At 39.5% G+C, this 70,917-nt stretch overlaps 4 protein-coding genes and 1 long non-coding RNA gene across 6 annotated transcripts; 3 read left to right on the top strand and 2 right to left on the bottom strand.

Annotated features, from left to right (window-relative positions):
• Positions 1-15,732: 15,732 nt before the first annotated feature.
• Positions 15,733-17,690, bottom strand: LOC122040278. 2 transcript variants are annotated; one of them, XM_042599606.1, is made up of 2 exons: positions 17,017-17,690; positions 15,733-16,572 (listed from the first exon to the last, which is right to left on the bottom strand). In XM_042599606.1, exons 1-2 carry the CDS (start codon positions 17,679-17,681, stop codon positions 15,900-15,902), a joined length of 1,338 nt encoding a protein of 445 aa, XP_042455540.1. In that variant the 5' UTR covers positions 17,682-17,690; the 3' UTR covers positions 15,733-15,899. The 2 variants fall into 2 exon arrangements, with proteins under 2 accessions (XP_042455540.1, XP_042455541.1); XM_042599607.1 differs by having other exon boundaries at positions 15,733-16,569.
• Positions 17,691-37,188: 19,498 nt separating this feature from the next.
• LOC122043274 (probable histone acetyltransferase type B catalytic subunit) lies at positions 37,189-43,542 on the top strand. Its single transcript, XM_042603820.1, has 10 exons — positions 37,189-37,414; positions 38,000-38,041; positions 40,066-40,175; positions 40,859-40,927; positions 41,521-41,559; positions 41,646-41,719; positions 41,818-41,890; positions 42,212-42,293; positions 42,388-42,551; positions 42,627-43,542. Exons 1-10 carry the CDS (start codon positions 37,339-37,341, stop codon positions 43,278-43,280), a joined length of 1,383 nt encoding a protein of 460 aa, XP_042459754.1. The 5' UTR covers positions 37,189-37,338; the 3' UTR covers positions 43,281-43,542.
• Positions 43,543-43,945: 403 nt separating this feature from the next.
• Positions 43,946-45,933, bottom strand: LOC122043272. The gene is made up of 2 exons (XR_006129472.1): positions 45,793-45,933; positions 43,946-45,670 (listed from the first exon to the last, which is right to left on the bottom strand). It is a non-coding gene; the product is annotated as an uncharacterized LOC122043272 (long non-coding RNA).
• On the top strand, positions 45,516-52,749 carry LOC122043271 (putative leucine-rich repeat receptor-like protein kinase At2g19210). Its single transcript, XM_042603819.1, has 13 exons — positions 45,516-45,646; positions 45,726-46,275; positions 46,494-46,978; positions 47,718-47,856; positions 47,965-48,036; positions 48,517-48,588; positions 48,672-48,752; positions 49,139-49,305; positions 50,316-50,587; positions 50,826-50,952; positions 51,704-51,772; positions 51,875-52,061; positions 52,190-52,749. The coding sequence occupies exons 1-13, from the start codon at positions 45,562-45,564 to the stop codon at positions 52,566-52,568; spliced, it is 2,685 nt and encodes an 894-aa protein (XP_042459753.1). The 5' UTR covers positions 45,516-45,561; the 3' UTR covers positions 52,569-52,749.
• Positions 52,750-53,793: 1,044 nt separating this feature from the next.
• On the top strand, positions 53,794-59,801 carry LOC122043270 (probable LRR receptor-like serine/threonine-protein kinase At1g05700). The gene is made up of 13 exons (XM_042603818.1): positions 53,794-54,345; positions 54,419-54,580; positions 54,679-55,166; positions 55,691-55,829; positions 55,934-56,005; positions 56,195-56,266; positions 56,344-56,424; positions 56,678-56,844; positions 56,950-57,197; positions 57,530-57,656; positions 58,101-58,169; positions 58,271-58,460; positions 59,128-59,801. The coding sequence occupies exons 1-13, from the start codon at positions 53,828-53,830 to the stop codon at positions 59,576-59,578; spliced, it is 2,784 nt and encodes a 927-aa protein (XP_042459752.1). The 5' UTR covers positions 53,794-53,827; the 3' UTR covers positions 59,579-59,801.
• Positions 59,802-70,917: the final 11,116 nt, after the last annotated feature.

Below are 70,917 nucleotides of genomic sequence, written 5' to 3'. Positions count from 1 at the left end.
TTCGAGCAGTCTTCCACTTTGGCTTCTCGTTCCTCAGAAACAACGTGCGCCTCTTTCTTGACTGCCCACATACTCTTCCGCAACACCTTGTCCCTCGGATGCACTGAGTCCCTCGGCTCTCTCCCGTGTCGTCCTTCTCACTAGTTGCATCTGTCGCTCTGCTTTTTGTACTCCTAAGTTCCTGTACACTTAGATACAGGGGTTAAAAACTAATAGGATCTAACCTGACTTGGTTGTGTTCGTGCAGCGGGGCCGGCAAGAGGGGAGGGGTGAATTGCCTATAAAATTAAAAACAATACCCTCCTCAAACTTTCAACTTAAAAATAATAACAACAATAAAAAATTAAAATGAAATAACTGAAAAGAAAAGTAGACTCAACGTTTTGACTTGGTTACAACCAAGAAAGTTGTTAATCCAAGGTGGTTGAAAAGAGCGCACTAGAAAAGTCTCCTTCTCTGAAGGCGGAGAAGCCTTTACACACTAGAATCTCAAATAGTTGCTAGGAAGTTGATACAGAATTGAATGATTAATTTCTTACCTTCAGGGGCCTTTATATAGCTCCTGGAAACTCTATCTCGAGTCTTGAGGGCGCCTCCAAAGGGATAGAGGGTGCCTCCTGTTGGAACCCCAAGGTTGTTTTGGTGTGATCAACAAGTTAAGTTAGGTCCTGTGTGTTTCTAACCTTGTGTCTAAGTGTGCAGGAGCTTAGGAGAATAGGTACTCGATAGGAAGACGCAGCTAGCGAGAAGGACGGCACGCGGTGCGTCCGAGGGACGAGGTGCTGCGGAAGAGTACACCGGTGGACGAGAAGGAAGCGTGCGGTGGTTCCGAGGGACGAAAGCCGGAGCGAAAGATTACTCGGGGAGCAAGAGACGCAGTTAGCGAGAAGGTTGGCATGGGGTGCGACCGAGGGACGAAGACTGCGGATGAGTACGCTGGTGGACGAGAAGGAAACACGCGGCGGTTCTGAGGGACGAGAAGCCGGAGGGAAGCCTGCTCAATAAGACCGGAAGTTGGGTTCGGGTGAGCCCTTTTCCGGATGACAGAAATCACCCAAGTGAGCAGATCCGGAGTAGAAGACCCGGACCGAACCGGAGCAAAGGTCCCGACGGAGAAAAGTCAACATCTGTTGACTTGGGGGTCCGGGGCGCCCGGAACCCTTCCGACCGTCGGGACCGTGAAGTTTGACCAAATCGAGTCAATATCGATTTGAATGTTGGGGGATAAAGTTTTATCCCCCCTAGGGCGCCCGGAACCCTTCCAGGCGCCCCGACCAAGGCTATAAATATAGTCTTGGTCCAGAAACTTTTCAATCAATTCAGAAATTGTAACAACACTTGTGCGCTTCCACTGTTTAAATTAGTTTCTCTTTTTCTGTGCCTACACTGCTGTAAAAGAGGCTTCTCTGCCTGAAGGAGATAGTAGTGTGATCATCTTCCTTGGATTAACAACCTCCTCGGTTGTAACCAAGTCAAATCAGTGCTTCGGTTTTTTATTTTCTGTTTATTTTATTATTCTTCAAGTGTTGGTTTGAAAAGTCGAGAAGGGTATTTTTGTTTTTGTTTTTAGGGCTATTCAACCCCCCTTCTAGCTAGCCCAACGGTCCCAAAAGTGGTATCAGAGCCGAGGCACTTCAGGATGACTAACCGTCGAACGAAGCAACGAGATGGTCGGACCAAACATCCACCCACCGAAATTCGAAGGGGATTTTGCCACTTGGAAAAAGCTGATGCAAGTATTATTTACCACCGATTTTGAATTAATGCTTACAATGGAATTTGGTTTTACAGTACCGGAAGGTAAGGAGAAAAACAATTGGACGAAAAAGGAGCAGACTGACTTCGTGGCGAACGGCAAAGCATAATACTATCTGCTAAGTGTTCTTCCGCCTCAATAAGTTAACAGGATCGGGAACTACGACTCGGCAAAGGAACTTTGGGAGAAGTTCCTCGAGCTGCATGAAGGGACGTCTGAAGCCAAGCTCGCCATAAGAGATCTACTTCGCAATCAGCTCACCAGCCTGCGACTTGGGGAAGACGAGACGGTTGCGCACCTGCACTCGAGAATCAAGGAGATCATCACCGGACTCTCGAATCTCGGAGAAAAGGTAAGTAACCGAGATTCGCTAAGGTACGCTTTGAATTCCTTTCCTAGAAATACCAAATGTGCATCATTAGTAGATGTCTTTTACATTTCTAAAGATTTAGAAAAGATTTCGTTAGAAGAATTTTTCTCTACTTTTGAAGTGCACAAATCAAGATGTGCAGGTTCGAAGGAACCCAAGAACAATGTCACCCTCAAAGCTTCGAGAGACGAACCTGAGTCAGAATCTTCTCTCGATGACGAGGAAATGGTAATGATGGTAAGAAGATTCAAGAAGCTTTGTAAATTTAGATCTACTAACCATCCGCAGAGGAAAAAGAAAAGGATGATCCGTTGCTACTACTATGACGAAGAAGGGCACGTCAAGGATAACTGCCCCAAGCTGAAGAACAAGGACAAGGAGAAGGGTAAGAAGTCTATCCAAAAACGAAAGACCCTAAAAGCGACGTGGGACGATACGTCGTCGGAGTCAGAAGTTGATGCATTCTCCGGACTTGCGCTAATGGCAAGTCATCAAGACGACGATTGCGAGTCAAGCTCTTCCGAAATAAGCATCGAGAGCATCGATGAAGGGGGAGCCACGTCGGAAGAAAACAGCAGTTCAGGGGGAGAAACGAACAACGAGATCGACAAGGTAAGTGAGGTATGATCACTTCCTCCCGATAAACTCTTTAAGTTCGTTAAACTATTAACAAAAGACCGTTGCAAATTAGAAAAGGAGATTAAAATTTTAAAAGTAATTTTGGCTAAATCTTGTCCTTTAGAAGAATTAGACAAATCAAAATTAGAAAATGAGAAATTAAAATTAGAAAATAAAAATCTAAAAATTCAAGTAGATAATTTGAAAAATCATGCATGCTCATCTAATTTTAGAAAATTTAAAATTTAAAATTGGTATTATAGATATCACGAGGGACAAATTAGGAATATTTAAATAAAATATGTACCTAATAAATATTTAGTTAATCCAGTAGGCTAGAACCTATCTTAGGTTCCTAAATCTTGCTTAGTCTAAAGTTTAAACGAAATTAACGCCTTCAGTGAGAAAATTAAACAGCGAATTTCTCTATGAGGCTTTGTCTAAGGAAGTGATTTCTTCTCCAATAACCAAGAAGACATAGTGTCTCGCCACGACCTAGAAGCCAAAATATTGAAATAAATGTTTAATTAACTTACTAATAAAGCATTAATATTAGAATTAATTAATGCTTTTAGAGTTTTTCAAACATTTTTTTCAAAATAGTTTTATACTTAGAAAAATACTTTTACGTGAAAAATCATAAGTTACGATTCTTTCCCAAAAAGAATTTTTGCAAAGTCTTAAAAAAAAAATTTTAACTTAGAAAATTTTTTGAGTATTTTTTTTCTTTCTTATAAAACTTCTCTTTTATACTTAGAAAACCTCCAAGGGGTTTGATAGAATAAAACTCTATCCGATTACAAATGGCCACTTTGGCCAGGTCGGAGGCGCCTCCAATGGCCTCGAGAGCGCCCTGGACAAGGTTGAGGGTGCCCTGGACAAGGTTGAGGGTGCCTTCAAGGCAATGAAGGCGCCTTCAAGGCAATGAAGGCGCCTCCAAGCCTGCAGTCAGCGCAGGCGCCTTCAGCACTTCGTTGAAGGTGCCTCTAGCTACCTTTTCCAGCTCCTTTTGACTTGTTTTCTTTTTCCGAGGCTCTGAATGCATGGGTGATTGCGGCCAACCAAAATAGGGATCACCCGAACCCAATTTTCAGCCTTCTCCTTGAGCAGGTTCCGCCCCGGCTTCTCGTCCCTCGAACGCCGCGCACATTTTTCTCGTCCATCGGTGTACTCTTCCTCAACTTTCTTGTCCTTCGGATGCATCGAGCCCATTGACTCCCTTCTCGTGTCGTCCTTCTCTCTAGCTTTGTCTTCCGCTCGACTTCCTGCGCTCCTAAGCTCCTGCACACTTAGACACATAGATCAAATAACAAGTAGGACCTAACCCAACATGGTTGATCATATCAAAACAACCACGGGGTTTAACAGGTTGATCACATCAAAACTATCACGGGGTACTTACAATTTCCTCCCTTTTTGATATAGTCAAGCCTAAGTTAAGTTAGGGTAAACAAATAAATACCAATTATAAAAATTTTGCAAGTAAAAATAAAATTTGTACAAGTACAAAATAATTTTGTTGTACTATCCTCCCGCTAGACTTAATATCTACTACTCCCCCTTTTGAGCACATTGGAAATGGGGTACCTTAAAAATAATTTTGAAAAAAAATATAAATTTAAAGTCGAAGGAAAAATTTAAAAATATGAAAGTTTAAAATTCTGAATTTAAAAAAAAATTGAAAATTTTTCTTCTAGAAATTTAAAAAAGAAATCTAACTGTTCAAGCAAAATTCGTTAAGATAAAAAAAAATTCTTTAAAATTAATATCTAATTAGTTTCTAACAGAATGTTTGACAAACATTAGAAACATTTGTTAATTATAATTAAATGCTTAATAGATAGTCAACTAAACATTTATTTTCATAATTGGCTTTCCGATTGTGGCGAGACACTAGGCCTTCTTGGTTATTGGAACAACAAATATTTTCTAGACAAAGTCTCTTAAAGAAAGTAAATATTTAATTTTCTCTCTAAAAATCTCTTAGTTAAACTTTCAAAAACTTAATTTCTACATGATTTTGAAACCCAATATAAGTGTCTTCCAACTAAATTAACTAAGAATGTCTTAGGAATATATTTCTTTGATAATTTTCTAATTTGGCTCTTGTGATATCTAAGGTACCAATTTAAACCATTATATATATTTTAATATGTGAGCATGCAGGATTTTTCAAATATTTTATTTCTATTTTCTAATTTTATTTTATCAAAATCTTCTAATCGACAAGAAACAGCTAATATTGATTTTAACTTCTTATTTTCTATTTCTAATTTATAATATGTTTTAGTCAGAAACTTTATAAATTTAAATAGCTTATCAGGCGGTAAGGACTGTACCTGACTTATCTTATCGATTTCATCATCTGAGACTCCCCCCTGTAGAGTTGCTCTCTTCTGATATTGCTCTCCCTTCATCAATGCTCTCGATGCTCATTGCGGAAGAGCTTGCTTTGTCCTCTTTTTCTTGGTGACATGCCATTAACGTGATTCCGACATAGTCCTCGATTTATGATTTTAATAAGATTTCATCACATGTCGCTTTTAGATTCTTGTGTCTTTTCTGGATTGGTCTCTTGCCTGTGCTTGTAGCCTTATTCTTGTCATTGTTTTTCAATTTTAGACAGTTGTCTTTTACGTGTCCTTCTTCATTGCTGTGGTAGCATTTTACCTTTCTTTTTCATCTCTTACCCTACACTTGATTAGACTTATTGGATTTAAATAATTTTTTAAATCTCCTTACCATTAAAGTCGTTTCGTTATTGTCAAGTGATGTCTCAGAATTTAGTTCGTCCACTTTTACTTTTAAGGCAATATTTTACCTTGATTCCTTTTTTAAACTTGCACATCTTGACTCATGAATTTCAAAAGTTGAAAAAAGTTATTCTAAAGTGCTTACCTCTAAATCCTTATAGATGAAGTACGGATCTACTAATGTTGACCATTCTGGAGTCCTAGGAAATGCGTTAAGTGTGTACCTTGGCGAATCTCGGTTTGTTACCTTTTATTCGAGATTCATGAGTTCGGTGATTAGCTCCTTGATTCTTAAGTGAAGGTGTACAACAGTTTCACCTTCTTCTACCCCAAAGGTTGTTGATATGGTTTCAGAGCATGTCCCGTTTCACGAGTTTCACCTCTGAGACCCCTTCGCGTAGTTCTAGAAATTTCTCCCAGAGCTCCTTGGCTGACTCGTAGACTCCGATACAGTTGACTTCTTGAGGTGGTAAAACACTAAGTAGATGAAACTCTATTTTGTCGTTTGCCACGAAGTCGGCTTGCTCCTTCTTAGTCCACTGATATTCTTCGTTGTCTTACGGGGCTACGAAACCATATTTCATAATGATTAATAATTCAAAATATGTTTTAAAAAATATCTCTATCTTTTTCTTCCAGCTTGCGAATTCTCCCTCGAACTTCGATGGATATATGTTTGATCCGGCCATCTCGTGTGCTTCGTTTGACAGTTAGTCCTCTTGAAGCGAACCCCGCTTTGATACCAATTGTTAGATCGTTGGCGGCCGGTTAGAGGGGGGTGAATAACCCTGCAAAATTAAAATGAACTTTTCTCGATCTTTATAGCTTAAAAACTATCAACACTTGCATAAACAAAATAAATGACTAAAAAATAAAAGGCACGAAAGGGTTACTTGGTTAGAATCGGGGAAGTTGTTAATTCAAAGAAGTTGGAGCTCAGTAAACAATCTCCTTCAAGCGGAGAAGCCTCTTACAGCAGTTGAAGCACTCAATTACAGAACAAAATAAAACTAGAATGAATCACAAGTGTTATTTAGAACCTCTGGGATCAGAGCTGTATTTATAACCCTGGTTGGGGCGCCTGGAGGGGGATAAAATTATATCCCTATCGCGACGCAACTGTTGGTGCAACCTTAGGTCAAGGTTGACCTGGTTGACCCGACTCGAGTTGACGTGACTCGAGTTATATTTTGATGTTTGACTTGGGAAGATTGTCGGTGCAACCTTAGGTCAAGGTTGACCTAGTTGTGTTGCATGTTGATGTTTGACACTCGTGAGAGAGTTCTATTCTTGATGTGGGATAAGAATAGATGTTTGGGAGATTATTGGTGCAACCGTAGGTCAAGGTTGACCTGGTTGATCTGATTCGGGAAAAGTCCAAGTATGGAGACTTGGCACGAAAAAGTCCAAGCAGGGAGCTTGGCACTGGAAAAGTCCAAGTATGGAGACTTGGCACGGAAAAGTCCAAGCAGGGAGCTTGGCACGCGAAAAGTCCAAGTATGGAGACTTGGCACTGGAAAAGTCCAAGTATGGAGACTTGGCACTGGGAAAGTCCAAACAGGGAGTTTGGCACGGGGAAAAGTCCTGGTGAGTGAAGCCAGGCAGTCGGGAAATCCTGGTGAGTGAATCCAGGTGAAAATCCTAGTGAGTGAAGCTAGGTGAAGGTAAAAGTCCTGGTGAGTGAAGCCAGGCATTCGGGAAAATCCTGGTGAGTGAAACCAGGTGAAAATCCTAGTGAGTGAAGCTAGGTGAATGAGAAAGTCCTAACTGGGATATTAGGCAGTGTGGAAATCCTGGTAAGTGAAGCCAGGTGGAAAGTCCTGGTGAGTGAAGCCGGGCAAGGGAAAATCCAGATGGATCAGGGATGATCGGACTTCTGGTGTTGGAAAGTCCAAGTAGGTCAAGGGAGTGATCGGATACTTGGCACGAAGAGGAAAATCCAGATGGATCAGGGATGATTGGATATCTGGTGTGGAAAAGTCTAAGTGGGTCAAAGGGATTGACCGGACACTTAGCGGGGAGTGCTAGCAGGTCAAGGGAGTGACCGGATGCTAGGCATGATGTACCAACAGGTCAAGGTTGACCGGATGTTGGTGTGGAAGTCTTAGGTTTAGGGCTGAGAAGTTTGGATCGGACTGCAGACCGATCCAATGATACATGGCTCATCTGATCGGTCTGGTGACCGATCAGTGACCGATCAGTATGCTACTGATGGTTATCTGATCGGTCTGGTGACCGATCAGATACCGAACAGAAGCTCTCTGTTCGGTTACTGATCGGTCTGGTGACCGATCAGTAAGCGAACAGAGGCGAAAAGAAAGGCAGGCTGATCGATCCACAGACCGATCAGGCCATGTCCTGATCGGTCTGTGGACCGATCAGACTTCTCGGGACCGAACAGGATCTCCTCTGATCGGTCCACGGCTCTCTGATACGATTTCTGATCGTTCTCCCGAAATTCTAGACGCAACGGCTAGTTTCTTCGCTGTTTCTTCTTCGCAGGTATAAAGGGGCTGAGGGCTTCTACAGGGTTTTCTTCTTCTTCCTTCTGGAAGTTCTCTCCTGCCTGAAGCTTCTGCTTCTTCTGGTGCTCCGAGCTTTGCTGAGCTCAACCGCTGCTGAAGCTTCGCGTGAGCTTCCCCGACAGTTTTCTCGACTGGCTTGCTGTTGCATCTGTCCGTGGAGTTGCTACTTCATCCGGGACCTCAGTCGACGAGAAGGCAAGCTTGTTTGTTTTACATTCATTTTGTTCTTGCTATTCTCTTGTACTCTTAGCTTGCTGTTGCAAGTGATTGTGGCGAGGTTTCTCCACCCACAAGGAGTTGATATTAGCCGGTTCTCCGGGGACTCATCCACCGACGGATTGATAGGGCTCGTCCACCTTACGGACACGCCGAGGAGTAGGAGTATCATCTCCGAACCTCGTACATCGCTGTGTTAAGGTTTGATTTTCTTCTCCTGTTTTCTTTCTACTTTGTATTTCCGCTGCGCTAACCTAATCGTAGGAAGAAACGAGAAAGATTGGGGTCGGCTATTCACACCCCCCCTCTCTAGCCGTACGAAGGATCCTAACAAGTGGTATCAGAGCGAGGTCGCTCTTCATCGGATCAACACCCGTGGGAGCAAAGCTAGAGATGGATCTCTATGGAGAAGACATCACCATTCAACCCTTCTACGAGTCTCACGACAACTTCACATATTGGAAGGTAAGGATGATGTATTTTCTTAGAACTAATATGTTAAATTGGTTTTGTGTACAAGAAGGGTTTTCCCCTCCGATGGATGAGGAAGGAAAACCTATCAAGAAGAAGGAGTGGACGAAAGAGCAAATCCGACAATCCGAAATCAATGACGAGGTAACAAAAATTATTGAATTTGCTTTACCTAATAATGTTTTGTGCAAGATAGATAGGTACAACAATGCCAAGGAGTTGTGGAACAACTTGGCCAAACTCCATGAGGAGAGCTCCACTTCAAGCCATGAAGAGGAGCCTAGTGAGCCAAGTAGCTCACATCATGGAAGAAGCGAATTGGGAGTTGAGGGCTACTCAACATCCAAGGAAGAAGAGGAGGAGAGTTCTTCTTCAAGTTCGGAGCAAGAAGAAGAAGCTTCTACCTCCGGGAGGGATGAAGAAGAGAGCTCGCATCCACCCTCAACCCTAGGTAACTCAAGCAATTTAAGTTCAATTAAATTACATATTATGTGCTTTGAGTGTAGGGAACGTGGACATTACAAGAGTAAATGTCCAAAGAGGGTAAGAAAGACTCCACCAGCGTCAAAGGTCAAGGAAGCCGGAGTCCCGAAACGCAAGGGCAAGGAGCACATCGTGTGCTTCCAATGCAAGCAAAGGGGACACTATAGGAGTCATTGTTCAAGGGGGAGGCAACCTCATAAGGGCAAGAGACCGGGCACATCGATAGGGGGAGCTAGGGCAAACCCTAAGGTAATCTCTAAGGCACATTCTTGCAATTCTAGTAGGATGCATGCTAGTAGCCTTATTGCTATTGTCAAGAATGATAAGCATGTTAATTATAGGAATCAATATACATGCTTAGGTGCCAAACATGTGAGCCTAGATGAGGATAACACTAGGAAAGCCAACTCTAGGACTAACTCATCTAAGGCTAAGGAGAACCTAGGTAGAAACCCCAAGACAACTAGACATATGCCTAGGAACACCTCAAGAAAGAATGATAAATTAAAACTTGAGGTTTTAGAGAAAGAAAATTAAGTCTTGAGGTCAAGACTTGACACTCTAGAAAATGCCCTAAAGAATTTAGAGAAGTCAACTCTAGGGTCTAAGGGTCAAATTTCAAAGCCCAAGGACAAGAAAGGTTTGGGTCACAAACCTAAGTCCCAAATGGTCAAGCCCACCTATCATAATGTTCCATTCGATTATGGAACAAAACCTAGGGCTAGGAAGACCAACACCAAGGTCACAAGGGGAGTCACCCCTAGAGTTGATCTTGATGAGTCCCAAATGGCCAAGGCTTTAAAGCCTAAGAGGGTCATTAGGAGGGTTGCTAGGGAAGTTATCCCTAGTGAATATTTAGTGAACTCAATGAGCTCTAATAGGTATTGGGTTCCTAGGAGCATCTTCTCTACCCCATAGATGGGTTAGAGAGTGTCAACTCCGATTAGAAGGGTAGTTAACCCAACTTTGAGGAAATTGACACTCAAGGAACATTTTCAAGGTTTTGTGAATCCTTGAAAATGAAATGGATTTATCATTTACTTCTTGAAGAGTAAATTGTGCCATATTTGAAAAAAAATATATCGACTTTAATCTTTATTGGCACAAGTTAGGAAAACCTAGAGAAATACCAAGTTGGGGTCTTGGTACTCTCTTAGGAATTTAAGACAATCTAGGCCTTAATTAAAAATGTGCTATTCTTGAGGAAATATGAAATATGCCAATATTTGAGGATATACTTAATGTTAAGTGGCATAAATTAATCAAGAAAAATAGGAATGCCAACTTCGATTTGGGCATTTTCTTGAAGCACTTTGAGCAATCTAGGTTTAGATTTTAAGTTAGCTAAGGTGTTAAGGATACTTAGATAGGTAATCTAGGTATTTTATTTGTGCTAACTTACCATGGTTGTTTGCCATATACCATGCCATGACATCATGTTTAACTTATTATCATTCGAAATGTCATGATAATGCTTAGGCTAATTATATGTCATGCTTATTTTAAGTTTTATACTTTATGCCATGACATCATGAAATTGGAACATGCTTCTATTTATGACATCATTTTATGCCATGCCATCATCTCTTGCATTAATAATCAATGAAATTGATTTAAGGATAAAAACACAATTTGATATTGAGATCAAATTGGTGTTTAGAAAATGCATGAGAACTTAGCCTAAGATAACCTAAACCCATATCTCACATCAAAATTGACTTGGATGTGTTTGATACACTTTAGATGTGTGTGAGATTTTAGGATCATGAGTTAGGATCAAGGTACATAGTTCTTGTACCTAGATGAACCTAATTCAAGAGATTGGGGGATCATAGGGAAAGCTTATGTACAAGTCATGTACATATAGCCCTAAGATTGTGGTCCCAAATTAAAGGGTTTGAAATCATTTCAAAATTGTTTTGAAAAACCTTGATGAAGCTTTCCTAGTGATAGCATTCATCATTGAACATTGTGATACAAAGTTGACTTAACTTTGAATTATTTCAAAGTTTTTGAATTTTGTATCAAGATTTGAAAATGGAAGTTATTCTCATAGAAAACTATTTTTCCATGATAGTATATGTTATGAGGAATGTATCCTCAAAATTTCACATTTTTTCGAATTTTCTGGAATTTTTTAGGAGTTTCTGAATTTCCGGGAAGGGAAATCAGAAATCTCTGATTTCAGAGTGTGGATCGGTCACCGGACCGATCCAGGGAAGTTCTGATCGGTCTGGTGACCGATCAGTAACGATCCAGTGCGATCAGTGAAGCGTGGATCGGTCTGGGGACCGATCCAGGGGGATTCTGATCGGTCTGGGGACCGATCAGGGCGTGCCGAATTTCTGATTTTTCAGCTGGTGTCTGAAATTTCAGTTATGGAAGTGGTGTTTTTAGATTTCTAAAGGTTTGGAACTCTCTAAGACATTGTTGGTGCAATGGTCAAGGGGGAGTTGACCTTGAGGGGGAGTTTTACCTAATTGTCAAGGGGGAGTTGACTTTTAGGGGGAGTTTTTACTCCAAAAGACTTTTAAGGATTAGTGATATGAGATTATCACTAAGTTGATTGTTGAGTTTAGTATCAAGGAGGAAATTAAGAGTTTCAAATGAAAGGTATGAGACTTTCATTAGGAAGAAACTCTTGACCTTGATACCCTCCTTGTTCTTTTTGATGTGTGTCAAAAAGGGGAGAGTGTTCATTGGAGAATTATCAGAGAATCCAAGTTAGGTTATCGGGTTAACCTAAGTTAGGGAAAGAATGTCAAGGAATGTTCAAGGAAGAACATTGGAATTCTTTTTGATGTGTGTCAAAAAGGGGGAGAATTATTGGAGAACCCAAGTTAGGTTATTGGGTTAACCTAAGGGGAGAATGTCCAGAGAATGTTCAAGGAAAGAACATTGGACATTGGAAGATGATTGAAAACCTAAGTTAGGTTATCGGGTTAACCTAACTTGATTATGGTTTTGTCAAACATCAAAAAGGGGGAGATTGTTGGTGCAACCTTAGGTCAAGGTTGACCTGGTTGACCCGACTCGAGTTGACGTGACTCGAGTTGTATTTTGATGTTTGACTTGGGAAGATTGTCGGTGCAACCTTAGGTCAAGGTTGACCTAGTTGTGTTGCATGTTGATGTTTGACACTCGTGAGAGAGTTCTATTCTTGATGTGGGACAAGAATAGATGTTTGGGAGATTATTGGTGCAACCGTAGGTCAAGGTTGACCTGGTTGACCTGATTCGGGAAAAGTCCAAGTATGGAGACTTGGCACGGAAAAGTCCAAGCAGGGAGCTTGGGGAAAAGTCCAAGTATGGAGACTTGGCACGGAAAAGTCCAAGCAGGGAGCTTGGCACGCGAAAAGTCCAAGTATGGAGACTTGGCACTGGAAAAGTCCAAGTATGGAGACTTGGCACGTGAAAAGTCCAAATAGGGAGTTTGGCACGGGGAAAAGTCCTGGTGAGTGAAGCCAGGCAGTCGGGAAATCCTGGTGAGTGAATCCAGGTGAAAATCCTAGTGAGTGAAGCTAGGTGAAGGTGAAAGTCCTGGTGAGTGAAGCCAGGCATTCGGGAAAATCCTGGTGAGTGAAGCCAGGTGAAAATCCTAGTGAGTGAAGCTAGGTGAATGAGAAAGTCCTAACTGGGATATTAGGCGGTGTGAAATCCCGGTGAGTGAAGCCGGTGGAAAGTCCCGTGAGTGAAGCGCAAGGAAAATCCAGATGGATCGGGGATGATCGGACTTCTGGTGTTGGAAAGTCCAAGTAGGTCAAGGGAGTGATCGGATACTTGGCACGAAGAGGAAAATCCAGATGGATCAGGGATGATTGGATATCTGGTGTGGAAAAGTCTAAGTGGGTCAAAGGGATTGACCGGACACTTAGCGGGGAGTGCTAGCAGGTCAAGGGTGACCGGATGCTAGGCATGATGTACCAACAGTCAAGGTTGACCGGATGTTGGTGTGGAAGTCTTAGGTTTAGGGTGAGAAGTTTGGATCGGATGCAGACCGATCAATGATATGGCTCATCCGATCGGTGACCGATCGGTGACCGATCGATATGCTATCGATGGTTATCTCGATCGGTCCGGTGACCGATCGAGATATCGAGAAGCTCTGTTGATTCTTGATCGATCGGTGACCGATCGAAGCAAACGAGGCGAAAGAAGGCGGTGATCGATCCACGGGCCGATCGGGCCATATCTGTCGATGCGTGGACCGATCGAGACGAGCATCGCGAGAAGGGGAAAGGAAGGGGATCGATCGTGAACCGATCCACCTCCTCTGATCGGTCCACGGACGATCGAGACGATCACCTCTCCCGATCGGTGCGGGCCGATCGAGTTCTAGCCGTTGCGACGCAACCGCTAGTTTCTTCTCTTCGCAGGTATAAAGGGCTGAGGGCTTCTACAAGGTTTTCTTCTTCTTCCTTCGGAAGTTCTCTCTGCAAGCTTCGCTTCGGTGCTCGAGCTTTCTTGAGCTCAGCCGAAGCTTGCGTGAGCTTCCCGGCGTTTTCTCGGTGGCTTGCTTTGTGCATCTGTCCGTGGAGTTGCTACTTCATCCGGGACCTCAGATCGACGAGAAGGCAAGCTTGTTTGTTTTACATTCATTTTGTTCTTGCTATTCTCTTGTACTCTTAGCTTGCTGTTGCAAGTGATTGTGGCGAGGTTTCTCCACCCACAAGGAGTTGATATTAGCCGGTTCTCCGGGGACTCATCCACCGACGGATTGATAGGGCTCGTCCACCTTACGGACACGCCGAGGAGTAGGAGTATCATCTCCGAACCTCGTACATCGCTGTGTTAAGGTTTGATTTTCTTCTCCTGTTTTCTTTCTACTTTGTATTTCCGCTGCGCTAACCTAATCGTAGGAAGAAACGAGAAAGATTGGGGTCGGCTATTCACACCCCCCCCTCTCTAGCCGTACGAAGGATCCTAACAGCAACGTGACACGTTGCGAATGACTAAAATTTTCGGTCTGGACACCGGGACCAAGAAAGTCAACATCCTGTTGACTTTCGGTCTTGGTCTTCCGCTCCGGTTCCGCTTGCCCTGGTCCGGGTCTTCTGCTCCAGCTCCGCTCGCTTGGGTGATCTCGGCCATCCGGAATAAGACCCGCCCAAACCCGACTTCCGAACTTTGAGCAGTTTTCAGCTCTGGCTTCTCGTCCCTCGGAAATATCGCGCGTCTCCTTCTCATCCGCCCGAGTACTCTTCCATAGCACCTCGTCCCTCCGATGCACCGACCCCGTCGGCTCTCTCCCGTGTCATCCTTCTCGCTAGCTGCGTCTGTCGCTCGACTTCTTGTGTTCATAAATTCCTGCACACTTAGACACAGGAGTTAAAAACAACATGACTTAACCTGACTTGGTTGATCACATCAAAACTATACGGGGTAATTAGACGATCTCGTCCAATGGGACAAAAGGCAGCAGAGATAAAAGACTAAGAAAGAGTAGACCTAATTGATGAATTGAATCAGGTTGTGCAACAATCAATGGTACTTTTGGAAGAGTATAATAACAATAAGAAAGTAAATCAATTCATCCAAGCACATCAACTCCTCGTAATGGACACACGAGGTATGACAGATACTCAACTTCAAAATCATCTAACGATATATCAGCAACTGAAGAAAAAAAATTAAATATGTAGTTAATTTCTATGATTTATTATTCGCTCCTTGTTTATTTTATTAATTATAGTTTGTAATTTATATGATTTATCGTGATGTGTTTTATTATTTTAATATTGTTTGTACCTATGTATTTCAATATCAAATTTGTAAAATATTTATATTCATATAAAGTAGTATTTTTCTTAAATTTGTACATCTTATATTGTATTTTTCTTAAAATTAAATGTAAGTTAATAAAATGATCGTGGGATCCATAAATATTTAGTTGGTGAGATATTTGTTGCGGAGTTGGGATATTTGATGGATGTGATCCATAAATATTTGATTTGTGAGATATTTCATGATGAAATTCAGGATATTTAAATAATAGGATATTTGAATAGTGATATGGAAATAGGGACCACAAATACTTGGAAAAAATATACCTAACTACCGTGAATGCTCTAAAAAGCCTTGCCTCGCAAGTCAAGGTATACACTGGATACTCCTTGCTACATACATTCATTTTTCATTATTCTCCAACATTATTTATCTTCTCCATTTAGGGTATAGCTGAAAATTGATTTGAGCGTCGAAATGAAAAACTAGGGTAATCTGATCTACGTTTGAACTCCTTTCCTTGTTCTTTTATTTTTCATAGGCTCTTCCAACGACGAGGAGGGTGAAGTGGAAAACTAGGATAATCTGATCTACGTTTAAACTCCGTTCCTTACTCTTTTACTTTTCACAGGCTCTTCTAGCGACAGGAACAACTCTCTCTCTTCTTTGGAAGTCTATCTTATCCCCTTCTTCCTCTTAATTTCCCGGTTCAAAACCTTCCTCCGATCAACACCAAAAGAGGTTAAATTAAATATGTCTGTTAAAGCAGGTTGATTCGTAGAACCTCGAGTCTTAATGGGGTGCTAAAGAGGACACCTTCACGCAAAAACTCTTTCAAGATTTAACAAACATCGATGTACAAATCGAATCAAAGAATTAAAATGTGGACAAAAATGAATCACACTCAAGGAGCCGAGGCTTGTTCCTTCTTTAAAGCCTTGCGTCGGTTTGCAGGACAAGTGTTCGATGAAATGGCGGAGGGGATTAAAGGCCGGAGTCTTGCTGGTCCTTGCACAACTCTTTCCGCAGCTTCTGCGAGAAGAGGCGGCACGCGTCCATGCTCAGATCGACCGCGGCGGAGAGCGCGATGAAGAGGGCCACGTCAGCCATGCACGAGACGTGCTGCACGCCGACTTGCACCGTCGGCTTGCTCTGCTTTCGTTCGCCCTCGACGGTGGAACCCATCACGAAGCCGGCGGCAGCGCCAGCCATGTCGGCGGTGACGTCGATGCGGAACTGGCCGCCCTTGCGGGCGCCGATCGAGGACTCGGCGATGGGCACGTCGGCGCCCGCGGCGTCCGGCACCAGCTGGAATCGATATCCGAGAGCGCCGCCGTCGGCGGGCCCGCGCTCGCGCCAGGCTTCGAGGCGGCCCCACGGTTTCCAGTTGGTGGCGGCCGAGTCGGCGGTGCCGGAGGTCCCGACGGCGCAGAGGATGAGCCAGGCCCCGGGGTTGGAGCGCGAGACGCGGTCGGAGCCCGGGGAGGGCACGAAGGGCGTCACCATGGACGCTGCAGCTACCGGCGATCCGGAGAGGTCGTGGATCGTCACCGTCCACCCCTTGCGCTGCTCCCGCCGCCGCTGATGCTCCCTCTCGCCGCCGGCGAACCAGCTTCGGATGCTGTCGCTGCGCGAGACAGTCGACGCCAGAGATCTGCTGCGCACGTAATTAAACTCATTATTTTTAATTTTCAAAATTCTAAAAACTGCTCAAACAAAAAATAATTTTAACTAAAATTCATATAAAAAAAATGTTAAAATCGATATAATTTGAAAACCAAAACACAGAGGACTGTCCTTTAATGTTGTTTAACATAGAACAACGCCCTTTTAATTTTAAAAATAATAATAAAAAATAAAAAAGTAAGATATGATAGATTTCATAGACCAATTAGACAGGTATCCAATTAGACCTTTTCCAACCGCGCAAGCAAAGCTAAATCAAGTACAAATTTTGGACGCATCATAATCATTTTTCTCTACATTCCTTAATTTCGAATCTTTCTTTTTCACTTTATGTTTTTTTAAAAGAATAATCTTATTTTTTTCAAATTTTTTTAATTGGAACAGAGAGAAAAGCAATAATTAATTAACTACGTACAGAGACAGGGATCTGGTGCTCCGCCGACGCTCGACCGAGAAGCGGCAGCTGAAGACCGGCTGCAGATTGCGGCCGCTGTGGCCTCCGCCGCCGGTTCCCTGAACCTGGTACACTACCGGGCTGCACTCTGGTTCGCCGCCGAACTGGAAGACGAACCGCGGGTCCGGCTCGGACCGCACCACGAGATGGAGGCGCGCGGCAGTCCTCCCCGTCCCCACGCTGACCCAGCCGCTCTGCACCACCGTCGGCCGCGCCGGCGCCGCCTCCAGGTCGACCGCCACGCGGACGCGCCCCAGCAGCCGGCCCGACGCGAGCCCGCACGCGCGGCCGCCAGCCCGGCCCACGTAGACCGCGACGATGAGGCTGGCGCCGGACCGCCGGGCCGCGAGCCGCTGCACGGTTTCCGGGTCGAGGCTGATGACGACCGGCTCCGCGACGGCGGGCATCGCCGGGGCCTCGATGAGACTGGTGGAGGAGGTGGGGTCGGCGGAGACAGGGAGTGGAACGGTACTCCTGACCGCGGCGGAGGGCCCGTGCCCGAGGTGGAGCGTGCAGAAACAGGGGGTGGCGGAGGGGTGCACGCCTGGACCCGCCGGTTTGGCCACGGCCGGAAGCTTGAGAACCAGCGACTCGACGATGAGCCGAACAAACCGGCAAGGCTCCATCGATCTCGTCGCTCGACTCGTCGCTCGCTCGTTGCTCATATAAAACGAAGAGAAAATTTTAAAAATAAATAAATTAAATTAAATGCATACCTATTCATTATTTATTTATTTATTTTCTAAAAAAATAAAAATAAATAATGGGGAGAGGGGTGGAAAGGGGCCCACTCGAGTACAGCTGGATATTGGCTGTATCCAACCTCTTTCCATGTGAGCGTTTGCCACATCACGACACACACTCATTTAAGTCCGTCACCATCGGATCGAACATGTCGTATCGGCTTGCACGGGGACTGTTTGCGGCGGAGCAGGCAAACCGGTATATCTTATAAATATTTAAGATTTTTATTTAAGGTAATTAAAATGTTCTAATAATTAAAAAATAATAATTGAAATTTAATATTTTTGAGATTGACCGGCTCTGTCTCTTTCTTCTCGCTGTTCACGTGCATGATTTTTACGTTGAGATATCACATCCAGATAATTAATATACTTTTATCATCCCCCACTAAAATCTCTATTTTATATATATATATATACATATATATATATATATATATATAATTTTTTTCTAAATAGGAGCCGTAACTAAAAAATACTGGGCTGACCGCTGATGCATAGGAGCATAGCTACATGGGGCCGAGGGGGTGCGACTGTCTCCCTGAAATTTTGGGAAAAAAATAAGATAGTAATTTTTTTTAAAAAAAAATATTCAGTTATAAATTCTAAAAATTTCAAGATTTTTCCACAAAATATTCAATTAAAACAAATAAGAATCCAAACATTTTTCTTATCTCTTTCTTGCCAACCTTTTTTTTCCTCTCAATATTTTTTTCTCTCCCATTGCCTGTACTCCTCTCCCCTCTTGTGTTTTCTTTCTCCTTCTAATCCTCTTTTCTTTTTTCTCTCCCGTGGTCTTCTTCCTCTCATAATCCTTTTATTATTCTTTCCCTAACCTTAATTTTACTGTCAAAATCCTTCGCCGCACATTGATGTTGTTGTCATCCACGTTGCTATCGCTGCTATCACCAGCACCGCTATCATTTGCTGCCAGCGTTGTCGTCGTCGCTTTGTCGACGCTTCACAGTAAACGCGTTTTGATTGAGGTAAAATTTTCTTGCTTTATCTCTTTCGATTACGAATTTAAGTGTTGGAAAAACAAATAGTGTTAAATTTTCATATATTTATAATTTTATTTGCTAGTTAAGTATGTCAAATATTTATAGATATTGAGATCTTCTATATATTTAATGTTTGATTTGTTATAGGAAGGTGATCAATTTCATTGACGATCGTTTAAAATTTGATCAATTAAATCATATCATTTACTGCGTCTCATCGTATAATTTACTACAAGAACACCTGCAATTAACAACAGGATTTAATTTTCGTCACTAATTAGCGATCAAAAAAAATTATGATCCGTAATTTAGCGACAAAAATTAAATTTCGTTATCGATTCCATTGTTAGAATGTATATTAAAAGCCTAGCTTTTGGTATAAACATTTATCTAGAAATAAGAATCGCATTGGTCAAATGTTTACATTTATGATAAATGTAGTTGTACAATTAATTTATATTGTAGATAACATGGTGTGTGGTGTCACACACACAAAATCATGTTATTAGTACCTTATAAATTATAAACAGTAGCTCACGACCAAAATGGAAAGGAACAAACTATTAGAAGGTCATAGTGTAATTAGTATCAGTTTATCTTGATTGTATAATTACACTAGTACACTTAGAGTGTATTGAGTAGGACCATTTGAGGTCGTTTCTTTTATACTGACTTTATAAAGAAACAAAGACCTCGGTTATTATGGAAGTGTGTGCTCTTAATCCTAATATAATAACAAACACATATATTTGATATTTATTTCTTTAATTTATCAATGAGTGAGATTTAGTTCGATGAATCAATAAGCCTGATAAGTTGGGAAATGGTATCACTTATAGTGTGTGTCGTTGATTATAGAAGGAAACTGTGTCCTAGAGATACTAGGTTGATAATGTCCTCAAGAGGAGCTCATAAGGATTGTCATGTTAAACCCTGCAGGTGGACCTAGTCCGACATGATGATAAGGTTGAGTGGTACTACTCTTGGACTAAGATATTAATTAAATGAGTTGTCAGTAACTCACTTAATTAGTGGGCATTCGATATCTTAAACACAGGGAGACTAACACACTCATAATAAGAAGGAGCCCAAAAATGTAATTTGGGATTGGTGCGGTAGTTCAATAATAGTTCTCTAGTGGAATGAATTATTATTGATAAAATTAAGTTGTGTGTTCGGGGCGAACACGGGATGTAATTTTATCGGGAGACCAAAACAATTCATCCTCTCGGTCCCTATCGTAGCCTCTTATTTATAAGTACTATACCCACCTACATACCCACCTAAAGGGGCCGACCAGCTAGCTTGGGAACCAGCTAGGGCCGGTCTAAATAGGTGGTAGGCCCTAGCTTGAACCCAAGCTAGAGGGGCCGACCAAATTAAATTTAAAAAAAAATAATTTTAATTTTTATTATGTGGAAGATATAATTTATTAAAGATAATTAAAATTAAATTATCTCTCTGGTAAAAGATCTACAAAAGATTAGAGAAAGATATTAGATCTCTTTCCTTATTTGTAGATTGGTGAGATATTTTATTTTCTCTTTAAAAATTATTCACATGTTGTAAAATTAAAATTATGGAAATTTTTTTTATCAACCATGAAGAGATTTTGAAGAGAAATTTTAATTATAAAATTTCCGGAAACAAATTAGGAAGCTTTAATTATTGATTGAAACTTGTCTAATTTGATTTCATGATATGGCCGGCCATTAGAATTTAATTGGGGAAATTTTATTTTATTTTTCTCAATTAAATCATGTCAAGGAAATTAAGGAAATTTTATTGTAATTAAATTTCCTAATTTGCTTAGGCCAAGGAATATAAAAGAAGGGGTGAGGGTGCCTTCATGAGACACAACCTCTATTATTTCTCTCCCTCTTTTCCTTGGTGTTGTGGCCGGCCAACCTCTCTTCCTCTCTTCCTCTTGATGGTGGTTGAACCTTCTCTATTGGCTTGGAGCTCTTGTGGTGGCCGGATACTACTCGGAGAAGAAGAAGAAGAAGGAGAGAAAACTTGTATCCCTTGGAGCTTGGTTGGTGTTTTGTTCTTCGTCCTTGGTGAAGCTTCTTTGTGTTGGCCGAACCTAGCTAGGAGGAGAAGAAGGTGCTTGGTGGTTTCTCATCTCGGAAGATCGTTGCCCACACAACGTCCGAGGTTAGAAGAGGAATACGGTAGAAGATTAAGAGGTCTTTCTAGAAGGTATAACTAGTAATTTTTCTTTCCACATCATGCTAGTTATTTATGGAAATAATACCAAATACAAGAGGCTTACGTTCTAGTATTTCGAATATGTTTTTCGAAGTTGTGTTCTTTTGTTTTTTTTTTCTTGTGATTTGATTGTTCTTTTTGGTTAACCTAAAGTTATTTTAGGAAATTAAATATTAGATTTCTATAAAAGATTTTATCTAGTCGGTGGTGGTTGCTCTCATATCCAAGAAGGTCATGTGCCTTGCCACGTCAGTACTGGGAACCAATTATGGAAATTAATATTTAATAGAATTAATAACTTAAGGTGATTTGGGTCGAACGTGTTAAGTTCTACAGGAGACCCAAGTCAAAACCTAAAAGAACAAATAGATTAAGTTTTGGATCAAACGTGTTAAGTTCCGCAGGCGATCCAAAATTTAATTTAAAAGAACACATGGTAGCTAGGAAAAGGTTCAGACCTTTGTACAAAATTTTTGTACAGTGGAACTTTTAGGTTTTTCGAGTAGCAACCGACAATTGGTATCAGAGCTAGGGTTTTGCCTCTGTGTATTTGGTATTAGTTTAATTATGCACATGTCATACATAATTTAGGCAGGATAATAGTAGGATGTGCTAACTTTGTGTATGCAGGATCCAACTATTATGGCTTATAGTTATTATATGTGTGATTGGACCCTTGGACATGTCAAGGGCATTTTATTGTGTATGCATGATTATATTATAAAATACATCAGGAGCTGTATTTAGTTTTATTAGGATTTTATTTTTGATCTAGTTACATGTACATTCCTTTTATGGAATATAGGATCGATGGATGTAAATTTTTTTTATGTTCGATCTAGTTTACATGTACATTCCTTCGAGGAATAAAGGATCAAAATGTAAAATTCTATTTATGTCGCGGATCGAATCTTGCAAAGCGTGGAACCTTCTAAGGACCAGAGGCGCAGCGGAACTAGGAGCAAGATGGATGCGACAGTTAGACCCGGTGGCAGTGGCCAAATATGGCAGCAGCTTGGGATGACAACACACGGAAGACAACAAGAGATAAAAGCCATAATAGTTGAAAATTAGATTTTCTATTTATTGCTTTTATATTGTGCTGTGTATGCATGTTAGTTTACATATTTAGTAGGCTAGCATAGTTAAAATTCCTCATTTATAAATAACTAAGTGGGAGAGGGATTTTTAAGTAAATCCCATGGTCTCCATTACTGGTTTGTAAGTGATGCAAACAAGCTTGCGCGTTGGCTCTGAGTGCCTTCCTCCATAACGGATGAGCTTGTTTGTGGATCACTAGAATAGACTTCCATTTTGGATGACTATAGGAAGTTAATTAAGAGCGTGTGATCTTCCCCAACGGAAGGGCATAATCTTATTAATGGACTTAGTGTCAAGTAATGGTATACACTTAGACACATCTAATAGTATCCTCCCCATCGGAGTCACTGCTATTATTTGTGTGACCAAATGATACCAACTATTAATTTTATTTGTCAAAAAGTTAGGTTGACAAGATAATAAAATTAATGGGTTAAAACCCTCCTTTTACAAATGTTGAATTTGTATACGTCCACACTAACGTGGCATGCAAAATTCACGGTGTTTGAGGTGTTGGTGAATTTAAATAATATTGTTTGAGGAATCAATATTTTTTTTTAAATTCAAAAGTTTTTGACCAAATATTTGATCAAAGACAGATCAACTATTAATTTTATTCGTCATAAAGTAAAGTTGACGAGATAATAAAATTAATGAATAAAATCTCCTCTTCGATTTTGTATACGTCCACACTAACGTGGCATACAAAATTCATGGGGATTTTTAAGGAGTTGATCTTGACCAAGTATTTTTATGATTCTTAGAATTTAAAATGTTTGTCAATCCCCTAGTAGTCATACTATAAGAAAGACTTAGTAATCCCAATTGTAATGATTGAAAATAGGACTTGGACATTAAAGTAGACTGTCTTCTTAGAACTAAGAACAATATAGGTGTATTTAATTTATTAGTTGAAACATGTTTAGTGGTGTTCTCTACCAGAACCTGGAGTGTAGATACAGATGTCATTAATCATGTCCGTAATTCATTGCAGGGTTCCAGGAAACCCGACAACTAAATGAAAATTAAAACACCGTCTACATGGGCACTACTGTAAAAATGGTAGCTGTGGCAGTGGGAGATGTTTATCTTTTGATAAGAATAAAACATGGATTTTTGAGTAATTATCTTTACGTACCAAGTTTAGAAAGAACTAGTTTTCAGTTTCTAAACTATTCAAAGAACTTGATATTCTGCCTCTTTTAATAACAAAGTTGTTATTAAGGAAAAGAGGGAAGTTATCTGTTCTGGTACGTTGGTTGGCAATTTATAAATCCAATAACTCTCACGATGCAACAATGGAAATTAGTAACACATCTTATAACTTTAAGAGAAAGTAACCTTCGAAAATGAACCAATTATATCTTTGGCATCTAAGGCTAGGTTATATTAACTTGAGTAGGATTCATTGGTAGCTGATGAACTTTTGGGTTCATTAGTAGTGGAAATCTTTCCAACCTACGAGTCTTACTTGGAAAGAAAAATAACCAAGAAGCTTTTAAGTCTAAGGGGTATGGAGTCAAAGATATATTGGAATTGGTTCATTCTGATTTGTGTGATCCTATGAGCATCCAGGCAAGAGGTTGTTTCAAATATTTCATCTATTTTATAGACAACTATTTGAGATACGGATATATTTACTTGATGTGTCGCAAGTCTAAGTGCTTTGATTAGTTCAAAGAGTACGAGGCTGATGTGGAGAAACGACAAAGTAAAAGTATCAAGACACTACGGTAAGATCGTAGTGGCAAGTACCTCTTGGGAGAATTTAGGAGTCATTTAACAGAAGTAGGGATTCAATCCCAACTAACTGCACCTGGTACACCCCAACAGAATGGTGTAGGAAAAGGAAGGTATAGGACTCTTATGGAAATAAGTAGATTGATAAGTTATTAAGAATATTATCAAAATCATTTTAAGGATATATTCTGGAAACGGGAGTGAATATAGTACCTTCTAAAGTCAGAACTCTCTACTCATATAGAAATGCTGAATAGGCGTAAGCCTATTTCGAAGCATATTCGGATTCGGGTAGTCCAGCACATATGCAGAAGAGAGACAATGATAAGTTGGACAGGAATTCACTTGTTTGTGGGTTATCCTAGTGAAATGAAAGTAGGTTTATAGTCTTAAAAATCAGAAGGTCATTGTTAGCATCAATGACCGATTTTTAGAAAAGGACTATGTAATAAACCATGTGCCCATAAGAAAATTTGTTCTTAAGGAAATAATAAAAGGCATGTCTAATCTAGTACCAACTGTACAAGATGAGATACCACAAGGAAACTGCAACACGTATCACAAATGATACACAATTGCAGAAAGTGTCTTGTCGTAGTGGGAGGGTTGTTAGGCAACCTAAAAAGATTCATGTTTTGGGAGAGTTTTTGGACTCGATCCCTGGAGGACATGAACCTGATCTCCGGATATATGACGAAGCAATCCAAGATAAAGATGCAGCATCTTGGCAAAGAGTAATGAATAACAGAATTAGAATATATGTATTCTAATAAAATCTGGAAGATTGTAGAACCACCAAGTGGTGTAAAAGCTTTTGGGTGTAAAAGGTCTATAATAGGAGAAGAGGGATAGACAGGAAGGTAGAAACTTTCAAAGCAAGGCTTGATGAAAAAGGAAACTTTTTCACTGGCAGTCATGCTTAAGTCTATCCGGATTCTTTTATCTATTTGGCAAGTAGATGTCAAGACAGTATTCCTTAATGGAAGTCTTAAAGAAAGCATCCATATAAAGCAACCAGAAGGGTTCATTGCAAAAGGTTAAGAGCATCTTGTGTGCAAGCTCAATCAGTTTATGGACTGAGACAAAGCTTCAAAGGTCTTGGAACATCCGGTTTATCAAAGTTATCCAGACCTATGGATTTATTTAGTAACCGGATAAGTCTTGAGTATACAAAAGGTGTGATGGAAACGTGGTGGTATTTCTTGTACTATACGTAGATAACATTTTTGGTAGTTGGAAACAATATCAAAATGTTGTCAGAAGTAAGGGTATGGTTGTCCAAATAATTCGATATAAAGGACTTGGGAGAATGTATATATTCTTGAGATCAAAGTAATAAGGGATCGCAAGAAAAGAATATTTTACTTATCCCAAACTTCTTATATTGGAAAAATCCTTGCTCGTTTTAAGCATGCAGAATTCTAAGAAAGGTTTCTTACCTTTTAGGCATGGAGTAGCTTTATCTAAAGAGATGTCTCCGAAGATATTAAAGGAGATAAAGGACATAAAGGCAGTTCCTTATGCTTCGGCTCTAGGAAGCCTAATGTATGCAATGTTGTGTACGAGACAGGATATCTGTTTTGCCGTGGGCATGGTTAACAGATATCAAAGTAACCCTAGACAAGGACATTAGTCTGTAGTAAATCATATATTGAAGTACCTTAGAGACACTAGAGATTATATGCTAGCTTACAAGGCAGCTATTTTGGTCCCTGTGGGTTGCATGGATTTTGACTTCCAATCGGATAAGGACAATAATAAGTCAACCTCGGGGTTTTGTGTTTACTTTAGGAGGTAAAGTCATAACTATGGAAAAGTGATAAGCATAGGTGTTTTTTCTGGATTTCACCATAGAAGCTTAGTATATGACAAGCCTCTGAGGTAGCCATAAAAGCTGAAGGACTCAATAACCTCAAGATAGACTTAGATATGATTTATAGTTTGTCCAAAGATTATTACAATTTATTGTAATAATATTGGTGCAGTAGCAAACTCGAAGAAACCATAAGTCTATAAGGCAAGTAAACACAATAGAGCGCAAGTACCACCCAATACGATAAATCGTATAAACGAGGAGAAGTTGTTGCTGCCTAGATTGCATCAGATGATGACCTATAGATCTTTTCACTAAGGTCCTAAAGGCAAGAGCTTTTGATGGGCATGTTGAAGGGTTGGGAATCAGATGTATGGTAGCAGATATGACAGCTTAGTCTTTTAGTATAAGTGGGAGATTGTTAGAATGTATACTAAAAGCCTAGCTTTTGGTATAAACATTTATCTAGAAATAAAAATCACATTGGTCAAATGTCTACATTTATGATAAATGTAGTTGTTAAATTAATTTATATTGTAGATAACATGGTGTGTGGTGTCACACACAGAAGATCATGTTATCAGTACCTTATAAATTATAAACAGTAGCTCACGACCAAAATGGAAAGGAACAAACCATTAGAAGGTCATAGTGTAATTAGGTATCAGTTTATCTTGACTGTATAATTACACTAGTACACTTAGAGTGTATTGAGTAGGACCATTTGAGGTCGTTTCTTTTATACTGACTTTATAAAGAAACAAAGACCTCGATTATTATGGAAGTGTGTGCTCTTAATCCTAATATAATAACAAGCACATATATTTGATATTTATTTCTTTAATTTATCAATGGGTGAGATTTAGTTCGATGAATCAATAAGCCTGATAAGTTGGGAAATGGTATCACTTATAGTGTGTGTCGTTGATTATAGAAGGAAACTGTGTCCTAGAGATACTAGGTTGATAATGTCCTCAAGAGGAGCTCATAAGGATTGTCATGTTAAACCCTGCAGGTGGACCTAGTCCGACATGATGATAAGGTTGAGTGGTACTACTCTTGGACTAATATATTAATTAAATGAGTTGTCAGTAACTCACTTAATTAGTGGACATTCGATATCTTAAACAGAGGGAGACTAACACACTCATAATAAGAAGGAGCCCAAAAATGTAATTTGGGATTGGTGCGGTAGTTCAATAATAGTTCTCTAGTGCAATGAATTATTATTGATAAAATTAAGTTGTGTGTTCGGGGCGAACACGAGATGCTTAATTTTATCGGGAGACCAAAACCAATTCATCCTCTCGGTCCCTATCGTAGCCTCTTATTTATAGAATACTATACCCACCTATACCCACCTTCTATACCCACTTAAAGGGGGCCGGCCAAGCTAGCTTGGGAACCATGCTAGGGCCGGCCTAGGTATAAATTGGGGTGGCCGGCCCTAGCTTGAACCCAAGCTAGAGGGGTCGGCCAAATTAAATTAAAGAAAAAAATAATTTTAATTTTTATTATGTGGAAGATATAATTTATTAAAGATAATTAAAATTAAATTATCTCTCTTGTAAAAGATCTACAAAAGATTAAAGAAAGATATTAGATCTCTTTCCTTATTTGTAGATTGGTGATATATTTTATTTTCTCTTTAAAAATTATTCACATGTTGTAAAATTAAAATTATGAAAATTTCTTTTTATCAACCATGAAGAGATTTTGAAGAGAAATTTTAATTATAAAATTTCTGGAAACAAATTAGGAAGTTATAATTGTTGATTGAAACTTGTCTAATTTGATTTCATGATGTGGCCGGCCATTAGAATTTAATTGAGGAAATTTTATTTTATTTTTCTCAATTAAATCATGTCAAGGAAATTTAAAAAAAATTATTGTAATTAAATTTCCTAATTTGCTTAGGCCAAGGAATATAAAAGAAGGGGTGAGGGTGCCTTCATGAGACATAACCTCTATTATTTCTCTCCCTCTTTTCCTTGGTGTTGTGGTCGACCAACCTCTCTTCCTCTCTTCCTCTTGGTGGTGGCCGAACCTTCTCTATTGGCTTGGAGCTCTTGTGGTGGCCGGATACTACTCGGAGAAGAAGAAGAAGGAGAGAAAACTTGTATCCCTTGGAGCTTGGTTGGTGTTTTGTTCTTCGTCCCTGTTGAAGCTTCTTTGTGTTGGCCGAACCTAGCTAGGAGAAGAAGAAGGTGCTTGGTGGTTTCTCATCTCGGAAGATCGTTGCCCACACAACGTCCGAGGTTAGAAGAGGAATACGGTAGAAGATCAAGAGGTCTTTCTAGAAGGTATAACTAGTACTTTTTCTTTCCGCATCATGCTAGTTATTTATGGAAATAATACCAAATACAAGAGGCTTACGTTCTAGTATTTTGAATATGTTTTTCGAAGTTGTGTTCTTTTATTTTTTTTCCCTTGTGATTTGATTGTTATTTTTGGTTAACCTAAAGTTATTTTAGGAAATTAAATATTAGATTTCTATAAAAGGTTTTGTCTAGTCGGTGGTAGTTGCTCCCATATCCAAGAAGGTCATGTGCCTCGCCACGTCAATACTGGGAACCATTTATGGAAATTAATATTTAATGGAATTAATAACTTAAGGTGATTTGGGTCGAACGTGTTAAATTCCGCAGAAGACCAAAGTCAAAACCTAAAAGAACAAATAGATTAAGTTTTGGATCAAACGTGTTAAGTTCCGCAGGCGATCCAAAATTTAATTTAAAAGAACACATGGTAGCTAGGAAAAGGTTCAGACCTTTGTACAAAATTTTTATACAAGTGGAACCTTTAGGTTTTCCGAGTAGCAACCGACATCCATCTCTATACCTATTTAACCTATTTAATTAGTTACGAAAACTTAATTCCCTCGCTATTTTAGCAACAAAATAAGTTTTCGTCGCTATTTTAGCAACTCAACTAAGTTTCCGTCACTAATTAACTCTCTAATTAAGGTTTTTATTCTCGATTTTTCTTCCCAACGCCCTAAAATCTTCCTCTCTAATCGACATTCTCTCCGATCTATGGCACACTCTTCTCCTCTCCTCTTCGATCTCCGACATTGGCATGCATCTTGTCGGTATGCATGATCTTCTCCCGTTCCCTCTCCTCTCAGTGACTGCATGGTGGTGGCCTCACAGTGAGGTCTCGCTTTGGTCATAGTCTCGCAGTGAGGTGACGAAGTTGGGTGTGACCTCAATAGTGTGTCGTGGTCAACTTGAATTCGCCCCCCCCCCCCGAATGCAAATTCTAGCTACGCCACTGCGCGTGCATTTCCCAATTTACTCCAACGGCCGGTGGGAAACTTCCGTGAATCCGGATCAGTCACCCTATAGATAGTCAATGAAGTAGTTCGATCCCCGGCTATGCGTATTTATATAAATTTTTTCTTCAAATGAGAGCACAATTAAAGGATGATTGGCTTCTGTGCTGGCCACCACGCATACTTTCCGACCCTGTTAATTGAGATTATCAAATTGTTTCTATTTTTTTTATATAGACATTATTTATTTTGTAATATTTATCTATAATACTTATATTCAACATTTGCAATGATCATAACTACCATATGCTATAGATTGTTTAGCATATGATTTTTTGTTTGAATGGAGGCACGTGCTTGCACATGTGCTTTGACCGGTTTAGTTTCAATAATTAATTTTAAATTAAAAATCCCTCTTCATCACTTCATTTCGAACGTTAATCCTAAGTGAAGTTCAAGGGGTCTTCTAAAGCTTTCTCTCCTCTAAGTGTCCTTTTCCTATTTTGTATTCATATTTATATACATGTGATATGTTTGGAACTCGACAACGAGGATAAACGATTATATGCTTAGGGACATATATCTCCTCCTTGCCAGCCAATGGACGTTGTACTTTAATAATTTTAATTACTCTTATTGATTATTGATCCGACAGTAAGGTCGAGGGACCCTCTCTGAAGGGGAGTCAACATCACGTGGAGATCAAAAGTCATAAGGGTAAGCATGAAGGCTAGCCGATCGGAGAAGGGTGGGTTGACCGGCGAAACAGATCCGGGCGGAATCAAAGACAACCCGACGGGAAGTCGGGTTTCCGACGCTCATGGTGAACAGGGTCGTCGGGCCGAGCGGGTAGTTCGCTCGGCTGAGGCATAAAATGGTAATTCTGTGAAGGAACTATTTCAGCCGAGCACGCGACCGAGACTCTTCCGATCGGACCGATATCGACGCCCGGTCGGACCGATGCATGCCGAGCGGATGGACGCTCGGCTCGGGGAAAAAGGAGACAAGGACAAGGGGACATTGGGAGACATCTTCTGACAACAGGCATGTTCAACGACCAAGCCATGCGTAGAATCTTACGACAGAAGGTTCTACCGACCCATCAGAGAGGTGCTCGGACTGTAGCAGTATGGTGTCAGACATGCTCCTCTGGCAAGCCCATACTAAGATATGGTAAATGACACGTGTACGCCTCGGTAGGCGTGCATACGCCTCCCCACAGTTCTATATAAGAGCTCACAGACTTCGATGGAGGTACGCAATCTCTCATATTCGGAGCCACTTCATCGTTTTCCTCTTGCCTGATTTGAGCGTCAGAGGGTCGTCGCCGGGAACCCCTTCCCGGCTCGACTTCCTTTCAGGTTCGCCGGAGCTCCATACGGCCGGTCAGAGATCCACATCATCAGTTGGAAGAGCGCCACGTGCCCAGCGTCCATCGACTCAGCGTTCGGACAGGATCAAATTGGTGCCGTCTGTGGGAACGCACCTGTATCCGAGCGGAAGAGATGGACGAAGCTGGACGACAGCACACCGTGATGCTCTCCCAGGAGGAGCTCGAAGTTCTAATCGAGTCAAGAGCAGCTAAGCTTGTGGAGCAACAGAAACAGAAGGCGCAAGCTGAGCGGCTGGAGCAACAAGCGACGTCAGCGTCAGGAGGCCGAGCGGAAGCACCACCTGCCACGGTTCCATTTCATCGGACCCTATTCCGTACGCCTCCTGAAGTCGCAACAGTTAACCGTGATCGAGAATCTTCATCCGACGAGGCGCCCAACCGAGACTACAGAAAAGGTCGACGACCTAGTATGGAAGAAAGTAAAGTCGACCGGGGGCATTGGCAACCTGGAGGCTCCTTGGGCGGGCCCCCCTTCAAAGTCATCGAAAAGCTCCGCTCGGGTGCCTATTATTTGGAGGATGAAGATGGACGGCAGCTGGATCGACCATGGAGCGCAAATCATCTCCAGCCGTACCGAGCTGGGTGAGAGGTGCACCGATGTAATTCATTTTATGTGTGTCTTGGTCACCTGTGTCCTTTTAATGTAGGAAGCAAAGTGATAAAACACATTTGGCATTATTCGCCGAACGTCGCTCGGCAGGGCGTATATCGTCCGTCTTGAAATTAGCCTTGAAGACCGTCGAGCTCCGACGTTAAATATCGAGAGTCACGCCGGCGACTATAAACCCTCCGGCCGGAAAACCGTCGAGCTCCGACGTTAAATATCGAGAGTCGCGCCGGCGACTATAAACCCTCTAGCTGGAAGACCGTTGAGCTCCGACGTTAAAAATCGAGAGTCGTGCCGGCGACTATAAACCCTCCGGTCGGAAGAACCGTCAAGCTCCGACGTTAAATATTGAGAGTCGCGTCGACGACTATAAAACCTCTGGTCGGAAGAACCGTCGAGCTTTGATGTTAAATATCGAGAGTCGCGCCGGCGACTATAAACCCTCCGGGCGGAAGACCGTCGAACTCCGACGTTAAATATCGAGAGTCGCGCCGGCGACTATAAACCCTCCGGCCGGAAGACCGTCGAGCTCCGACATTAAATATCGAGAGTCGCGCCGGCGACTATAAACCCTCCAGCTGGAAAACCGTCGAGCTCCACCGTTAAAAATCGAGAGTCGCGCCGGCGACTATAAACCCTCCGGTCGGAAGAATCGTCAAGCTCCGACGTTAAATATTGAGAGTCGCGCCGACGACTATAAAACCTCCGGTCGGAAGAACCGTCGAGCTCTGATGTTAAATATCGAGAGTCGTGCCGGCGACTATAAACCCTCCGGGCGGAAGACCGTCAAACTCCGACGTTAAATATCGAGAGTCGCGCTGGCGACTATAAACCCTCCGGCCGGAAGACCGTCGAGCTCCGACGTTAAATATCGAGAGTCGCGCCGGCGACTATAAACCCTCCCGCCGGAAGACCGTCGAGCTCCGACGTTAAATATCGAGAGTCGCGCCGGCGACTATAAACCCTCCGGCCGGAAGACCGTCGAGCTCTGACGTTAAATATCGAGAGTCGAACCGGAGACTATAAATCATCCGGCCGGAAGACCGTCGAGCTCCGACGTTAAATATCGAGAGTCGAACCGGCGACTATAAACCTTCCGGCCGGAAGACCGTTGAGCTCCGACATTAAAAATTGAGAGTCGAATCGGCGACTATAAACCCTCCGGCCGGAAGACCGTCGAGCTCCAACGTTAAATATCGAGAGTCGAACCGGCGACTATAAACCCTCCGGGCGGAAGACCGTCGAGCTCCGACGTTAAATATCGAGAGTCGAACCGGCGACTATAAACCCTTCGGGCGGAAGATCGTCAAGCTCCGACGTTAAATATCGAGAGTCGAACCGACGACTATAAACCCTCCGGCCGGAACAAAAGACGCTTGAAGATAAGCGGCAAGGGAAAGTAGTGACAAGTCGCATGCCACCTACGCCCGCTCGGGAGGTCTAGTCGGTCGACTTGTGTGTCATAGGCCCCGACCAATCACCCACAAGCATGCAAGGTAAAAATGAAGTTGCACAAAGATAAAATTTTCATTGAAATTAGAGAAATTAGGGTCGAGCAGCCGAATTACAAAAAAGGAAGTTTTTTGGTCGAACGACCGAATTACACAAAGACTTCTATTCAAGAAAATCATAAAGGTCCTTAGGGATAGTGCTAAGGAGCGCCACATGGTCTTGTGCCGGGATGCTGACGGAGTCAGGGAGCTGACCCTTGGACTTCAGGTAGTTCGTCGTAGCGGTGATGGCAAGCTCAAAAGCATTATACATCCGCTCGCATACTTTTTCTGAGAATTCGACCGAACGGATGTAATTTAGTCTCAAGGCGGCGACCCGGCCCGGCTCAGCCTCCTGGTATTCTTTGAGGGCAGCTCGGGAGGCGTCGGCGGCGGCCTGGTGTTCTTGTAAGGCAGCTTCAAGCTTCGTCACCTCGTCCGATCGGGCCGTCTTCTTGCCGGCCAGCTGATCCATCAGCTCCTTAACTCGTTGCTTCAGGCCCCGAGCCTCGACATTTTTCTTCTCCAGATCGGAGATAGCCGTTTTCTTCCGCTAGGTGGCCAGACTTATTTTGCGGTCCAGTGATTTGACCTGTCGTTCGAGTTCGAACAAAGTATGGGCCTGGTCGGCCGTTTTCTTTTGCTCAGCCGCCAACAGGTCTTGGGTCTTCTTGAGCTCTTTCTGCAGCTCGGCGTAGGAAGGACCCTGGGAGGACGCGCCGCCCGAACTCCTTAACCTTTTTAACTCTGCGTCCACCATGGCCAGGCGGTTGGAGACGGCAATCTCCTCCACCCATCTCTGACATAAGCAAGATTGCTAATAGCCGATCGGAAAGAATGCGGAAAGGACTTGAGAAAACACGCTTACCCCCGTGGCCTGCTGCATATGACTATTGGCCAAATTGCTGAGTGGAATCATCGCGACTCGTGCCCGAGCGTCGACCCACATGTCCGCTAGTGGCCCCTTCATGGTGATCATGTGCTCGGGCGCGGTTGACCGATCGGACTCAGGCATTAGCTCTTCGGTGGGGAGATGTAGGGAGACCCTGATGGTACGGTGCCGACCGGGAGTCGTCTGGGCGGAAACTGGGGAAGGATCGGAGGCCGGCGCAGAAAACTGGGACAAAATGATCGAGCGTTGGACTTGACGGGGAGCGGGCAGAAGGGCGCTGACAGGAACGACCTCGAGGGGGTCCGCGGACGCATCGAGCTGGGATGGGGTCCGATCGGACGAAATCGCCTCAACCGCTGGGGCTTTGCCGCGAGAATCGGCGGTGGTCCGTTCTGACAGCTGGACCGCGGAAGTGGCCAAGCGAAGTGGTGTGTCCGTTCGGCGCCTCTTTTGTCGGAGAGGGCGCTCTTCCTCCTGAGCGGAGCCTTTCTCATGGACAGGTAGCCCCTGCTAGGGGGTGGCGCCTCTGGACACATCCCGGGCGGAGGCTTGAGCGGCCGACTCCTTGTGAGTCCCGCTCTCCCATTCGTGTGAGCCGACCGACTCAATGTTAAGCGCCTCCATCTCCTTGGCAGCTGCGGCCTCGAGCGCCGCCGCTTTCCTCTTCAAAATTCTGGGCATCACGGACTCCATGACAATGTCCGCTGCAAAGGAAAAATGAGAAAATCAGTTAGCAATCAAGGCGAATGTACAAGTAAAATTCTTACCGAAGCCGCTCGGTAAGGGGGGCCGGATCGGACTCAAACCAAAGATGTACATCACCCCCTTCGGGTAAGAATTTGTTGATGTCGAACTTCAGACCGGCTAGCATGTTGGCAGCGTGAAGATAGTCCGGTCGGGTCTTGAACCTCTTCAACTCAGGGGAGATTGGCGGTCCGACCTGCCACTGGGTTCGAAAAGCGGCCCGTTCGGGAAGACGCAGATAGAAGTAATACTCTTTCCAATGTTTAATGGAAGAGGGCAGTTTATTAAAGAAGACTAAACCGGGCCGAGCCTGGAACATGTAAGTACCCAGCTCGGACTGTTTAGGGTAATAAAAATAATAAAAGACCTCCGGTCGGAGGGGAATGTTGTGGATTTTGAACAAGGCAACAACGCCGCATAGAAGGCGGAAGGTGTTAGGACTGAGCTTCCGAGCGGAATGCCGAAAAAATTACAAACTTCTACGATGAAGGGATGGATTGGAAAGCGCATACCGACTATGAACCGGTCGCGGAAAACATAGAAAGCTCCGCGCGGCGGTTTGTGTGGCCGAGCGGAGGGGGAGGGTAAGATAATTTCAAAATCAGAGGGGATGTCTAAATTGTCCATCAGAATATCGGCGTCGCGCCGATCGAAGCGCGACTCCATGGCAGTATACCACGGGCCGAGGGCTTGGTCTTGAGGCTGAGAGGAACTGACCATTGTCCGAACAGATGACACCACAAAAGGCGAAGAAGTGCAGATGATAGAAGGAAGAGGATGACAAACGAAATAGTGCCCCGAGGACCAAAACTCGGGAAAGAGACGCAAAGAAAACACAGAACCAAAGATAGAAAAGAAGAAGAACCTTACAGAGAAGAACGAAGATCGACGAGGAACATGGAATCGTCGGAAAGAGGAGAACCGAAGCTACCGGAGCACTGAAGCACAAAAGGAGGTTGCGGGACACGCGAAAGCACAAATGCGGCGAGGAGGGGGAGAAGGCGAAGGCTTTATAGGGTTGAGCCCGAGCGGCCTCCACCGTCGGATGCAGGTCACGGGAACCGAAGCATGCATCGGGTCGTCCATTTCGAACCGCCTCGGTCTCGTCGCCCGCGACGCCGCCGCCGTACGATGACGGCAGCAGCGCCACGTGGCATTCGACCACTGGAGAGCATTTAATGAGCGCCTTCACGAGGTGCAAAGCGCATGCCCGACCTTAATGTCGAAGATTGGCGCCAATTTCGAAAAGATCCGAGGAATGACGACGTTGACTGAGGTCATAGCTATCCCCGTGGGGGCCGAGCGGAGGATAGTTTCACAGACGCCGCTCGGCGTGACTGGCGGTCCAGTCAGTAGGACTAATCGCCTCCTTCGACTAGACTTGAAGGGGAGGCAAGTGATCCGGCAGTAAGGTCTGGGGACCCTCTCTGAAGGGGAGTCAACGCCATGTGGATGTCAAAAGTCATAAGGGTAAGCATGAAGGCCAGCCGATCGGAGAAGGGTGGGTCGACCCGCGGAACGAGTCTGGGCGGAATCAAAGACAACCCGACGGGGAGTCGGGTTTCCGACGCTCATGGTGAACAAGGTCGCCGGGCCGAGCGGGTAGTTCGCTCGGCTGAGGCGTAAAATGGTAATTCTGTGAAGGAACTGTTTCAGCCGAGCACGCGACCGGGACTCTTCCGATTGAACCGATTCCGACGCCAGGTCGGACTGATGCCTGTCAAGCAGATGGACGCTCGGCTCGGGGAAAAAGGAGACAAGGACAAGGGGACATTGGGAGACATCTTTTGACAACAGACATGTTCAACGACCAAGCCATGCGCAGAATCTTACGACAGAAGGTTCTACCGTCCCATCAGAGAGGTGCTCGGACTGTAGCAGTATGGTGTCAGGCAAGCTCATACTAAAGTATGGTAAAGGACACGTGTACGCCTTGGTAGGCGTGCATACGCCTCCCCACAGCTCTATATAAGAGCCCTCAGACTTCGACAGAGGTACGCAATCTCTCATATTCGGAGCCACTTCATCGTTTTCCTCTTGCCTGACTTGAGCGTCGGAGGGTCGTCGCCGGGAACCCCTTCCCGGCTCGACTTCCTTGCAGGTTCGCCGGAGCTCCATACCGCCGGTCAGAGATCCACATCATCAGTTGGAAGAGCGCCACGTGCCCAGCGTCCATCGACTCAGCGTTCGGACAAGATCAATTATATTTAGGATATTTAGGAGGATTGTTCAGCCTAACAAAAATTTTTTACTGGTTATCAGATAAATCAGGAAGCACATTCGACAGCTAATCCAAAAGTTCAGCATACTTTGATTGTGCACTCATTTGAAGATTTTTTTTTTTATAAATATGTCATAATTAAGGATCGAATAGTGAGTACCTAGATGATAATCTAAATGCCTTATCGTGACATCATTGAGAGACGAAAGAGGAGGAGGAGGAGAAAGTGACATTTAGTTATGAAGTTGATGGAGTTGAAGAAGGGTTGCAAGTGAAGTAAGTGTTTTCGAGTAAATTTGATATTAAATTCGGTAAATACTTATTTGTGTCTGTTTAACATGTATATTTAGGTTAATTAAATAAATAAATAAAAATAACTAAATGAACGGAATGAATAAAGTGAACACATATTATTTAATTCATTAATAACCAAGTAAATTTTAAAATATATATTTTTAAATAATCAAATAAAGTTAAACTAATTAAACGGAATGAATAGGCTCCACACTTGGTACACTATATAAAAATTAATTATAAAATTAGAGTGACGTGATTGGAAGAGCACAAACAAAAGAAATATATGATACAATTAAAAATTTAGAAAATGATTTAGTAATTATTTATAAAAAATCATATATTTCCCTTTGTTTAAATTGAAAAATTAGAGTGATTGGAAGAGTGATAAAAAATATACCATAATCCTTGGCCCTTGGCCCTCAATTTGTATACTATTGTTCATCCAGCCAAGTAAACGTCCATCCAAGTAAACGAGCAGGAGCTCAAGAAGCAGGATTTTTATTTGGGCTGGTGATTAATGGGCCGCTTCGTCCGGCCTATTTACTTGCCTCCGATGGTCCCAGTGCCTATAAAATGCCGCTCCCATTTCCCGCTTAACTTCTTCATTTCCCCCTCTTTTTTCTGGTCGCTCAAAAACCCTAGGCACGCTGCTCTCCATAGGTTTTCTTCCTCCTCGCTCCCCAAGTTCTTAGGCTTCCACTGCTTCTCCCTACTTGATCCGGGACTCACTTACGCTCAGGAATCCGACGAAGAAGGATGCCGCTGAAACATAAAGGCAGCGACAGTTCGGCTGAACCCAAGAAGCGCAAGCGCGTTGGTTTCGCAGAGATTGGTAATATTTTATAAAAAATATTAGTTTTTGTTTTCTGTTGTCGTTATTTACAACAGCAAGTCTTTAATTCTGTTATTTCGTGCCCGTTTCTAAATGTGTCCATTAACAGCTTGAAGCTTTCACTCCGTACTTTTCTTGTAAGAGTGTGCATTTTCCATCTCATTTTTTTTTGTGATACATGTGCTGGTTGGATGCAGCTATTGTTATTTATGAATGCTAGTTTACCTTTATGATTCAAGAAAATGTTTTTTTTACCTTTTTCTTTTCTTCTGGTGCCTAGTTGACCTTGCTGATTGCACAATGATAATGCGTTACTGCAAGATTCGCAACAGGAGTACCATGATTTTGCCATGCGAACTTGTACTAATTCCATACCGGAACTGAAGGTTCATAGAGGATCAAACTTAGTAGAATATGAGGGATTCTTATGTTCAATAATATAGCCTGATATTCTAGTTGCAACAATATCCTTGACTGAAAATGTGTGCTGTTCTGCTTTTTTCTAACCATTTGCACTCTCATAATACTATCTTCCTATGGGGCTATTCCATGATATTTTTTTTAAAAAAAATTCTAACACTGCAGATCCTGGAGTTGAGCCAGAAGAGTGTATTAAGATTTTCCTCGGTAAGATTCTGCTATGTTATTGCCTTTTCTATACAGTTTTTTTGCATCACATTTCCCTGGAATTATGAACAATTTAAAGTTTAGAGTGGTGTTTACTGTGTTCTATTGTTGCATTTTGTGAAATCTATCTTTTTATTATCATTTAAAACCCTTTACTGATTGATCTTTTAATATTTTTGTATTTTCATTGTGTTTTGTACAATTCATTAACGATGAGCAAAACATGAGAAATTCTTAAGGGATTTTTTTTCCTTTTTATAAAAATTGATTTTTAAATCTGAAAAAGAATTGATGATTCTCCATGAAGCAAATTAGTCATTTATGCATTTTGATTCTTATCTTTTGGTGAGGCATGAGGGCTATTATAAAGTGAGTTTACACTATAGAGATTGAAGATTCATTAAATCATATGCAAAGTTAATTGAGCTTATAGGAATAATATGAATTTCACAATAGGTAGTACAATTATGCAAATAGTTTCATGTGGCAACCTGTTAGTCATATATTTTGTTTGAATGAAAGATGCCTCCTGCCTTAGGTAAGATTGGGTGGTGATGATTGTTATATAATAGATAGATTCAAGCTTTTCAATGATATATTTCTGTTTGATTGTTTATTCTTTTTCTGTCCAGTGAGAATTTGAATTAATAGTTACCTGTATAAGATTCTCATTGTCCATTTGGAAATTCAACTTCAGAGTTTGCCCTAGTCTCCTCAGAATCTGAAATAATAGTTTGACTGTTGAATTATGTTTTACCAGTTCATCTTGTGTATATCATTTGTATCATGCTTGAAATCTTTTCTTTGTTTGAGTCGAGGATCTTTTTCATTCTTGAATACAAGTTTTAATGACCAAATATCGAGCACAAATTTCATGGTGGCTTGAAATGGCTGGTAATAGAAAATACATCTAAATATACTTAAATTTAGCTGTTGAAATTTTTTGTGTAATTTTCAAGTCTGCAAATATTTTAATCACTGAATGCATTGTCTGAGAACAAAGAGGTCCACCCTCTCCCAAGAACAACAATCTCCAGGGATTTTTGCTTATATTGTCTCACCTTGCATTTAATTCTTTAAAATCTTGAAAAAATATTCCAAGAGTCCATGATGAAACCACAGCTTGGTTGGCGAATTGCCTAATCAACAGGCTTATTGTTTGGGCTCAACAAACATTTCCTAAAATCGTGTTCAGAAAATCAGAAGTCTGTTAGTCAAGATGCTACCCATGAGGAGACAATATGGAGGTTATGTGGGATTGTGGGTTGCTATCTTACAATATTCAACACCCTAAGAAAGTGACTAGCGACTGATTCTTGATCAGTAAATTTGGAAAGAGTTTACATAAAAGCTGTAGAGATGCTTAATCTCTTATCGTACCTTCCATATCATACACAGATCTAGCATGCACTGATCTGAGGTATATCCTGTGCCATATTTCCTAGTAAGGTAACTCAATGATTTGTTGAAACATTTGCAGAAATTGTAGCAAAGGTCATCAATAGTTTTTGAGCTTAAAGATTGAGCCAAAGCAACTTTAAAGGCACAGAAAGGGAAATATGTTTTTTTTTATCTTTCATTTTTTTTTACTTATATCGACACGTGTTTCATAAATTCATATATTAGAAAAAATATATAATCTCTCTATCTCAATTACAAAAAGCAAATCATGTAAAGAATTTTATGTTCCTGGTCCATGAAGTTTGAGGGAGAGAACATGCATGTGATTTTTAAGAATGATATCATCTCTTAGGACAAGAAGTGGCTTTTGTCTGGGTAAATATGGCAGTTTTTGAGGCAAGTAAAATCATGCTTCTTGCATCATTTTCAAGAATAGAATACCTATGTTCTTTAAACACTTTTCTATCATTTCTTTGAATTTTCATCACCGTCATAGGTTATTGACATATGCTTTCCTTGGCTGCAATGAAAACACCTTATGTTCTTTTGAACACCTATCTATCATATTCTTTGGAATTTTCACCACCATCAAAGGTTATTTACATATGCTTCATTGACTGCAGTAAAAAATAAAGATGAAGTGGGTGCAACAGACAGCTTGTGCATCAAACCAATTGATCTGAATCAATTTTTCAATGTAGATGAGAAGATATATGGCTATAAGAACTTAAAGGTAGACTGTTAACCCCTCTCCCAAAAATAAAATAAAATCATACAGTTATCCCTATTTCAAAACTGCGTATGAGTTTTCTAAATTATTTTAGTACTTTGCACCATTACTTCTGAAGGTGTCTTTTAGCTCTTTTTTTTTCCCTGAAGTGAAAGGTATCTTTTTTAACTCTCATCTATGGATGTTGTGTCTTAATGTTATTTGTCACTCAACTGATACCACAATTTAATTTGCTCGCTTTATTATTGACATCTTGTGCGTAAGAATTAGCTAGATTGTTTTTATGTAGTTATGCGGATGACATTGTCAATTTTCCAGGATATGAAAAAGAAGTGAAAAAGTTGATTGCAGTATAAGGTGGTCATAGTCATGGAAGAGGAAATTCTGCAACTGTTTTTTTTTTGTTTTTGTTTTTGTTTTTGTTTTTTGAGAAAAACATCAACATGGAGTTACATATCTTCTATCTTTGCATTGTGGAAAATATGAAAAAGTGACTAATTTTTTTTTTCTAGCTAACAATTGCAACGACCAGAGTTTCATGAATGTGTTTGTTCAAGCACTTTTCAAATATTAATTTAGCTTTCTATTGTTCGAAATGTACCTTCAAATTTCTCTTTGTTATTTATTAATATTATATAATTTTTTGTTAATATGCAAGTTTTACAATAAAGGTTCTCCTTTTGCAGGTTAATGTTTGGTTAAATTTGGTGTCTTTTCATGCTTACGCTGAGGTTACTTTTGAGAATAAAAGTGACGTAAGTGCCATTATATAGTTGCAATGCCATGCAAGATATTGTTATTCATGGTGGCATGCTTCTCTCTTATTCTTACTAAATAAAAAATGTTGTTGGCTGTTATGGTTATATATTCTTTATGATTACTGGATTACTAATTGTTTTCGAAAAGGTTCCCTTGTTATGCTGGAAAATGATAATTTGAAAATAACTAGTGAGAGTAGAGAGCATTCCAGAGATTAGTTGATAATGGGCCAATCCTTGTAGTCAATTTTAAAGTCATGGTGGTTTGTTATTCTTGTTTATCACAATTAAGGATATTTTTGTTTGAGCACTTGCATCAGTAGAACAAAAGTTTATGCTCATTGCTACTTCGTTAACAAATGAAGACATGTTCTTTTTCAAATTTTCATGGTGCATCCCTCTGGTCTAGGAATTTTAGCAGCTGTGAAGTTCATTTCCATTTTTTAACACTCACCTATTTTTCTTCATGCAATTAGCTTGTTTCTTGTCTATTTTTCAGAGGCTTGACACTCATATGACCTATAATTATCAATATGTATTTTCATCTTCTAAACTAATCCCAAACTTGGACATTATAAAATTTTTTTCAGCGTGGAAAAGGGATCACTGATCTTAATCCAGCTCTTCGGGTATGCCATCTTCACTTGCATGGAACTATTATTCCTTGTAGGATTCTACTTTTTTTAGCACATTGGATGTTTGTCTTTTCTGATAGGATATATTTGGTGAATCATTGATTGCAAAAGAACAATTCCTTCAATCATTTTCAACAAACAGAGATTACATCAGGTAGACTTTGAACTTCTTGCTCACTACTGTTCTTTATTCTAACTTCATTAAATTTGTAATAATTTTTTTACTCTGATATCATTTATTCTGGATATCAGTAGTGTTATTGCTGATGGTGCTGGTGTTACTTGTAATTCCTTAGTGAACGATGCTGATGGTTCAGTCATTGAGGTATGTTAGTGATTTGAATCTCAAGTGATTTAAGTCTATCTAGAAATTAATCAGCTTGCTACTATTTTGTCATAAGCAGTCAGATATTCCAACATGCAATTCAAGTACGCTAGAAAACAAAACCTAAGAAATTTCCCACAAACATGATTTTGCCTAATGCTCTTATTGGAATTTATCATCATCTACATGCATTTTCAATCTCTTTCACTGGCTTCATCAATGTAAAGTACCTTGTTTACTAGCAAATGTTAATCACTTGCTAGATGTTTTCTTGATTTCTAGTTTTGATACGTAATCTCTGCTTTGTTTTGCTCTGTGCAGGTCGTTCAGATGAAGCTGCACAGCCCAGCTGTTGGTTTGCTTTACAGTCGATTGTTTCCTCTTGTGCTTATGCTTGTCGATGGTATCTTTGATATTTTTGTGTCATATAAAAGGTCTTCATCTAAACTTATTTCCATTTCACATCTCTTGTGGTGGATTTGTTTTCTTTGTTTTAGGTGGCAGTGCTATCAAAGTAACTGATCCAAACTGGGATATCTTTTTAGCTGTGAAGAAGGTTCAAGATCCTTCAGGGATATCTATTGTTACCAATGTGCTTGGTTTTGCCACTGTTTATCGTTTCTTCCATTACCCTGACAGTATCCGATTCCGAATTGGTCAGGTGTGATTCTTTATGGTTCTTGTCAGTTTAGCTGAGGATATTTTTGCTGATTCATCTCATTTTCTCCCTAGTCAGATCTTAGTATTGCCCCAATACCAGGGTCAAGGTTATGGACAACTTCTCTTTGACTCTGTGTATTCTGTTGCATTATCTGAAAATGTATATGATGTGACTGTCGAAGATCCTTCGGAGTACCTTCAGTACCTTCGAACCCGCATAGACACCAACCGCTTGCTTGGCTTTGATCCAGTAAAGCCAGCCATTGACTCGGTCGTTTTGCGGCTAAAGGAAGAGAATCTATCAAAGCTAAGTTCCAAGCCCAGCTTTATCCCCCCAGCCAATCTAATAACGCTTGCTCGACAAAAGTTAAAGATCAACAAGAAAATGTTCCTTGCATGCTGGGAGGTCCTCATCTACTTGAGCCTTGATTCAGGGAGCAAGTGCATGGAAAACTTTAGAGCCTGTTTTTCAGATCATGTGAAAGACATCATGGTCGATAAAGAGTCTACAGGCGGTAGAAAAGAGCTTATCCAAGTGCCAAATCAGTATGACCCTGCCTTCTCCTTTGTGGTAACCTGGTCACCAAATAGTGGAGAACTCAATAATATGAATGGCGACACTAATGATCAGTCAGCACAAGAGGAGCAGCTAACCCATTTGGTGGCTATGCGGATGGAGGCTATTGTTAAGATTGCGACTAAGATCCTCTCACTCCAAAAGCCCAGATAGTGCTGTTAAAACTTCATTGATATAGTCCCAGTGAGGAAACTCGATATGTTCAATTTGCAAAAGATGCATTTTATGTAGTGTTTGGATCAATTTGTTCATCAAGATATTAGGAGTTTTTATCAGCTGTAACGTATGCTATCAAAGATGCTAGAATTGAACTCTACGTTCCCTTTGGCAAATCATCTGTAGAAATCTACATAGCCTTGCCAAGAGAATTGTAATACTTGAGATGAATGGTTCAAAGGTGATTTCCTCGCTTGTTTCTCCTGCATTTTTCCATTGCATTGAGTCAATGCTTCTTAATTATATAAATGCTACAGGAGGGGAAGGTCTCACTCACTTGTAAAATCCATATATCTTTGCACTAGCCTTATTTTAATTCAGGAGACTTCCATGATTCAGCCATTCTGACTTCTCAAGAAAATTGCAACTTGCTTATAATTTTTACGAAGCGTGAATGAACCATCCTTTTATTTTAAATTCTTCCTATCAATATTTAACATCACCTTAAAGTTGGCCACCTCTCTCCCTCTCTCTCTCTTCCTATCAATATTTAAAAAACTTGTGGCTGGACGTCTGTTAAGATTCATTTCAACTTTCCCATTTATTCTATTTTGCACTTTTGATTTATTTTGGTGGCCTATTGAACAGACAATGCCACATTGTATTGGTCATGCATCCTTGATGATGCTGATTTTAATATGTTCAAATTACAACACAATCTCCTAGTCAAAATGGGAAATCATTGACTTCAGCACTCCAACAGCTCGTCAAGATTTTATTAAAATCTTGCCACACAAGATTTTATTAAAAATTTAAAAAAAAATGATGTAGAAGTCAACTATAGAAAATGCAGTTCAAAGTATGGTCGGCAATAAAGAGTGCTCAGTCAACACAGCAATCAAGAGCTCTTGAAGATCATGAAAATAAATGCCCGTTTGGGGAAGATGGCTTGAATACCCGAGCATTTGAGTTTTTTTTCTCTTCTGAAGGAAATCAGCAAGGCGATTACACGGCTGAGCTTTGCTTTCTCTATCTCCCACGGAGTGAAAGCTTAGAATTGCAATGGTTCTTTAACATGATCCTGATGCTCGCAGCAATTTACATCCACTCCCATGCAATCAGACAAGTGATCAGAATTAGCAAAACCAACATTAGATTGCAACACTTAGCCTACACATAAACGCTTCTTGTAAAGGATACCAAATTAACTTTGTTTGTGTAGCAAAATTTTCTTTTGATTCACTTTACCAAGCAAATATAAAAAAAAATTTAAAAAATACCAGTCAATGGATGTGTGAATCCCCCAGCTCGTATTTTCGATTTTTAAGTATGCAAGAAGTTGACTCTAAATTTTGCTTTGCCAAGTCCACATGTGGCTTTTTAAGGTCCATAATAATAGAGATTTTGTAATGTTATCAAACTTGATTATTTATGCTACATACAACAACAATCTCATGAAGTACAGAAAAAGATCAATTTGAACAGGCAGATAAACTAGATAAAGAGAAAAGCTAAGTGTCCATAAATCAGCAATTCTTGTTCATTCTCCAAATTGATTACAATTAAAGTCGGCACAATCTTTTCCTAAAGAAGTATTAGGTTAATATATCTTATGCATATCAATCTCTAATATTTGGCTACATCAAGGAAACAGAACACAGGAACTTCAATTGATGAATGCATAGCAAATAACCAGCGTGAATTATCTTCTCAGCTTCACAATCTTGAACAGAAACTGGCAAATCTTATTAGATCTTATTGCGTATTGCTAATGGCCAACAACCAGGATGGTTCATTATAATTCAACTCAACAGCGACAGCCATGTGCAGGATTCCAAGCCTAATTGTGACCCTGCAATTAGTCAATCTATGGCCGAAATAACAAGATACATTTCCTATGTCCGTACCCTTGTCCTATTGGATTTTTCTTGCTGCAACTTGTGATCAATTCAAAGATTTCGGCTACGGCACAAAAGAATTCATTTAGTTCAATCCCAGTGACCAAGCAACCGCAAAATCCTTTGTGAATGATCACAACTGCTCAAAAGATTGTCGGCAATGGTTGACAAAAATGCAGTTTTGTTTGTTCTACAAGCGTGTTAGCAAGTCAAGGTCAACGACTCCAAATTGTTACGTGCATGAAGAAATGCCTATCTTCTACTCCACCTCTCAAAGCTAACATTCACAGAATTTCTACTAAAGTAAGCAAGTTGAACATCATCACCTTGAGAGAAGGAGAAGGCGACAATTTCCGAGGACGCGGCCGATCTTGGAGAAGATGACTGTCGCTTGGTGCTGTCTCCTCGTCGGCTTCGCTGCCATTGCCGTCGTTCGAGTTCACTGCCAGTTACCAGACACTCAAGGTGTGTATCCCAACCGCATCCACTCTAAAAAATGCAAACTTTGAAGAAGAAAAGAAAATCCCCCCATTTTTAATTTTAGGGTTTATAAGCATCGACTGCGGGATCGAAGAGGGATCTACTTACAGCGATCCAATCACCAACCTCACCTACGTCTCCGACGGCTCCTACATCGACACCGGCGTAAACGCGAACATCTCGAGGGAACACGTCACCGAGCAGCAAGCGAGAAGTTTCCTCAACGTGCGAAGCTTCCCGAACAGCAGCCGCAACTGCTACGACATCACCGGGGTCACGATGGGGTCGAAGTACCTGCTGAGGGCGATGTTCATGTACGGGAACTACGACGGGCGGAACAGCCGGTCGATCTCGTTCGATCTCTACCTGGGGGTGAATCTGTGGAAGACGATCAACTTGACGGACCCAGCGACGACCTTCTGGACGGAGGCGCTGGCGGTGGCGCTGGACGATGCGTTCTCGGTGTGCCTGGTGAACACGGGGAAGGGGACGCCGTTCGTGTCGGCGATGGACGTGAGGCCGTTGAGCGACGGCATATACCCGGAGGTGAACGCCACCCGCAGCATGGTGGTCTTCGATAGGCTTAACATGGGACCCACCAGTGGGACCATCAGGTAAATTAAGCGAAAACTGAAATTTAAAATATTCTTTTAAAAATATATTTTAAATTTTTATTAAAATCAAAATGCTTTAAACAATTTTAATTTTAATTTTTAAAATAAGGTTTTATTTATTTTTCCTTTTTTTAACCGACGCCGAAATTACCGGATTGAAAGTTTTTTTGCTCCGATGGATTTCGCCTCGTCGCCGTCGCCGTCGTCGTCGCCGTCAGGTATCCCGACGACAAATACGACCGCTTATGGGATCCCTACATCAACAGCCCCCTCTGGACCGAGATATCCACCAGCAGCACCGTTAACAACCTCGCTATTGACTTTTTCGAGGCGCCGTCTGTGGTGATGCAGACGGCGGTGACCCCCGCGAACTCCAGCAATCTCTATTACTCGTGGAAGTTGGATCCGGGCGATCTCAGCGAGGTCTTGGCCGTCTTGTATTTCTCCGAGTTCCTGACCCTCACCGGCAACATGTCGAGGCAATTCTACATTTACCTCAACGATTTTCTCTGGTACAACCAACCTTTCGACACGCCTCTTCTCATAAAGAACTACGTCTACGGCCTCAATCCCATCGTCGGATATCAGCAGTACAACATGACTCTTCAGGCGCTGAGCAATTCCACCCCGCCGCCTATCCTCAATGCAATGGAGATCTTGACCAGGATGGGCGACTCAAATGTGGCAACGAATAGTGAGGATGGTAAGCTTTTCACTTTATTTTCTTTCCCCTTAGGGGATAAAGTTATGTTCTTCGACTGTGATATATTCATGACAGCAGTCGTCGTGCCCTCAGGATGTTTGATATAACGCTTATGAAACACATGAGGTTGTTTAATTTCTAACATTGCTTCACATTCGGGATATTATGCTAGTTTAACTTACTCTTTAGCTTAAAGTAGTTGTGATGCTTTTACTATCATTTTAATCTAATGACATAGCTAATTGGTAGTCTTTGTTCCTTCTAAAGTAATCTTGTGGTACATTTATGCCCAAGCTATATTTTGTTTTGAAGGAATTATGAATGTAAGATTAATTGAGTTAAGAAGCCAACTTAGTGTTGTGATAATGAGATAAACCACACTGTTAATATCCGTTTATGTTTTGAGTTTATAATGCAAGGGTATTTCGTAAGCTAAGTTGCGTACTCTGGTTTCACATTTGAGATGTTATATTTTTAGTCATTATGTTGTAACTGTTTACAGTTACTTGTGCATGGACATTGCTGATACACCATTTACGACTCACTGTTTGTTGTTTATGTTGTATGCTAGATAAGTTTCTTTTGTACCCTTTATTTGACAGCACGGCTGATACAGCCCAAATATTTGGGACTCGCTGTTATTTTTTTGTTGCATCCACGTTAAGTTTCTTTTATTCCCTTTTTTTGCTGTTTCTAAGACACTGATAAAATTATTCTGCTTTATATTTGTTTTCTCCAGTTGATGCCATACTTACAATAAAAGAGTCGTATCAGATCAAAAGAAATTGGAGAGGAGATCCTTGTTCTCCAAGAGGGTTTGCTTGGGATGGAATAAATTGTACTTTTAGCTTATCTGATCCTCCAAGGATCACAAGCATGTATATTTTCTTTAACTGAATTAAATTAAAATAAACTAGCATATTAGTGTTTTCATCAATTTCAATAGGCAAGGGTATAACATTCTAGCTTCATTACATATTCTGCAGAAATGTGTCCTCAAGTGGATTAACTGGTACAATAAATACTGCATTTGCTAGGTTTGGAGAAATCCAGTACTTGTAAGTGCTTCTGATTCCGTTCTCTTCTCTCAATTTTTTGTCAAACATCTAGTAAAGCCATCAATCTCTTTTTCTTATCCAGATACCATTTTTATCACTAAAACATCACATGTTTGCTGCACTTTCAAGTGACAAACATGTATGAGACCACAGTTTGTTACACATGAATAAAAGTGTGGTGAAAATTTGCTATAATGAATTGCAAACTTATGTAGTGTTCATGGTTACAAAACAAAAGGCAGGATATGATTATGCCATCAGAAGTATCAGGCACATCAGGGCAGCTAGAACAAAAACTCATATTCTTGTAGAAATTAACTTATTTCCTGTTCACAGATACTTTCTACCTATAATATTAGTCATTTGGATATTATTTCATTTGCATTTTATCCCCACAGGCTAAGGGATATAAGCTATATCCCGCTCAGGCAATCATTTTCCTGTACATAGTGATGATGAATTTTTAGTAACATTTTTCAGGGACTTATCAAACAACAACATAACAGGGACAATACCTGGTTTTCTAGGGCGTTTATCTTCCCTCAAACTCTTGTAAGCATTTTCCTTATAATTTTGTTTTTATCATTAAATGCGCTCATACTAATCTTTGTTGTCATCTTATGGCTTTTTTGCAGAGATTTGACTAATAACAATTTAACTGGATCAATTCCTTCTGAACTTCTTGCAGAAACACAAAATGAATTGCTCACATTGAGGTTTGTTGATTTACAGATCATCATATCTTTCATTTTTTATTATCAGAATAATAAAGATTAGAACTTTAATTTTCCCTTCCTGCATCGAACAGAGGAAGGATGAACAATAAGAAGAATGCAATTTAGGTCTTTTGGAAATTTGAGCTACACCTATCTTAAGCATTTCTACTTTTTGACGAATAATAGACAAATTCGCAATCATATGCTTATTCTATGAGATCTACAAAGCCATAATGGCATAAATCTTCTAGGAAAGTGAATTCAGCATTGATTTGATTGTTACCAACTCCTCCTTTTTTTTTTTTTCCAAATTTAGCTTAAATTTTACCATTATTTTACTTAAATGAATTGGCTTAGTTCACTGATTTGGATGTTAATCAATGTAGATTTGAAGGAAATCCTTATCTTTGTTCTGATGGAAGTTCATGTCAGCTAATAGCATCATCAACAAAGAGGAAGATATCAACACCTGTAATTGTAACTCTTTGTGTGCTTCCTCTCCTGATGTTAGTTTTGGTGGTATTCCTTGTCTGTAGATACAGAAAGAAAACGGGTAAGCATTTCTGAAGTGAAACTGTTGCAATTTTTAAAAGTTGTTTGATAAACTAATGTGAATAGTGATATTACTTAAACACCACCTTCCCAAAGTCAATTTTTGCAACCCAAGTGGGGAGTGTGCTTTATAAAGCTAATCTTCTCGAGTAGTTTTTATATACTTCCAAAACTAATATAATTAGATAAATAATGCAATATTTAACAAATATTAATATTATGAAAATAATAAAAATTTTAATTTTACAATATGTTGTAACATAATATATAATATTTAAAAAATCAATGTTTAAATTAACTTTTTGTTAAGAAACTAAAAGGTTATTATTTTTACTTACACGATAAACATAAAATATTATTAGTAAATTATATTGTTTGTTGGGTGATAATGTATAAGAATAAATAATTGAAGTAATATTGCATTAATTAAATAAATATTATTTTAGTAAATTAAAAATATTCAATATGGATTATGAAGTATTAAAATATTGCATTTAGTAATTATGTGCTAATAAGTAATTGTACTAAAAACATTATGATATATAAGTCCAAGAAATAGTATTTTTAATGTTTTATTATAAATATAAAATCATACTATAATATTTTTATAATAAAAAATAATAATTTAATCACCAAGATATTTATATTTTAAGATAATAGCTATACATAAAAGTTAATTTTATATTCCATATGAGTAAAAAGCTGAGAAGTTGAGATGTAAAGATATTATTATTATTATTATGAAAAAAAAACAATAGTACATTTTATTCTTATTATTTATTATATTATCATTATTTTACTTATAAGGAAAAAAAAGAAGCTTTTTGAGTATAGCTTTACCAAATGTAGATTTAGATCATCAAACGTTAAACTACTTTTAGACAATGCATTTTCTAATTCATTTTTGAAATGCAAATGCTATGCCATTTCCAGCCTTAGTCTCAGATGCACTTATAAATCAAATAGCTCTCTAATTCATCTTCTTTGATTTGATGATACTGTACTTGAAAGGATATGGGATTGGTAATCCTGTAAACCAACAAAAACGACCTATCTTCAACGAAATACAGAAGCACCAAGAGGTCCAAAGCAGCCCACTGCAATTTGAGAATCGCCAATTCACGTACTTGGAGTTGAAGGATATAACAAATAATTTCAACAGAGTCCTTGGTGAAGGAGGATTTGGGACTGTCTACTATGGGTGCTTAAAAGATGGTCTTGAAGTGGCAGTGAAGATGAGATCTGAAGCAGCACCTCAAGGACCTATGGAATTTCTTTCTGAGGTAATAGAATTTAATCCTTTTTTCATATTAGCTAGATATCATATATTTTAAAACTCAACATCAGTAAATCTACCCAAACCTTGAAATGCTCTTGTATTCTCAACTTCTGAACTTTCGGATGGTAGAGACTATATCATTTTATATTCTGTCCCTCCCTCATTTGCGTTTGTTCCGTGTAAACATTTTTATTTGAGGGATGTCGTGACCTGTTTTCTTCTTTTTCCTATTGTTTTAATAGGCTCAGTTTCTGTTGAGGGTTCATCACAGAAATTTAGTTTCTATGGTTGGCTACTGCAAGGATGGAAACTATATGGGACTCGTATATGAGTATATGGCCCAAGGAACTGTACGAGATCATTTGAAAGGTTTGAAACTTTAACTAACTTGTATTCTATGAATATGTTCATGCTAGCACATCTCAATCAGACTCTAGGGCACTTACCAGTCAGTCACTACTACTAAAATTCATGAATCGTCATCTACATGGAACTGTTGTGATAATGTGATTAATTATGCTGGATTAGTATTTAATGAATTTTACTTCCTGTAGATCACATTCAAAGTCTGTCACTACTACTAAAATTCATGAATCTTCATCTACATCGAACCGTTGTGATAATGTGATTAATTATGCTGGATTAGTATTTAATGAATTTTACTTCCTGTAGTTCACATTCAAAGTTCAGGTGCTTTTTTTACTTAAAAAGGATTTAGGTTGTGCCCATAATATGAAGTTAATTTACAACAAATATAACAACTGAGTTAGTTAGTTAGTTATTGATGAAGGTTAAACTTTAATCATCATCTAAATTTATTCTCTAGTATTTCAATTCCCTCCCAAAACATTCATAATCATCTTAATATTGTCTCTCCGAGTTTCCAATTCTCATTGCCATTTTCACAATGTTTCAATCAGATTACCATCCCCAGTAGTAATTGTTTTCAAATATTTTTGATCTATTTTTTTTTGGACACGGGCCAAATCATACTGGAATTATCTGTTATATGAAGAATGACAATGATAGTCAATTATCTAAAAGGCTCTTTATGCACTGGTCTGATATTTCTCAAATATAGAACAAGTATCGATAAGTTGCTCTCATACTCAAACTGCAGGAAGAACACAGAACATGACATCTTTAAGTTGGCGGCAGCGTCTCCAGATTGCAGTTGAATCTGCACAAGGTTTGGTTCTAGCACAACGTATCTGTGTGCTTTCCAAGTTTGTTGCTCCGGTCAATCTATGGCCATCATTTTTCATAGGTTCTAACTTCTGGTGATGTTTAGGACTGGAGTATCTGCACACGGCCTGCAAACCACCTATCATTCACAGAGATGTCAAGACAGCAAATATACTCCTGAGCGAAAGGTTCGAGGCAAAGATAGCAGATTTTGGAATATCAAAGACTTTAAGCGAGGCAGACACTCATATATTGACCGTAGTGATGGGAACAGCAGGATACTTGGATCCAGAGTACTTGCCTTCTCGCTTCTCTTGTTCTCCTGAGAAACAGATGCTTTTCCTAACACAATTTTTTAATTTGCTCAGTACCTCTCGTTTCATTTCGCGTATGAAGTCGTAATTCTTATTAACTCACTCAGGTACCACGTTACCAGCCAGCTCAGTAGCAAAAGTGATGTTTATAGCTTTGGGGTGGTCATTTTGGAGCTGGTGACCGGGCAAGCTCCAATCGTAACCAGCGCAGATAGGGCACACATCTCAGTCTGGGTCCGCCAAAGGCTCACCCGAGGAAACGTAGAGGACGTTGTTGATCCAAGACTGCACAGTGAGTACGATGTGAATTCTGTCTGGAAGTGCATTGATACCGCACTAGGATGCCTGGCACGAGCACCCCAAGCAAGGCCGACCATGGGGAATGTGGTTGCACAGCTGAAGAGCAGCTTGGAACTAGAGAACCTTCGTATTAAGAACGGTAACTCCGTCGCTAGCAGTCAGTCGATGTTCACGTCGAGCTACTAGATGTAAACCAGATTATTGCCCCTTGAAGTACAGAACTGTCGCTATCCTTGATTATACTCTGAGATTGTATGATTCCTCCAAGATTGTTAAACTTAAAATCTAGAGTTGATTTTCTTCTTTTCTCTAAGAAAGATACGATGTAAGGAATACTATCTTCTAAATCAAGGAATTGTTTAGATTATTCTTTACATTGCAAAAAAAAAAAATCAGTTTGATGCAAAATTACGTTATCAAACTAATATTTAATTAAAAGAATATTTATTAGCTGTTCACGATGTGATACCAATCCGTGATTGATCAAATGTAATGGCATAAAAGTCAATTTGATGTTTATTTGGGACGGTCTAATGATTAGCACATGAGTTTAAATCTCAATAAAGTTGAGATCAACTTGACGCCCCTTCCACTCACTGTAGCCTTGACATCCTTCAATTGCAAAATTTTAAATTGGGACAAAAGATGATTAATTCACTCTCAAGATTTCTCTCAATTCATCCTTAAATTAACACGAAAGTAAAATATAAATAACTATTAGACTTATAAAGTTGAATAGTATATAAAAAGATTAAAAATACATACGAGTACTAGTTTGATCTCTAAATTTTATGATAATAATATTATTATGTACTAATTAGCTGTCCGTTCGGAAGAAATTCGCAAAATTTAAATGATTCTTGATGAAGGCGTGATCGAGCATGACCTCTCTCGTGTCTTTGCCATTTACACTAATGATTAGTAATCATTCGTGATTTATTTTCTCTGTATTAATCTAGGGATGAGTTAATGGGGGATCGTTTTTTTTTTTTGTTTTTTTTTTTTTTATGAAGGCATTTTGGACAGTGTGATCAAGCACTGCACTTATTAACTTATACGGCGACGAGTTGACTTTTGTGGTTTATGAAGTCAAAGGGTGGCCGTCGTGCAAATCTGCATGAGCGCGTACGTCCGCTGGGATCCAGAAGGGATCTCCCGCGCTCTCGTTGAGTCCACCCCAAGTCGGCCAGTGCCTGGCCGTTGAGGAGATTTACAATCTGCGGCTGGACAGCGTGCACAGCTGGAAAGTGTAAGACCGATACCAACAGAAAGTAATTCGACTGGCCGAGCACGCGCCTAAAATTCAACTTCATTTGTAAGACTAAAACTAGATAAGCCGAAACAAGTTTTATTTTGTTCAAACTGGAAATAAAAAAATTTGACTTTTGCCACCTATAAAAACACCAGACCGGAATCGCATTGATGGGTAGAAGCTAAACCCTGCCATGGCGATCGCATACCCGAAGGAGCAGAAGAAGAAGAAGATGGACCCCAGATTTTGGTGGCCGATCCTCCTCGCCTTCGCCATGGCCTCCGCCGGAGCTCGATCTCAGTCCACCGACGCCCTCGGCTTCCTCTCCATCGACTGTGGCATCGAGCCCGGTTCCTCCTACGTCGACCCCCTCTCCAACATCTCCTACGTCTCCGACGCCGGCTTCATCGACACCGGCGTCAACCGCAACATCTCCGTCGCCTACGTGGGCGACGTCAAGCCCCGGCGGTACCTCACCCTCCGAGCCTTCCCCAATGGAACCCGCAACTGCTACACCATCGGGTCGCCGGCGGTGGTGCGAGGGTCCAAGTACCTCCTCCGGGCGTGGTTCTTCTACGGCAACTACGACGGGCTAGGCGGACAGCCGCAGTCCTTCGACCTCCACCTCGGCGTCAACTACTGGGACAGGGTGAACGTGACCACCGCGGAGTCAGCCTACAAGCCAGAGACCATTGTGGTGGCCACTTCCGGGTATAGTTCAGTAGGTAAAACCAAGAATAAACTATCGAGTGAATAATCATCAAATGCGATCGCTTTCTTTTAGGTATTTGTCGGTGTGCCTGGTGAACACCGGCATGGGGACGCCGTTCATCTCGGGGATCGACTTGCGGCCGCTGATGGACAGACTGTACCCGATGGCGAACGAGCTGCAGAGTTTGGTTCTGTCCTCCCGGTACAACATGGGAGAGGAATCTGAAGTAATCAGGTTTTTATTTTTTTTAAAAAAATATTTTTTAATTATATACTTATATAATAAAGAATATTCTTTTAATTTGTTTACTCATTTCGCTCTTCCTTGTCAAGGTATCCGAAAGACCCGATCGATCGGGTGTGGACGCCATTTAGCTCCTCGGGGTGGAACTGGAACGACGTCTCCACCAACTCCACCGTCCGAAACCTTCCCCAGGGCTCCTTCCAAGTTCCCTCCGTCGTCATGCAGACCGCCGTCACGCCCATCAACTCCTCCAGCATCGTCCTTCCATGGGATCCCTTCCCGGGCGACGTCAACCAGTTCTTCCCCATCCTCCACATATCCGAGATCTTTGACCTCTCCGGTACCAATCAATCGCGGCAGTTCAACATCTACGTGAATGGATTCCCGTTGCTGGGGGATATAATGGCCCCCGATTACCTCAAATCGGACTCCGTCTACAGCCACCTGCCCATTTCGTTCCCAACCTATAACATCTCCCTCGTGGCTCTTAGCAACTCCACTCTGCCGCCCATCCTCAATGCCTTCGAGCTATACGTGACCATGAGCAACGCCTCCGTACCCTCGGATGATGGAGATGGTATGTAGCCGCTTTCGTTCTTTTTTTCTCCACTTGTCTCTGTTGCAGTGTAACAGGGAGGAATATCTTGCCCATCAATTGTTCAATATAATGTTCCTGAAAGGGCGAAGGCTGATTAATTTGCACTAAGAATGTGGCTTTAGATGCTCACGAGAAGCTCAAACCTTTATTTTAAGTTGTTCAAATTTTCCTAAATTTGATATGTCTGTCAGAAAAAAAAACTTAATTATGATAATTGGTATTGGAAAAGAATCAAAACAAATCAGAATAAAGAGAAAAAAACATTAGCTTGAAAACCATAGATTGAAACAAGTGTTGGGATTGGAAGGTACATAATTAGATTGATCTTTATTTCAATGGACTCTACTGATATTATTGTTGGGTATTTTAGTACGGATTATTCGATGGACTCTTCTGCTGAGATACTTAGTCCGGTCACATGCCAGTAGTTTTGTTTTCTATTTTTTTTTCTTCTGAGCAATGTCATTAGCTTATATTGTTGATTATTTTTCTCTTTTTTACAGTTGATGCCATGACAGCGATCAAGGAGAGGTATCGGATCCAGAGGAATTGGATGGGAGATCCATGTTCCCCTAATGCTTTTGTTTGGGATGGACTAAATTGTACTTATAGCTTCTCAAATTCTCCAAGAGTCACTTCTTTGTGAGTTCTACAGTCTCATCTAACTCGAACTATTGATCAAGAAATACCAGGACCAACCGTTTGGAAATTCTGTAATATTCTTATTGGTCACTATTGTTCTACAGGAACCTGTCATCATGTGGGTTGACTGGGGAAATAACCAAATCTATTGCCAGTCTTAGTGCACTTCAATACTTGTAAGGCTACTCATTGGTTGCTATTTGTTTTCTTCTTTTTTTTTCCTCCTTTCGGTTTTCATTGAATATGGCAAACAGTCAATAAGTCTTGGATTGTTGGGGTCAATGCCAGGCCATGCAAGCATTGGTTGTGAAACCATGGAAGGAATTATCAGCTAACAATTGTTTTTTAATCACTTTTATTTTTAGGGACTTGTCTTACAACAATTTAACGGGGCCAATACCTGGTGCTCTAGCAAACTTAACTTCTCTTAAACTACTGTAAGCATAGTTCTTGATCCTTTTTTCACTTTATTGAAAAGGTAGATAATGGTTTAACATTTCATGATTGCTTGCAGTGATTTGAGAGGCAACCAGTTAAATGGATCAGTTCCTTCGAACCTCCTTGAAATGGCACAAAATGGGTTACTTACCTTAAGGTTTGTGTTAATTTTAAGTTTAGGTCCTTCCCTTTTTCTTTAAGGATTCATAATATAAAAGTGCTTGCTTAATCATTAAAGAGGTCTAGTCAAGGAGTCGTGAAATATTATGAGTTTAGCTTAGCTGTTAATTTGGCATTAAAGTTTGTTCAATTTGCCCTCGACTTGGCTGCTTCTTTCCTTTTTTGGTTGGAGAGTTCTTCATAACTTCATACATATCTTTAACCATTAAGCAAGTTATAATCTCATGCAGACTGGATGGGAATTCACATCTTGTTAACAATGATACATCGTGCAATGTGATGCCTGAACCAAAAAAGAAGAAAATATCAACACCGGTGGTCGTGATTCTTTGTATATTTCCGGTGGTAATACTTCTTGCGCTGATAGCCATAGTTTGGAGAGTGAGGAAAACACAAGGTGATATTTCCGTGACAAACTCTTGCAATTGTTTTGTAATAGTAGACCGTCATCCATTTTCTAACATGCATTTAACAATCTTATTCTTTTTTTGAAACTTGAAAGGTTTGAGAAGAGGCGGCTCAGTGGATCCACAGAATGGTTTCCTAAAGCAAACAGATAATGCATTGCAGCTTGAAAATCGCCAATTCACATACATGGAATTACAGAACATCACTAATAACTTTCAAAAGATCCTAGGCAAAGGAGGATTTGGGTCTGTTTTCCATGGACATTTGGAAGACGGTACTCAAGTTGCGGTCAAATTGCTATCACAATCATCATCACAAGGAACTAAAGAGTTTCTTGCTGAGGTAAATAAATCTTATACATATGTAGATGGTTCAATTTAATTAGTTGGAGATGGTTGTTGAATGTGATTCCATTGGGAGATTTTGTATAACCAAAGACGGGGAGAGGGAATGAATGTATAAACTCGTATATTTTACACACAAAAAAATCAGGAGTTGATGAAATTTTATTATTCTTTCAAACATGTATTAATAATATCTTGAACAATTATGTCCTGTCCATGACTAGTCAGATAATACAGAATATTAACCACCCCATTCATTTCTGTTTCTTTGATTTAGTTTGGATCTTGATGTTTCTAGTTCATAAACATCACTGATTATGTTTTTTTCAGGCCCAACACTTGGCTAGGGTTCATCATCGGAATTTAGTTTCTTTGGTTGGCTATTGCAATGAAGTAAATCATTTGGCCCTTGTCTATGAGTTTATGTCTCAAGGAACACTACAAGATCATCTGCGAGGTTTGGAACTACATTGAATATCATTATCTAATAATCGGTTCCTTTCATAATATCATTTGCTTTATAGCATGCATGAGAGTCAGGTGACTAGAATTAGATTCAGCTTACAATCTAACTATTTAAAGATATATTCTCCTGTCAACACATGGTTAATTAATCTTTTCAAGGACTTACAAGTGTATTCTTATTTGATTGTTGCTCTGAACAAGTAAATTTTTAATTATAAAATTAATTTATTGTTTTCTTTCAAGTTGAATGCAACTGAGAGTACCAAAGGGGATAATGATGATGTCTAAAAATTCATTATTTATCTTACAATGTTTGCCAGACACTGTTGACCAACATAGTAACAATGCTATTACTTATACAAAGCAATCTTTACTTCATTGAACTTATTGTTTTCCCTACCGAATGCTGATGGTTTATTAATTTGCCATGATGCAGGTAGGGCAAACAGTGCTAGGGCTTTAAGTTGGAGGCAACGTCTTCAGATGGCAATTGACTCTGCACGAGGTTTGGAATAATGTGAACTGTCAAGTATTAATATCGCTTGCCTGATTTCCAGGCCATTCATCGGAGACAATCTTATTACATTTATTAAGTTGTATTTGCAGGGCTAGAGTATTTGCACAAAGGATGCAAACCACCATTAGTTCATAGAGATGTGAAGTCAGGAAATATCCTTTTGAGTGAAACTCTAGAAGCTAAGTTAGCAGATTTTGGGCTTTCGAAAGCTTTTCTAAGTGAGACGAACAGTCACATATCCACTGTAGTGATGGGAACTCCTGGATACCTTGATCCTGAGTATGTCATTGTTTTTCATTCATTTAGTTGTTTCAATTAAGCATCTAGCTATACCTAGTAGAAAGATAGTAACCAAGGTATCAAAACAATCTAACTTACAAACAAAAAAGTTTCATTATCATGGAACATCTCATTTCGAGATCCATGTTTAATATAACTATCCATCTCCTTGCGTGCTTGGAATATTTACCTCTTTTTTTAAATGAAGGAAAGAAGGTTTGGTTGATGATATATATGTTTTTCACATCCAGGAATGAAATGCAACCATTGAAAACATCTGTAGTTGTAGCAATAAGTAGGAAAACCAATTTGAATAAATAGATTAATAGAAAATACATAAAGTTAGACTAAGAGGAATCATGAGTTCTAAGATTTATAGGGTAGTAGCAGTGGTATTTGGATTATCACTCAAAGTTTAAATCATTTATCTTGCATATTTTAGACTCTAGATACATTTTGTTGAATAACAACAAGCGTATGCACATTGTGAAAATCACACGCCAAATCCAGCCATGTCTCCACAGCTAATCTACTTAACTAGTGATTATCTCTCTGTATAATGACTACAATGAAGCAATCAACTTCAACTAAAGTGTAGTTAAATTTTCATTCTACATTTATTTTTGTGCAAAATTTATGATTGGAAATCCGTTGTATCGCTTGTCAGGTATTACAATACCTCCCAGCTTAGCGAGCAAAGTGATGTATATAGTTTCGGAGTGGTTCTTTTGGAACTTATCACTGGGCTACCTCCAATAGTTCCAGGTACAGAAAATGTACTCCTAACTCAATGGGTGCTCCAAAGGCTTGCCAGAGGAAACATTGAGGATGTTGTAGATCCTAGATTGGAAGGAGAGTATGACATAAACTGTGTCTGGAAGTGTGCTGATATCGCGTTGAAATGCACTGCACAAAGGTCCCAACAACGGCCAAACATGACAGAAGTTGTGATGCAGCTAAAAGAGAGTTTAGAACTAGAGAACTCTCAAGATAATACTGTGAACACATTCACACGCAGTGAGAATCCATACTCAGAAGTAAACAATGTGAGCCTGAACAGTGCTCCTGAGATAGGTGTGTCTAGAATGATTGAGATTTCTGGACCAACGGCGAGATAAAAAAGAGTATGCTCGACTCTTCCTTCGTAAAACCATGTCATAATGGTTGTTAAGTTTCAAAATGTCTTTTGCTTCAAATTCATTATTGTGTAGCTTTTTACATGTTATTACTTGTGTGAATGGAAAATAATAGTTGGACTGTAGATGATACTTTTATTTTCTATGGTAAAAATTATTGTAATTATATTTCATCTTGAAACAAGCATCTTGTATTTTTTGACAACGTCATCTCTTTGTTACAGAAAAAAAATCCCTAAGTGTTTCTTGCTCCTTATATTAAGATACAAGTTCCTCAATCCTTGGCAATAATGTTTAGTGGAGCTGATCCTCATCAATACTTTGTTTTAGCATTTTTGATTCCTAAGATCATTCAAATTCAGAAATTGAGACTTGTGGGAGCTAGTGTTTTCAAACACAAATCTCGGGTTTGAATTGGTCTACCTCTGTCTCTGTGTCCTGGTTTCTATGCTCGACTTGATCAAAAAGAATTATTGGTCCAATTGATCTATGATGAAGGTTGATCATGTTTGAGTTGACTCCAGCTGAGTTTTGATGTTTTATCATTATGTTAGTTGGATCGAGTGATCAGATGCTTGACAGTGGAGAAGTTCAGGTGAGTCAATGGTTGATTGGATATTTGGCGATCGGAAGTTCAATAGGGAGTTGACAAGCGAAAAGTTTTGGCAAGTCAAGATTGATTGGATGTTGGAAGTTCTTGCAAGTTAAGGTGATCAGATGTAATAGGTCTTGACTGATCAGATGCCTAGATGTAATAGGTCTTGACTGATCAGATGTCTAGATGTAATAGGTCTTGACTGATCGGATGTTAGGCATGATACAAGAGTCCAAATATGTCAAAGGAGATTGGATGTTTGGCAATGGCAAAATCCTGACATATCAAGGTTGATTTGATGTTGGGTAATGAAAAATTTCGATAAATTAAGGTTGACCGGATGTTTAGCAAAGAAAGTCATGGTAGGTTAAGGTAAACCAATTAAGCAAGACAAGAATTCAGCATTGGAAAAGCTTAATAGAATTATCAATCAATTGATAGGGTGTATCAATCGACTGATGAACCTTAAACTTCAAATTTGGGGTTTGAGGAGTTTTCAGCACCATGAACAATGAATCAATCGACTTTGTTCGGTGTCAATCGATTGTGAAAAGAAAGTGTGTTACAAGGATTGTGAACAATTTCAGTGCTACAATAACAATTGATTGATGAATTTGAGCAATTGACTAATGATACTAATAGTAGCAAATAAAAAGTTTGGAGTGGATTGATTGAGTTTAAACAATTGACGAAGGCACTGTAGTAGCAAACATGATGTTCTGAACCCTACTACAAACTTGACTCATTGATCAATAGTCGATTGATGACATTAGGATGCTTATTCAAGCACCCCAAGCAAGGCCGAGTATGGAGAATGTGGTTGCACAACTAAAGAGCAGTTTGGAACGAGAAAACCTTCACACTAAGAATGGTAACTTCGTCGTTGCATTCAACCAATATTCATGTCGAGCTACTGATGCAAATTGGATTATTGCCCTTCGCCGAATAGAACTGTCACTGGCTTTGTCAGTGTTAAGGGATATACTTCCCATGATTTTAAGGATTTCGGATCAGGTTGACAATTATCTCCAAATGTTTAGTGATCGTATCTAATTCCGCAAATTAAGATGTATATTTATTTGTATTTATCATGATCCTATAAATTAAGAATTTTTATTTATCATTATTTCTCTTTAAATAGTATATCAATAATAGTGATTATAGATAAACATTAATACAATATATCTTTCTATCTATTTATTTTTCTTATTCTTCTGTCAGTTATCTCACTCCTTGATTATACTCATAGATGGTATGATTCCCCAAGATTGATAAACTTAAAATCTAAGCTTTTTTTTTCCTCTAAGAAAGATATCATTGCCTTCTAAATAAATAAATCAAGGAATTGTTTAGATTATTCTTTACATTGCAATATTCTAGGTGTCAACTGAATTAGCAGAGACAAAAATATTTCAATTTGATGCAAAATTATGTCATCGAAATATTGTCAAAATAATATTAATTTAAACATCTTACTATTTTATTAAAAATCTCCCCCCTTTATTAACTAATTTTGATGAAGCTTAAAATAAATTTACGTTACTGTCCTTTTTTTTCTATTCTCACTAAAAATAATTCCAAGGTTTATTAGTAATTCCACAAGCGAAACAATCAGTGATTTAGAGTTCGAGACTCAACTACGACGTATTATTATGAATTTTTCTCATCATTAATTTTCTCTGGTTGTTTTATATAAAAAAACTAAAGTTTTCTTTAGTCCCACATCTTAAAATTGATAACACTATGATCAAAGAAGTTTCTATAAATATTTTAAGCTGACGATGTTAAAAAATATACTTTTCTTAGTTTCTTTTACTAAGATAAGTATAATATTAAATTAAAATAATTTTTTCCATATGAAAGCTCATTACGGTAGTTTATTGTTGGGACCCAAATAATTTCTTACTATTTTATTAAAAATCTCCCTCCTTTACTAACTAATTTTGGTGAAGCCTAAAATAAATTTACGTTACTGTCCTTTTTTTCTATTCACACTAAAAATAATTCCAAGGTTTATTAGTAATTCCACAAGAGAAACAATCAGTGATCTAGAGTTTGAGACTCAACTACGACGTATTATTATGAATTTTTCTCATCATTAATTTTCTCTGGTTGTTTTATATAAAAAAACTAAAGTTTTCTTTAGTCCCACATCTTAAAATTGATAACATTATGATTAAAGAAGTTTCTATAAATATTTTAAGCTGACGATGTTAAAAAATATACTTTTCTTAATTTCTTTTACTAAGATAAGTATAATATTAAATTAAAATAATTTTTTCCATATGAAAGCTCATTACGGTAGTTTATTCCTGGGACTCAAATAATTTATATATTATTATATTACACACGCAACGCGTGTGCACGATCACACTAGTATTCATTAGAAATCACATATGATTTGGTTGGGATCAAGGGATGGCCTACCTCTTTGGTTTATTGGAGCATAGCACCTCCAGCAGGTCGACTCCTATTCGGATGGTTTAGGTTGACTCCTCTTGGGTCGGTTTTTTTTGGATCAGCTACTGTTGGATTGACTCTCGCCCCTAGCGCCCCTGCCGCACCCGACCCAAGGCCATCACGAGGGAGGTAAATCACAACATCCTGAGCGAGCATGTGGCAGATGGGGTGAGTTGCACAGGGACCGGGGATTTATGCCCCGACTATCCCTAGTTTCGACCCCGCGACCTCATGTGGCAAGCATCCCACCACATACCAACTCGGATGACTTGTGGGGTCCTCATCGTTGTTAATTAGGACTTATATAAATTAGAGAGAGGGAGTGAATAACTCACGTCGCTTCTTTACATTTGATGACAGTGAGAATAATTTAAAGGGTGTGTTTGGTTGGAGGTTATTTTTGATAACCTTAGTTATCCATTCAAAGTTATCAACAAAACCCCTGTTTAGTTTAGGTAATCGATGATTCCCAAATAATGTTCCATGCCCGACACGTCAGCAAAAGGGGCATGCAACCAGGAATCGGAAAACCTCGGAAAACTAAGGGTGCGTTTGGTTTGCACCGTTTTCATTTTCATTTTCTGGAAAACGCGCGTTTTCTAGAAAACAGAAAACGACTTTTTGTCATTCTCTGTTTTTCTAGAAAACGATAGCCAAATTTTTAGAAAATGTGCGCGGAAAACACAAACCAAACATCATTTTCCAGAAAACGCGCGTTTTCCAGAAAATGAAAATGGAAAACGCGCGTACCAAACGCCCCCTAAGGTTTTTCTTGATTTCGGGGTTAATAATTTTTTTTTATCCAAAATACCCTCGGATAAGAGAAAAATATGTTAAAAAAGAAAAATGTAAAGAAAAAAATAAAAAATAAAAACAACATATTTTTTTAAAAAAAAAAATAAAATAAAAAATTGTAAAAAACTTTAAAAATATTAAAAAATATTAAAAAAATATAAAAAACATAAAAAATTTAAAAAATAGAAAAAACTTAAAATTTAAAATTTAAAATTTAAAAAAATTTAAAATAATAAAAAAACGTTAAAAACATAAAAAAATAAAAATGTAAAAAACATTAAAAAAATTTTAAAAAACAAAAAAAGTAAAAAAAATAAATAAAATAAAAAATAATAAAAATTTAAAAATAAAAAAATAATAAAATTTAAAAAAACTTTAAAAATAAAAAATAAAAAATTTAAAAACAAAAAAAACTAAAAAAAATAAAAAACATCAAAAAAACAAATAAAATAAAAAAAATAAAAAAATATATAAAAATAAAGAAAAACGTGAAAAAAAGTAAAAAATAAATATATAATTTAAATAATAATACTAGTAATATAATAATAATAATAATAATAATAATATTATTATTATTATTATTATTATTATTATTATTATTATTATGTATAGTTGGTTTTGTAACTAAGGGTAATATAGTAAAATATTAAATTAGGTTATTTATTAAAACCTTCAAACAAACAAATTTTGGTTACAATATTTAAATTGAACCAAACAATATTTAGTTATATTTTATTCCCTATAATTTTAGTTATGTGGTTATTAGATAATCACATAATCAAGATTATACATAACTTGAATCAAACATACCAAAGATTGATTCTAGTGAATTTATTTTCCATGGAAAAAAAAATACTCATCCATTTAGGATGCCGTTGCATAATATGATTTAATTATCTATTTGCATTTTGCTCTATGTTTAGGAGGAGCCAAATCACTTTTTGCCACGTGGATGGATCAGTGGAAATAAAAAATTTGATTTTTGCCGCCTTTATTTCTTTATTTTTATTTTCAAAACCCTTTCAATACTTTAGATTATTTTTTGAAGTAAAATTTAGCTTCGCCATTTTGTAAGGGTGTAAACTAGGCCAACCTAATCAAATTTTATTTTATTCAAATTTATTTAATAAAATAATTATCTAAAATTAGCCGCTAAATAGTTATTCAAATTTAATTTGATTTTTTCTTCTTCTTTGATTATTTATTTTTTTACATTTTACAATTTTATTGAGTTAGTTATTGAACTTCATTGTTTAATTACAAGTTTAATAAAGCTTTATTAATAAATATAGTTAAGAAATTACCACAAGACCTAAGCTCTAAAAATAATAATTACAAACTATATATATATATATATATATATATATATATATATATATATATATATAAATATATTATAATCCAATCAAAAAATTTAATTGGTATAATTGGAGCTCAAAAATTAAAAAAATAAAAAAATCTAAAGATACGCAGGTGCGCACAAGTATGCACATGGTCGGCGCCCAGTATATATATACTTGATATATTGGTCACTCTGTGTATGCCTAGTATATATATATTTATAAAGTTCAGGGAGCGACAGAAATATACACCCTATCATCCTTTTATATTATATTATATAATATATATATATATATATATATATATATATATATATATATATAAAATAAAAATCAATAAACTCGCAAAGAGAGTCATAAAAATTGAAAACTTGAGGAAGGCACAGTTCGATGAATTTAGAAGTTCGGGACTCATTTGTAACACGGTAATTTATGAAAAGCGTATTCAAGTTTTTGAATTTACTAAAAGTAGTATTTTATTATTTATTAAAAGATATATCTTTTTACTATACTTTTCTCATTCTATCTTTTTGATTATTTTTCTTTTTATTTTCTTTATCATTTCTCTCTATCTTCTCTTTCCTCATATGCATACAATATTTCTTCTCTTTCCTCTCCTCTTCTTTCCTCTCTTTTACATGTCGATTATTCTAAAAGTATTTTAACACTTTTGAGAAGCCGAAATAAACAATGGATAATATATTTGAACTCCTTGCAATCCCAGAAATACACAGAAACTGAAATGAGTATAATTGAAATTCTCTTGATCCATCAATGGGGTTTTTGTGGATTTTGGGGGTTGCAAAGAGTTCAAATATGCTATCCATTGTTTATTTCGGCTTCTCAAAGGTGTTAAAATGTAATAAGGAAGAATAATCAAAATTCTCTACGTTGGGCCTGATATGGAATCATATCAGGTCTAATGTGTGCCTGATATAGAATGATATCAGACTCATGTTGGATCTGATATGAAATCATATCAGGCCCAATGTGGCCTTGATATGGAATGATATCAGGCCCATGTTGGGCCTAATATGATTCCCTATCAGGCACAACGTGGAGAATTTTGACGATTCTTTCTTATCACATTTTAACACCTCTGAGAAATCAAAATAAACAATGAATAACATATTTGAACTACTTGCAAGAAATCCACAGGAATTGAAATAAGTGCAATTAGAGCTCTCTAGGTTCATTAGTGTATTTCGACCAAAACCCATTGATAGACCTAAAGAGCTTCGTTTGCACCCATTTCTGTTCCTGTGAATTTCTGAGGTTGCAAGGACTTCAAATATACTATCCATTGTTTAGTTCAACTTCTCAGAGGTGTTAAAATATTTTTAGAAGAATCAACGTGCAAAAGAAAGGAAAAAAAGAGGAGAGGAAATAAAAAAACGTTGCATGCATAGGAGAAAGAGAAGAGAGAGAAAAATGACATAGAAAATAAAAAAGAAAAGTAATCATAGGGTAGAATGGGACAAACGTGTAAAAAGGTGCATCCTTCGGTAAATAACAAAGTAGCATACGCCTTTAGGTAAATTCGAAAACCTGGATACGTCTTTTAGTAAATTGTCGTTTGTAACAAGAAAAGCAATAGGGAGTGAAATGAAAATTATTATAGGTACTTTGCTATGCTTTGTTATGCCCTGTTCTGCCATGGCGAATGCATTCTGGAAGGAGGATTCTAGATTTTGGTGGCCGATCCTCCTCGCCTTCACCATGGCCTCCACCAGAGCTCTCTCTCAATCTACCAATGCCCTCGACTTCCTCTCCATCAGCTGCGGCATCGAGTCTGATTCGTCGTACGTCAACCCCCTCACAAACATCTCCTATATTTCTGACATCGACTGCATTGACACCGACGTCAACCACAACATCTCCGGTGACATTTTGTTCCCCAACTCCACACCCTCCATGTCTTCTCCAATGGCACTCGCTAATGATACATCATTCAGTCGCCGACAATGGCAAGGGATCCAAGTTAGTGACGACTGATCCGGAGAATGATCAGTAGGCGTCATATGGAGAAGAGAAGATTGGTGAAAACTACTGAGATAGTTTCAACAGGGGAAAGTTTAGTGTCTTCCAACTCCTTAGCCTTTTGGTCCTCGACTTTCAGGCTTTCCAGCCTCTTGGACCTCTCAACCCCTTACTCTTAGGCCTCTCGGGCCTCTCGGCTCTTTAGCCTCCTAACCTCAGGCTCCTTAGCCTTTCGGCCCTTGACTCTTAGGCCTTTCGGCCTCTCGACCCGCATTCTCGGGCCTCTCGGCCTCTCGAGCCTCCCGACCCTGACTCTCAGGCCTCCTGGCTCCTTAGTCTCCTGATCCACAATTCTTTGCCCTCCTAGTCACAGGCAGAGCTAAGTAGGAGTTTACTCGAGTTGTAACCTGAGGGGTCTATAGTAAATTATGCTAATTTTAGCTATTAATCATATGAATTTTGAAATTTTCAATTAAAACAAAAGGGTTTTAGCCTAGGGGCATTCAGAAGGTCATTTGTAGCCTGAGCAGGCTACAAATTTTGACTTCGCCCTTGCTCTTAATTCCTTAGCCTACCGATTCTCGAATCTTGGGTCACTATCCCTTGGTTTCTCGACCTCTTGGTGGCGCGGGATGGAGGACTATTTTAGGAAAAGAATAAATCATCACACGAATCTTGGATAATTTCAGGAAAAGAATAAATCTTTGCATGACTCTCGGATTATTTCAAGAAAAGGATAATCATCACACAAATCTCAAATTATTTCAAGAAAAAATAATAGTGTGAACAAATCTTACATTATTTAAAGAATTAAATAATAACAACATGGAAAAAGGGAGAGAATGAAAGAGGATGTGATCTCCTTATAAAAGGTAATTCTTTCTAGTATCCAAGTACATTAGCACACCTATGTATATCCAAACACTAATACTCAACTTTTTCATCCTTTAACTTGAGCGTTGGAGTGGATGCGCTAAGAACCCCCTAGCTATCATTATTGTAGGTCCAAGTGAGACCGGCTAAAGGAGAGGGGGTGGGGTGAATAGATATATAGTTAATTTAAATAATTAAAAATAACAACATAAAAGAGTAAGAGACACCAGAGATTACTTGGTTACAACTTAGGTGATTTAATTTAATACAAATGAAACGCTACTAAAAACTCCTTCATTGAAGGCGAAGAAGCCTCTTAAAACTTGAAAGCTCGAAGAAAGAGTAAAGAAATGAAGTACAAGTTGTTGTGCTTAACTGCTAGCTCCAATATGCTATTTATAGCATTATGGCCAGATGTTACCGTTGGTTTCGGTGGGTTGGAGGCGCCTCTAATGACATCTAGGGTAGCTCCGGTGGATAAAGTTTTATCCATGCTCACAAAGGTCAACTAATGGTAATTGATAGCTCAAGGTAGGGATGTAAATAAACCAAACGGTTCACAAGCTATTCGGAGCTCAATTCGGTAAAAAGCTCGTTTGAGTTCATTCGTTTAGCTTATCAAGCCGAGCTCGAGCTCAATTTCGAGCTCGACAATTTTATCGAGCCGAGCTCGAGCTTAAGGATATTCGACTCGTGAGGTCACGAACATGTTCATTTATAGGCTCGCGAGCTCGAGCTCGACTCATTTAAAGGACTCAAGAACATGCACGTTTATAGGTTCGTGAACTCGGGCTCGAGCTTGGCTCATTTAAAGGGCTCGAGAACATGTTCGTTTATATGTTCGTTTATATGTTCGTAAACTCGGGCTTGAGCTCGGCTCGATTAACGGCTCCGAACATATTCAATAGTGTGTTGAGTTTGGAAGTTTAGTGTAGTAGTTTGGGATGTTCAATAATGTGTTGAGTTTATATTATTTTAGTTGTTAGGTTTGTTGAATATTTATTCAAATGAGTTTTCGAGCTCGTTTAACAAGACTATAAAACGAGCCTTAAAACGAGCCCAAAAATGAGCTCTAAAATGAGCCCAAAATCGAGCTCGAGCTTGCTTAACGAGTTAGGCTCGTTAACTATGATAATCGAGCTAATAACGAACCGATCTTGAACTATTCGTGAGCTTAGTAATTCCAAAATGAGTCGAGCTCGAGCCTTGTGATAAAAGTTCAATTCAAGCTCGAACCGAACTCGAGCCCGAATATAACTTAAACGAGCCGAGCTCGAGCTTAATACTGTTTTGCTCGGTTCGGCTCATTTACATCCCTAGCTCAAGATGCCTCCACTGGAGGCATGAGGGCACCCTCCATGGAAGCACAAGGGCACCTTCCATAGAGGTCAGGGTGCCCTCCATGGAGGCCTGAGGGTGCCCTCCATGGAGGCACAAGGGCGCCCTCCATAGAGGCAGCAAGCTTCCAGCTTGCTTGGGTGATCTTCGACTCTCTAGAGTTGAGCTCACTCAAACCCAACTCCGACTTTCTTCTCGAGCAAACTTTCTCCCCGGCTTTTGATCCCTCAAACACTCCGCGTGTGTCCTTTTCGTCCACCGGTGTACTCTTCCCTAGCTTCTTGTCCCTCGGATGAATCGAGCCCGTTGACTTGCTTCTCATGTCATCCTTCTTGTCCGCTATGTCTTCCGCTCGACTTCTTGTATTCCTAAACTCCTGCACACTTAGACACAAGATATCAAAACAACACAGGACCTAACTTAACTCTGTTGTTCAAATCAAAATCAATGTAGGGTACTTACAATCTCTCCCTTTTTGATGTGCATCAACATGAGTTAAGATTAGGATTAAACAAATAAGCAATAACTTAAATATGACAATTATAATTGCAACTAAATAAATATGTCATATAATTGCAAGTGATAAATGCAATTAAAACATCCCCTAAACTTAACCTTTAGTTATTCTCTTCCTTTGATCACATCAAAAAAAATAAGAAAAAAATCTAAATTTTTTTATAGGGGTCGGATACAAACATTTCAAAGTTGTGTATTTTTACCGAAATTAATTCACATAGAAATTAGTTTTTAAGAATTAAGTCTCAAATTTATCAAAATTAATTTAAAAATTACTTTAAATGTTCAAAAAATATTGAAAATTTTTGTCGATATCAAAGATATTTTTGGATCAGTATAAAAATTTTGATGAATAAATTATTTTTTCTATTCTCAAAATGAATATTTAGAAATGCATAGTTTTAAAAATTTAATGTTAAAAATAGTTTTAGATTTTTAAAAATTATGCTAAATTTTCTGAAAATTTTAAGTATAATGTCTGTCCATACAAAAATTAAAATTTTTAAAAATGAATTTTCAACAAGTTTAATGTGTCAAACATTGCTGTCGATAAAAAATTCATAAAATTAATATAACGGTAAAAATTGTTGGCGTAGCGACGGGGTCGACCAGAGGGTGCAACGTCTGTTAAGAAAAAATAAAACAAAAACCCTTCCCTTGTTCCAACTAAGATTAGTAACACTATCATAATAATTATAAACTCAAATGAACAACTAATAAAAAGAAGAGGCAAACAGATTTAACTTGGTTACAACCTGGGTGACTGTTAATTCAAGACGGTTGCAAAGCTCTACTAGAAAAATCTCCTTCTCTGTAGGCGGAGAAGCCTCTTACACTCTTTTGAAAAAGATCAGAAAAGAGTAGGAAATGATTACAGTAGTTATTCTAAAGTTGTTGTACTATTTCCTAACTTCATGGACCTTTTTATAGCTCATAGAAATTCTATCCGTACCTTGAGGGTGCCTCTAAGGTCGATGGAGGGTGCCTCCAGCAAGGCAGCAGCGGATAAAGCTTTATCCGCTGCCAATGACCACTTTGGCCAGGTGAGGGCATCCTCCATAGGCATGGAGAGCACCTCCCTTGCTTACGGAGGGTGCCCTCTGCTTGAACATGGCGGAGGCGCATGGGACGTCTCGGAGGCACCTTCAACCTCTGTTGAGGGCACCTCCAGCAGGTTTGCTCAGCTCCTTTCGCTCTCCTGCTGCTCCGGTCGCTTGGGTGATTGCGACCAACTGAAATAGGGCTCACCTGAACCCAATTTCTGGCCTTCTCCTCGAGCAGGCTTCCACTCCGGCTTCTCGTCCCTCGAACGTCGCACACGTTCTTCTCGTCCACCTGTGTATTCTTCCACAGCATCTCATCCCTCCGACGCACCAAGCCCGTTGGTTCTCTCCCGTGCCATCCTTCTTGTTAGCCGCGTCTTC

The sequence above is a fragment of the Zingiber officinale genome, chromosome 2A (genome assembly GCF_018446385.1).
Source record: "Zingiber officinale cultivar Zhangliang chromosome 2A, Zo_v1.1, whole genome shotgun sequence".
NCBI lineage: Eukaryota > Viridiplantae > Streptophyta > Magnoliopsida > Zingiberales > Zingiberaceae > Zingiber > Zingiber officinale.
This window is presented reverse-complemented; position numbering and strand designations above follow the sequence as displayed.

What these genes read in the sequence shown, in the direction of transcription:
- LOC122040278 (XM_042599606.1), bottom strand. Translation starts at nt 17,681, where the DNA reads ATGGAGCCTTGCCGGTTTGTTCGGCTCATCGTCGAGTCGCTGGTTCTC. An exon ending in AGCACCAGATCCCTGTCTCT is followed by an intron (nt 16,573 to 17,016) that starts GTACGTAGTTAA and finishes TTACGTGCGCAG; the next exon opens with CAGATCTCTGGCGTCGACTG.
- LOC122043274 (XM_042603820.1), top strand. Translation starts at nt 37,339, where the DNA reads ATGCCGCTGAAACATAAAGGCAGCGACAGTTCGGCTGAACCCAAGAAG. An exon ending in CTTTTGAGAATAAAAGTGAC is followed by an intron (nt 40,928 to 41,520) that starts GTAAGTGCCATT and finishes AATTTTTTTCAG; the next exon opens with CGTGGAAAAGGGATCACTGA. An exon ending in ATCTTAATCCAGCTCTTCGG is followed by an intron (nt 41,560 to 41,645) that starts GTATGCCATCTT and finishes CTTTTCTGATAG; the next exon opens with GATATATTTGGTGAATCATT.
- LOC122043271 (XM_042603819.1), top strand. Translation starts at nt 45,562, where the DNA reads ATGACTGTCGCTTGGTGCTGTCTCCTCGTCGGCTTCGCTGCCATTGCC. An exon ending in TGCAGTTGAATCTGCACAAG is followed by an intron (nt 51,773 to 51,874) that starts GTTTGGTTCTAG and finishes GGTGATGTTTAG; the next exon opens with GACTGGAGTATCTGCACACG. An exon ending in GCAGGATACTTGGATCCAGA is followed by an intron (nt 52,062 to 52,189) that starts GTACTTGCCTTC and finishes TAACTCACTCAG; the next exon opens with GTACCACGTTACCAGCCAGC.
- LOC122043270 (XM_042603818.1), top strand. Translation starts at nt 53,828, where the DNA reads ATGGCGATCGCATACCCGAAGGAGCAGAAGAAGAAGAAGATGGACCCC. An exon ending in CTTAGTGCACTTCAATACTT is followed by an intron (nt 56,006 to 56,194) that starts GTAAGGCTACTC and finishes TTTTATTTTTAG; the next exon opens with GGACTTGTCTTACAACAATT. An exon ending in AATGGGTTACTTACCTTAAG is followed by an intron (nt 56,425 to 56,677) that starts GTTTGTGTTAAT and finishes AATCTCATGCAG; the next exon opens with ACTGGATGGGAATTCACATC.